Consider the following 72089-nt stretch of genomic DNA (forward strand, 5'->3'; position numbering starts at 1 on the left):
GGAAGACTTTGTATTGTAAAGATGTCAACACCACCCAAAGTGATCTCCAAATTTAATGCAATTCTTATAAAATCCTAACAGTGTTTGCAGAGATAGAAGAATCCACCCTGAAATCCACATGGAATCTCAAGGGGCTCCAAACAGCCAAGACAATCTTGAAAAAGAACAGAGCTGAGGCCTAAAACTTCTTGATTTAAAAACTTACGACAAAGCTGTATTAATCAAAACAGTGCAGTACTGGCATAAAGACAGACATACAGGCCAATGAAATAGAATATAGAGCCCCGAAATAAACTTTTGCATATATGGTCAAATAATCTTTCACAAGGATGTCAAGCCCACTCAATAGGAAAGGACAGTCTCTTCAACAAATGGTGTTGGACAAACTGGCTATGTCACACAGAAGAATGAAGTTGGGCCCTTACTTTACATCATATAAAAAATTAACTGAAAATGGATCAAAAGCCTAATCATAAGAACTAAAACTATAAGACTCTTAGAAGAAAACATGAGAGGAAAACATCGTCACACGTGTCTTGTCAATGATTTCTTGGATATGAAACCAAAAGCAAGGCAACAAAAACCAAAATAGATAAGTGGACTATATAAAAATTAAAAACTTATGTGCATCAAAGGACACAATCAACAGAGTAAAAAGGCAAGCTATGGAATGGGTGGAAAGATTTGCAAGTCATACAACTGATAAAGGGTTAATATCCAGACTGTATAAAGAAATTCTACAACTCAACAACAAAAGACAAAAAACCCAATTTAGGGCCTGGCCCGATGGCTGAGTGGTTAAAGTTCTGTGTGCTCTGCTTTTGTGGCCCGGGTTGATGGGCTCATATCCAAGGCGCACAACTAATCCGCTCACCAACTATGCTGTGGGGGTGTCCCGCATCCAAAAACATAAAGGACGATTGGCGTAGATGTTATCTCAGGGTTAATCTTCCTCAAGCATAAAAAGTAGAATGGGCAACAGATGTCAGCTCAGGGAGAATCTTGCTCAGGAAAAAAAAAAAATCCCATTTAAAATTGTAAAAAATAAATAAATAAAGCACTTAGGGATAAATGTAGAACTCTAAAAAAAAAAACAATTTAAAAATGGGCAAAAGGGGAGTGACATCAGCATCATGGCAGAGTGAACTCTTTCTCCGATAGGATACAATAAAAGAGACAGTCACAGACCAAGAAGGGTCACTCACACAGCACAAAGGGACATTGGAGAGTCCCACACTGCTGCATATCTGAGAGTGGACATGCTGGGGCCCCCCAAGGAGGTGGGGAGAGGTAAGGAGAAATCCCCCCCCATCAGATCGGTGACTCTGGTCTGTGAGGCTCACAAAGGGGGGTGTGGCTGCCTTCTGCAGGGAAACTGTAGCCCGTCAAGCTCTCTCAGCCAGTGGGAAACTCCCACACAGAGGACTCAGAACTGCTGCAGGGGTGTATCAACATTTGAGGACCCCAAGAGAGAAGATAATGAGGGGCGAGTGAGAAGCCCCCCCAGGGACTGGGAGCACAAAAGAGAGAACCCTTCCCAACCACATGCCCGATGCTGCAGCTCCACTGATCAGTCAGAGCAGCCACAGCGCAGGCAGCCAGGGAGCACCAGCAGCCGCGGAGCACAGGGCGCTCAGATTACATAGCCCTTGACCCTTACCGAGTGGCAGGAGGGGGAAAATGCAACCAGATATTTCCAGGGTGAGGAAAAACACGGTGAATACAGCAACCACGTTGCAAAAGTACATTAAATCGCCATACCAGAAGGAAAATGACAAGCACCCAGAAATCAACCCTGAAGGCACAGAAATTCATAACCTAAATGACAGAGAATTCAAAATACCTATCATAAAAAAGCTCAACGAAATACATGAAAACACAGAAAAGCAATTCAACAAGATAAGGTGTTTCTTCACAAAAGAGATTGAAATCATAAAGAAAAACCAATCTGTATTGATAGAGATGAAGAACACAACGGAGGACATAAAGGAGAGTCTGAGATCTTTAAAGAACAGAGCTGACAATACGGAGGAAAGAATTAGCATTATCGAGGATAGGAATACAGATATGCTCCGGATGGAGGAGGAGAGAGAACTAAGACTAAAAAGAAATGAAGAAAGTCTCCAAGAAATATCCTACTCAATTAGAAAATGTAACATAAGAATTATAGGCATTCCTGAGGGAGAAGAGACGGAAAAAGGAACAGAGAGACTATTCAAGGAAATAATAGCTGAGAACTTCCCAAATCTGGGGAAAGAGCAGGAAATACCAGTAAGTGAAGCCAATATGTCTCCTAAATATGTCAACAGGCAAATGCCCTCTCCAAGGCATATAGTAGTATAGCTGGCAAAAGTTAATGACAAAGAAACAATATTAAGGGCAGCTAGACCAAAACAAAAATTAATGTACAGAGGAATTCCCATCAGGCTCTCAGCAGATTTCTAAACAGAAGCTTTACTGGCTAGGAGAGACTGGAATGATATATTCAAAATCCTAAAAGACAATATCTTTCAGCCAAGAATACTCTATCCAGTGAAAATACCCTTCAAAGATGGTGGAGAAATAATAATTTTCCCAGATAAACAAAAACTAAGGGAGTTCACGGCCATGAGACACCCACTGCAAGAAATGCTCAAGAAGGCCCTCATGCCTGAATAAAAGAAGAAAAAGGGAATACAGAGCTTGGAGCAAGGAGAAAAATAGGTAGACAAAATCAGAAAAAACAGTAGATCTTTATCAGAATAGGTTAGCAACCACTTAAATACCACAATGAAAGATCAAAGGAAGGATAACACCACAAAGAAATGTAACCTCATCACTTTAAACACACATCCACACTACAAGATGGAATAAGTTGTGACAAGAATAACTTAGAATGGGAAGAGGAAACAGATCAAATGGACTTAGTCTAAGGAAATAAGAGGCCATCAGATAATGGACTATCTCATTCACAAGATTTTTTATACAAATCTCAAGGTAACCACTAAACAAATAATCAGAACAAAATCACATATGATAATAAAGAGAAAACAAAAAATGTCATAAGACAGAACTATCAAACTGAATTGGCAGTCCAAAACACACGGGGCAAGAAACAAAGGAAATTCAAAAGAACCAGAAAATAAGCAATAAAAATGCAACATTAAGCCCTCATATTTCAATAATTACCCTAAATGTAAATGGATTGAACTCTCAAATCAAAAGACACAGAGTGGCAGGATGGTTTGAAAAGCAAGATCCAACAATATTCTGCCTCCAGAAAACATCTCAGCTCTAAAGACAAACAGAGGCCCAGAGGGAAAGGATGGAAGACAATACTCCAAGCTAATGGCAAAGAAAAAAAAGCAGGTGTTGCCATACTCATATCAGACAAAGTAGACTTCAAGATAAAACAGGTTCAGAAAGACAAAGAGGGCCACTATATAATGATAAAAGGGACCCTCTGCCAGGAAGATATATCAATTATAAGTATATATGCACCCAACATAGGAGCACCAAAGTACATAAAGCAACTATTAACAAACATAAAGGAGATATTAACAACAACACGATAATAGTAGGGGATCTTAATACCCACTTACATCAGTGGATAGATCATCCAGACAAAATGTCAATAAGGAAACAGTTGACTTAAATGAAAAACTGGATGAAATGCACTTAGTAGACATATAAAGAGCACTTCACCCAAAAACAACTGACTACACATTCTTCTCAAGCGTGCACAGAACACTCTGAAGGATAGACCTTATGCTGGGAAACAAGGCAAGCCTCAATAAATTTAAGAAAAATTAAAATAATAACAAGTATCTTTTCAGACCATAATGATATGAAACTGGAAATAAACTATAAGAAAACAACTAGGAAAGTGACAAAGATGTAGAGATTAAACAACATGCTACTGAACAACCAATGGATCATTGATGAAATCAAGAGAAATCAAACAATACCTAGAAACAAACACAAATGAAAATATGCCATACCAACTCACATGGGATGCAGCAAAAGCGTTCCTGAGAGAGAAATTCATAGCACTACAAGCCCACCTCAACAAACACTAAAAAGCCTAAATCAGCAACCTTGAATTACTCCTAACAGAACTAGAAAAAGTAAAACAAGCAAAGCCCAAAGTCAGCAGAAGGAGAGAAATAATAAAAATTAGAACAGAAACAAATGACATTGAGACTAAAAATACAGTAGAAAGGATTAATGAAACAAAGAGTTGCTTCTTTGAGAAGATCAATAAAATTGACAAATCCTTAGCCAGACTTACTAAGAAAAAGAAAGAAAAGGTTCAAATAAATAAAATTAGAAATGAAAGAGGCAAAATTACAACAGATACCATGGAAATACAAAGGATTATAAGAGAATACTATGAAAAACTATATGCCAACAAATTGGACAATTGAGAAGAAATGGATAAATTCTTAGACTCACACAACATCCCACAACTGAACCATGAGGAAATAGACAATCTGAATAGATGCATCGCAAGTAAAGAGATTGAAATAGTAATCGAAAACCTCCCAAAAAATAAAAGTCCAGGACCAGATAGCTTCTCCAGTGAATTTTTCCAAACATTCAAAGAAGATTTAATACCCATCTTTCTCAAACTATTCCAAAAGATAGAGGAAGATGGAACACTTCTTAACACATTCTGTGAAGCCATCACCCTGACACCAAAGCGAGGCAAAGACAATACAAAGAAGGAAAATTATAGGCCAATATCACTGATGAACATAGGTACAAAAATCATCAATAAAATATCAGCAAACTGAATACAGCAATACATTAAAAAGATTATACACCATGATCAAGTGGGATTCATACCAGGAATGCAGGGTTGGTACCAACTTAATACACCACATCAATGAAACAAAGAACAAAAACCACATGGTCATCTCAATAGACCCAGATAAGGCATTTGACAAGATCCCACATCCATTTATGCTAAAAACTCTCCACAAAATGTGTATAGAAGGAAAGTGCCTCAACATAATAAAGGCGATTTGTGACAAACACACAGCCAGCATCATACTCAATGGGGAATGTCTGAAAGCCATTCCTCTGAGAACAGAAACAAGACAAGGCTGCCCACTCTCACCACTCTTATTCAACATAGTACTGGAGGTTTTGGCGAGAGCAATTAGACAAGACAAAGGGATAAAAGGAATCCAAATAAGCAACGAAGAAGTGAAACTCTCACTATTTGCAGATGACATGATCTTATATACAGAAAACCCTGAAGAATCCATTGGAAAACTATTACAAATAATCAACTACAGCAAAGTCGCAGGGTACAAAATCAACCTGCAAAAATCAGTTACACTTCTGTATGCTAATAACAAACTAACAGAAAGAGCGCTCAAAAAGATAATACAATTTTACAATTGATTCAAAAAGAATAAAATATCCAGGAATAAATCTTACTATGCGGTGAAAGACCTATACAATGAAAACCACAAGACATTACTGAAAGAAATCGATAACGACATAAGGAAATGGAAAGAGACCCTATGCACATGGATTCGAAGAATAAACATGGTTAAAAAGTCTATATAACCTAATGCAATCTACAAATTCATCACAATCCCAATCAGAATCCCAATGACATTCTTCACGGAAATAGTACAAAGAATACTAAAATTCATATGAGGCAACAAAAGACCCCCAATAGCTAAAGCAATCCTAAGAAAAAAGAACAAAGCTGGAGGCATCACAATCTCTGACTTCAAAACATACTACAAAGCCATAGTAATCAAAACAGCATGGTACTGGTGCAAAAACAGACACATAGATCAATGGAACACAATTGAAAGCCCAGAAATAAAGCCACACATATACGGACAGCTAATCTTCAACAAAGGAGCAAAGAACATATAATAGAGAAAGGAAAATTTCTTCAATAAATGGTGCTGGGAAAAGTGGACAGCCACGTGAAAAGAATGAAAGTGGACCATCTGCTATCACCATTCACAAAAATTAACTCAAAATGGATCAAAGACCTGAAGGTGAGACCTGAAACTATAAAACTCATAGAAGAAAATATAGGCAATAAACTATTTGACATTGGTCAGAAAGGAATCATTTTGAATGCCATGTCTAATCGGACTAGGGAAACTAAAGAAAAATTAGGCAAGGAAGACTTCATCAGATTAAAAAGCTTCTACAAGACAAATGAAACCAGGATCAAAATGATTAGACAACCCACCAGCTGGGAGAAAATATTTGCAAAACATATATCTGACAAGTGGTTAATCTTCGTAATATATGGGGAACTCACACCATTGAACAACAAAAAACAAACAACCCGATCAGAAAATGGGCAGAGGAAATGAACAGACACTTCTCCAAAGAAGATATACAGATGGCAAATAGGCAAATGAAAAAATGTTCAACATCACTAATCATCAGGGAAATGTAAATCAAAACTACACTAAGATATCACTTTACACCCATTAGAATGGCTATAATCACCAAGACAAGAAAACAACAAATGTTGGAGAGGTAGTGGAGAAACAGGAACACTTATACACAGCTGGTGGGAACGCAAACTGGTGCAGCCTCTATGAAAAACAGTATGGAGATTCCTCAAAAAATTAAAAATAGAAATACCCTATGATCCAGCCACCCCACTACTGAGAATCGATCCAACGAACCAGAAATCAACTATCCAAAGAGGCTTATGCACCTTTGTGTTCATCACAACATTATTCACTACAGCCAAGACATGGAAGCAACCCAACTGTCCATCGACTGATGATTGGATCAAGAGGATGTATATATATATATATACACAACAGAATACTAGTAAGCCCTAAAAAGGACAAAATAGTCCCATTTGAAACAACATGGTTGGACCTAGAGGGTATTATGTTAAGTGAAATAAGCCAGAGAGAGAAAGACAAATGCCACATGCTCTCACTCATATGTGGAATATAAACCAACACACAAACAGAGAAAACTGTATAGTGGTTAGCAGGGGCAGGGGGGTGGGGGAGTGGGCACAAGGGGTGAAGGGAGACATGTATATAGTGATTGACAAACAATAATGTACAACCGAAATTTCACGATGCTATAAACTATTAAGACATCAAAAAACAGAGTAAGTTAGTATGCACCACTAGGAGGAAATGAAGTGGTAAACTCGTAAAAGACATTCTTTGATAATCTTTTGTATTTCTGAGACATGTGCTGTAATTTCTCCACTTTCATTTCTGATTTTACTTATTTGTGCCTTCTCTCCTTTTTTCGTGGCGAGTCTAGTTAAAGGTTTGTCAATTTTGTTTATTTTTTCAAAGAACCAGCTCTTGGTTTTATTAATTTTTCCATTGGTTTTTAGTCTCTATTTCATTTATTTCTGCTCTGATTTTTATTATTTTCCTTCTTCTACTGAATTTTGGCTTTGTTTGTTCTTCTTTTTCCAGTTCTTTTAGGTGCATTGTTAGATTGTTTATTTGAGATTTTTCTTGTTTGATGAAATAGGCCTGTATTGCTACAAACTTATGCGTAAAGATACATGCACCCCTGTGATCATTGCAGCGATATTCACAATAGCCAAGACTTGCAAGCAACCTAAGTGCCCATAAAGGGATTAATGGATAAAGAGGATGTGGTATATACACAATGGAATACTACTCAGCCATAAGAAATGATGAAATCCAGCCATTGTGAAAGCATGGATGGACATTGAGGGTATTACGCAAAGTGAAATAAGTCAGAGGGAGAAGGTCAAATACCATATGATTTCCTTCATTAAGTAGTAGATAATAACAACAACAAACAAACACATAGAGACAGAGACTGGATTGGTGGTTACCAGAGGGGAAAGGGGGAGGGAGGAGGGCGAAAGGGATAATTCGGCACATGTGTGTGGTGATGGGTTGTAATTAGTATTTGGGTGGTGAACATGATGTAATCTATGCAGAAATAGAAGTATAATGATGTACACCTGAAATTTATACAATGTTATAAACCAATGTTACTGCAATAAACAAAAAATTAAAAAAATATATATATATAAATTTGTTTGTGAGCTATGAGAAGTTTAATTTTATTGAGGTAAAATATGCCCTACCTACAGAACACCTACATGCAGTTACCATAATCAATAATTTCTCAAACTTGAAGTAAAATATACATTTCTTCTCATATCACTATTCTATATGTCATCTATAAGATATCAATGCTGTTACAGCAACTTTATTAATTGACTGAAAATATATAAATAATAGGCAGAGAATTCTTAAAGCAGAGACTTGAATAACTATAGCAAAAGAAGTGCTATCATAAGACCGCCATTTGATATTTTAGCTCATTTTTAAAAAGATGACTAAAATGTAAGATTTTTACAGAATAGGGGACCGTGACGGTTAAAACAAACAATGACAAGCAATTACACTATCTTATTAGCTTGCTATCTTAGGACTAGAAGAGGAATTCAAGATAATTAAAATGAAACAAAGTAGTTTTAAAAACTATTGATAGAGACTCTTTTTAACCTAACTCTCTATGTATTTGTGACAATTTTTAAAAATTATCTCTTAAAAAAAAGCATCTCTACTTGGCCCATTTGAAAAATCTCAAATTTTGCCCTTTGGAAATGAAAAACAATATCTAAAATAATTTCAAGAGACCATACCTTTCAGTTTATAGTAAACTAAAATTTTTATGAGTTGATTTCTCCTTATTAAAAACTATTTGTTTTAAATTTAGGTTGTAGAACTCAGATAGATGATTTAAGAGGCTCTGGGCATTTAGGCAGTTCTCAATTCTAAATCTCTCTATATTCTTTACTGAAATACATGGCTCATACATACCTCCTCTAACTGTTTTTTAAGATCAATTATTTCTTTTCTATATCTTTCCAGGAGAGCTTCATCACTTGATACCTCATTAACTTAAGGGATATTCTTCATAGACTGAGCAGTTCCGGCAAACTGGGAAAAAATACAAGAGAGTTAAGTGTTTGACACTGAAAAGTTAATTTACTTAATATTTAGATTCCTCGTAACTAAGTTTTGTAAAGAAAAATCAATACTCTTCCCAGGTGGCTTAATGCTTGTGAACACAGAGCATTCTATGTCCCTGTGACAATGCTCGTAATTTATCCTAGCTGCTAGTCTTCAGGAGAGTCAAAGAAATATCTTGATGACAGGTGCTGACAAAGAAACTACAAACACTGGCTCACTGGAATCCCATCTACACCTCAAAATCCTGTGCAAAGGTTCCTTCTACTCTAAAGATTTGCCTCCAGTCAAAAGACTCTCTCCTTCCTTTGATCTCTGTCCTACTTATTAGCCACTTAACTCTTAATCCATGGCAAGCATGTTGGAAGACAGGTCTTTTCTTCCCTATAAGACTATAAATTCTATGAAGCCAGGGACTCTATCTTCTATCTGCTTCTCTGGCAGGATTTTGATCCAGTGCTCAATAGCTACTTCAAGCAATGTTTCTTCACATATGAGTGTCAGAAGGAACTTTTATTTTGGTTAGGAAGCTTGGCCCTGAGCTAACATTTATTACCGATCCTACCCTTGTTTTGCTGAAGAAGATTGGCCCTGGGCTAACACCTGTGTCCATCTTCCTCTATTATTTTGTATGTTGGATTCCACCACAGCATGTCTTGATGAGCGGTATGTCAATCTGTGCCCAGGATTAGAACCTGTGAACCCCGGGCCACTGAAGTGGATCACGCAAACTTAACCACTATGCCACCGGGCTGGTCCCCAGAAGTAACTTTAAGAGGATATGTGTGGGGGACCATTAAATGACACTGAATCCTTCATTGAGATAGATAGTCTACTGACATTCCTCACTTTTCCTGTTTTAAAAAAACAGAAAATGCAGGCCTTAGGCTCAGAGAAATTTCAGACAATAATTCACTAACAGGAATTTAAGAATTATTTTGTTATAAATACACACCCACCAGTTTTTTGGGTCACCTTCTGTTTGTTGCAAGTGATAACCAGTTTTTCATTTATGGGATTGATATATAGTTTCCTTTTATAATAAGTTAAATTTAAAAAGTGAGTTATTTAAAGAAAAAATCAAGTCAATTTCAGTAAAATACTGAAGAACAAAATTGTGTAGGTGGCATATGAATGACTGAAGTTTGGGAAAATTAAGGAATGTTCTTTAGTAGACAACACATCAACTTTATTTTAACAGGTATATTATATCAATTAAAAAAACTGTACCTAATTTTAGTAGGTAATTTTTTCTTCTGAAAGATAATTTCCCCCCATAGTAAGTTGAGATAAAAATCAAACTCACTTGAAGAGTAGTCAGGGTTTCATTCAAAGACACTGGAATAATTGTGCAGATAATACATGTTTTTGCATTTCCTCCCAAGGAATTCTGGAGAATTCGTGTTAATTTGCTGTCTCGATAATTTATGAAAGCACTGAGTGAGGAACGAGTTTGGGAAGAAAAAAGAGTAAAACTTTTTATATAACAAACGTGGTTGGTTTTTAATGCAGAACCTTCAATTAACTACAGTTAAAAAATTGATTCTTTACAGGTTACACGAGGCCAAGCAAAACTACTAACTAAAAATATTCCATTTAATTTAGAAAGTAAACTTAGTAGGTCACAGTCATACATACAAGAAGCAATTCATGCTCATGGAATCACAGCAGCTTTTGAATATATGGGAGAAATCAGTACATTTGTTTGAGTGTCACTGAAATATCATAATTTTCCACCTAATGAAAAACGTTAATATTAATAGGTAAATGTACAATGGGATAAACTTACCCATCTTGTCCATCACTAAGTTTCTTGATCACTTGTCGCAAAACAAATAAGCTACGATTTATATTACAGCCTTCCTTGAGTTTCACACCTGCATTTATTAAATAAATAAATGAAACTAAAATTTTCCCCTGTACTAGATTATGAACTTACTTATCAGTAGGTTATGAGAGAAATTAGAAACTGCAGGGTCAGATGCTACAGTCTGGGCTTCAGATTAGATCTGCGCCCACCTTTATTACCACAGGTAGCAGGCGCTCTCTCTCTCTCTCTCCCACCTGTTACGTGAATCAGAAAGGCTCTCACCAGAGAAACAGCAAGAAGAAAAAGATGACTAAGAAAAGATTAAGGAGAGAAAGCCATGTCCTAAAAGAGGCCTGCTAACTCCTCAATTCAAATCTATTTTTCCAAACCCCCAAATATACGCAACTAATGACTTACAACCAAATTAGTTCATAGCAGCTCACAACCAAACACATTCTTATTTTTAAACTATTAATATGCCCACATGGCTCAAACAAAAACACACGGAAAAAGCCCTCTCTCACTTTTATGCTCCTTTCATTCAGTTCCTGTCCCTCTACCGGGAAACCACTGTTATTAGCTTATTCTTCTGGAGATTTTTAGAAATACAAGTTCATATATATTAAGTTTTCCCCTTTCTTTTTTAAACAAATAGTAGCATACCATACACACTATTTTGCACTTTGCTTTTTTCACTTGGCAACATACCATATATCTTATTGGTAAACACTGGTCTTTCTCATTCTTTTTTATAGAATGGAATATCATTGTATGGGTCTACCAGAATGTATTCACCCAGCAGCCTGCTGAGGGACACGCAGGTGTTCAGTCTACCCTGTACACAAAAAATACTGCAAGAATCATTCCGAATAGCGATTATCTCACAGGTGCCTTAGTCAGCTATTGCTGTAATATTGCTGTTACCAAGCCAGCTTAAAACAACAGGCCTGAGGAGCCACTGCTTTGGTGAGTACATGCCATGCTCAGCTGAGTGTCTCTATGTCAGGCTGCAGAAAATTAACACAGAGAGAGGCTTGACACATTTACGGTTCTGAAGCTTCCTATCCAAGTATGCTTTTCCATTTGTTTAAGTGTTCGGTTATGTCCTTCAGGTCTGTTTAAAGTTTTCTTTATTTTGATCTTGTGCAATTTTTGCTGAGTTTCTTCTCAGGTATTACATCTTCTAAGTCATTATTGTAAATGGGATCTTTTTGTACATTAAATATTCCAACAGGTTGTTCTATTATGAGTTATTCATGTCTGTACATTAATTTTGTACCCTGTCACCTTTCTGAATTTCCTTACTGATAATGGTGTCCATGGTACTCTCAGGAGCTTTCCAGCTATAAATCTCATACAGAGTTTTAGCATTTTAACTGATGCTATAGCAGCCCAAAGAATATAATTAACCAGATAAGGAAGCTGCTCTTTATGTTAAAGACTTTTTATCACAAAATTATCACCATTACCTTATTAGATTCTAAAATGCCTGCTGCCATTTGTATTCTGTAAAAGAACAGCAGGACATTCAGACCAACATATTTCATGAGTTTTCATTACCTTCAGCACCTGTTTTTTCAGCTCTTTCCCAGCCTGCAAGATCAACCAAATTCTGTAAGAGAGGAAAATAAAACATTAGGAAGGGTAACTTGAAAATAATAAAATCCAAACTACCGAAAGAACGTTTTTAATCCATGGCTTATCTGAATACCCCGTGTTTCCTAGTCTCTCACCCCACTCTTTAGGCCTTCCCTTGTCTGAGTCAAACTGACCTCTACACCTTGTTCCTTCTTTATAACGCATCCTCTATAATGTTGCCAGAATAGTTTCACTTTCTTGCACCAAGTTCAAAATCTTACCATGGTGAACACAGTTCTCCACAATCTGGTACTTGTGTTGCTCTAGCCTTATTCCTGGCCATCTTTTACTCTTAACTCTGGATGAGCTCCTGACTATGCGCTCCACAACTCATGTACTGTTACACTTTGCCATTCCCTTTGTTTAGCTAGTTCTGACCTTCTAGTCCACCCCTACTCTCTATTCAGCACCAAAGGCACATGTTACCTTCTCAGTGCAGCTTTGCCAACTTTATCTTTTTTCCCCCACACCTTGAATGAACTGTTCTTTCAACTGTGTACCCAGAGATCTTTACAGATATGACTTATTATTATAGCCCTTACTGTGTTGTGCTAGTCATTTATGTCTCTGACTACACTGTAGCATCTTTAAAAGCATGGGCCTCTCTTTAATTTCACAAATTTTGCCGAAACAAGTGACCTCCTGTCCTGTTCCAGGCAGCATGTCAGGTGCTGGGACATGGCAGTGAGCCAGACAAAGAAGGACCCTGCGCTCAGAGAGCTCACATTCTGCATGGGGTGGGATGGGGGAGAAAGTCAGTGAGAGGAGAGAAAAAGACAAATAAGCAACATATCACCATGAGGGTAATACAGACAATTTAAACAGAGTGCCAGAGGAGGGAAGAGGAGAGGTCAGAGTATGTTCTTAGGATTGAGTGGCAGGAGAAGGCTTCCTATTTAGCTAAAATCTGCAGTGACAGAGAAGAGGAAGCCAGCCAAGCAAAGACCAAGGGACCCAGACTCCCAAATAAAGAACAGCCAGCACACCCAGTCACAAAGCAGAAATGAGCTTTGTGTGTTCAAGAAAGAGAAAGGGCAGCATGGCAGCGTTGGTGAAGCAGAGATGGGACAAGACAGGGTAAGAGAAGTAGGAAGGGCTCAGATTATGTAGGGCTTTGTAGGCAAGAGTAAGAACTGCAATGGGAAGCCATTAGAGGGATTGAACAAGAGAGTGACATATCTTGATTTAACTTTCTGAAGGGTCACCTGTGGGCCCTGGGTGGAGAACAGATTGCAGAGGGGCAAGAGTGGCAGCAGGAGCCCAGTCAGGCGGCTTGTGCAGAAATCTGAGTGGAGATGACCGTGGCTTGTGCTGGGGAGTGTGCAGTGGAGACGGTAAGTATGGAGGGATGTCTTCTCTATTCTTTTCATCTCAGAGCTCAGCACTGTGCTCAGAACAGGGCAAAGGCTCAGTAAATATTCTTACTGCATTAAAAGGAAGTCAGAGATTTAAATTACTTCTCTCTGTGGAGACTTCCAGGGATAAGCAGGTCATTATACACTTCTGCTTTATAGTCCTATCTCAGATACTTCTTTCCTCAAAATATTCAAAGAAATTTGATGTTTCTTGTACAGTATCTACCACAGATGACCTAGATACATAATAAAGGGGTGAAGTGGTGGTGAAGGCAGCATGAACTAAGGTATAAAGATGGGAACAATCATTAGTGTTCAAAGATACCAAGAGGTCCAATCTACCTTTAAGGGAGGAGCTCAGGTGGAGCAGAAGGATGTCAACTTAGACTGGTTAAGACTGGACAGATCTTGTTAAGGAAGTGATGCAACAGAAGTTTAGCCACATTAGAATTCTGTATATTGGACTGAAAAAGGAAAACCAGGTCGTGGAGGCCAGGTCCAGTGGAATGATACAGTAATTCAAGTGAGATGAGGACTTGGGTATGACACCCATGGAAAGCTAAAGGGTGGAATCAATAAGAAATGGCGATGATGGGAAAAAAGGGAAGGCAGAAAAAGATGAGGCAAAGCTGACTTGGGTTTCCAGCCTAGATGACTAGGATAATGCTGAAACTACTGGAAAAAAGGAATATTCACCATGGTAACAAAAAATAACTTGGTTTTAGTAACACTAAAGTTTGAGCTAACAGTGGGACACAGTTATAATCTTTAGGAAGATGTGAATGAGAACTCAGAGATCTAGATACAATAAAAACTCGGCTGTCATCAAAAGAGAAATGCTAACATAAAGTCAGAGGGCAAGCATGGGAAGTAAGAAAGGCCACAGAACACTCCTGTGTTGTTGTTAGGAGGGTAGGAAAAAGAAGCCACAGAAGCGAACAGGGAAGGATCAGAGCTAAGAGAACCTGGATATTATTCTCCCAGAAAGGCCAGGAGACATTCAAACCAAGGCCCCCTCCAAAGAGCCAGAAAACGACTCTCTGGGAAGACTGCATTCCAAGAAGATACCTAGAGTGAATGGGAGTCTGGAGGGTTGGACTTGATGGTATCTAAAGTCCCTAGATAATAGAGCATCAAAGAACATGAGAAAAGTCCAAAAATGGATCACTGAATAGGTCAAGAGTATTAAAGCTAAATTATTAAAAGTTAAAATTTCACTGAAATATCACAGGCCAGGTTTGGGAAACAAAACAGAAGTTAGGTTTTGTAGCATTTTTTGTTGTTAAATTAAAGCAGGACTAGACTATTGAAATAAATATTATACTGCGTAATAAAATAACTGAGGTGAACTAGAATTAGATATTTAATTAAGACTCTGACTTTTCAAAATCTAAAAGTGAATAAACATATTATAGATTTATTACTTTTTTCCCTGAAGTTTTCAAATCAAACAGAATAATCTTAAATCATATCCCACATCAAGCTAAAGAATTTAGTCCCTGAAGACAGAGAATAAAGCAATAATGGTAAGGAATAGGAAGGAAACACAAAAATGAGAGATGATACAGTGCAGCAAAAAGGAAATGGGGGTTTACTTATATGGAAAGAAGGAATATTTGTATAATGCTTATATTCACTTATTCAACAAACAAGTATTGAAGATAAACTAGGTACAATGTGCTGAGGCTACAAAGATGAATGAGATATCACCCTTCTCTGACGGATTTACAGCATAAACATTGTGTTTATAATCTAAAATTTATTTTCTTATTGTACCTAAAAATGAACTTGAACATGTGATTTATTTATAACCATCCACGTAGGTTTTTGTTGATTTCCCAAGTCTCAATTCTATTGGCTGAAACTAAATAAATAATAAAAAATATCCGGAGAGAAGTCAAGATGGTGGCATAAGCAGACTCTGAACTCAACTCCTCCTGGGGACACAGACAATTTACAACTACTCATGGAAAAATTACCCCTGAGAGAGAACTGAAAACTAGATAAGAGGAACTCCTGCAACAAAGGACAATCATAATTGAGGTGGAAGAGGCAGAAACTCCCTTCTGGAGAGAAAAAAATGCCGCCTTCACGAGCTGCAATGCTTCACAGCCACCCGGGAGCAGGCCAAAGGTACACAGCTCTCCCTGGAGGAGCGGGGCCCTGAGCCGGGGAGCGCCCCTGCTCTAGGCACTTCGTGGACCCAGCACAATCGAGGTGAGTGGCATAATATCTGACTTTGCCTCCTACTAAAACATTGGGGAGTACCCCCATAAAAGCTGGTTCACGAAGAAATTAAAACCGACGTTTAGAGGGCCCACGCGCAAACACACCCGTTTCAGAAATCAACATAAAATCACCAGAAAGAAAGGTGCACAGTGCTTTGGTGAAAACAGACTCACCTGATAGGCTCTGAGTGCATCTTAGTGAGAGGTGAGACCTCTCCAGGAACTGGGACATTGCCGGCGGCCATTGTTGTGGCCTGGTGTGGGCGTGCTGACACAGACACCATTGGAGTTCTCCCTGGGGCCTGCTAGCCCAGGGTCTGTCCCCCTACTAGAGCACCAGTTTAATCCAGCTCAGCCAGGGCAGGCAGCCCACCCTGTTGTTGGCCCCACTCAGCAACAAGCCCTCAGGCAACTTGTGGGCCTGCATACATTGGTGACTGGATTCTCTGCAGCCTGGTGACTGAGCCCACTTCTGTGGGGCAGGGCGTTCACAAGGAGTAGGTGGAGAGTGTGGGGCAGTGGTGGAGTGTGGGGTGCGCCCACCGTGGAGAGACTGGGTCCACTTCAGGATGTTGCGCACATGGGCCAGGACTGTGTTGACTGTGTGTGTGGACCTGTGGGCGGTGGGGCTTGTCAGCTGCAGAAGACTTGTGCTTCCCAAAGACCCACATAGGGGTTTTGCCCCACCTACCGAAGCCTGAAACAATTGGGTGCTCCCATGCCTGAGGCCAACCCCACCCAGCTGCAATCATCAGAGAGCTGACAAGAGACTTAAAAGCTGGAGGCTTGTAGCAATTGTGAGCCCCTGAGCCTAACAAACTGCCACGCTGGGGGCCTACTCACTTGAAAGAACTACTGCAAACTAAATGTGGTGTTAGAACTTGCAGCCAACTGTGCTGGGGCTTCCCACACCTGATAAAGAGACTGAAGTGCCCACAACAACTACATAACTCAGCCTCTCTGGGCGCCTACAGGGAGAACAAACATACCACAACAGAAGGACACACGTAGCCCACATAGCGGTCACTCCTGGAACATTGAGAACTGAGGGAAGCACACTGCAGGCCTGCTAAGGCATCACTTATATAAGGTCACCTATCCAAGTGCAGGGCATGTAGCTGACCTAGCTAATACACAGACACGGGCACAGGAAAAGTGGAAAAATGAGAAGGCAAAGGAATACCTTCCAAGTAAGGGAACAGGACAAAACCCCAGAAAAGGAACTAAGTGAAACAGAAATGAGCAAGCTACACGACAGAGAGTTCAAACAAAGAGTGTTAAGGATGCTCACTGATCTGGGGAGAAGAATGGATGAACTCAGTGAGAATGTCAAGAAAGAAATGGAAGATATAAAAATGAACCAATCAGAAATGAAAAATACAATACTAGAAATGAAAAATTCACTAGAGGGACTCAAAAGCAGAGTTGAGGAAACAGATGAACGGATCTGCGAGCTGGACGAAAGACTAGAAGAAATTACCCAAGCTGAACAGGTAAAAAAAAAAACAGAATTAACAAGAGTGAGGACAGTCTAAGGGACCTCTAGGACAACGTCAAGTTCACTAGCATCCGAGTTATAGGTGTCCCAGAAGGAGAAGAGCGAGACAAAGTGGCAGAGGATCTATTTGATGAAATAATAGATGAAAACTTCCCTAACCTAAGGAAGGAAACAGACATCCAGGTACAGGAAGCACAGAGAGCACCAAAGAAGATAAATCCAAAGAGGTCCACACAAAGACACGTCATAATTAAAATGTCCAGAATTAAAGATAGAGAGAGAATCCTAAAAGCCCCAAGAGAAAGACAAGTTACATACAAAGGCAACCCCATAAGTCTATCAGCTGACTTCTCAGCAGCAACCTTACAGGCTAGAAGAGAGTGGCACCACATAATTAAAGTGCTAAAAGGGAAAAACTTACAGCCAAGAATACTCTAGCCAGCAAGGTTATCATTCAAAATGGAAGGAGAGATAAAAAGTTTCCAGACAAAAAAATTAAAGGAGTTTGTCACCTAAAAGCCAGTGCTAGAAGAAATGTTAAAGGGGCTGATTTGAGGGGAAAAGAGAAGACCACAAATAGGAAAAATTATCTATTTCCATGATAAGAGAGTAATGGATACAAATGCACAAAAAAGAGGTTAGATATGATACCAAAAACATAAAATGAGGGAGGAACGGAGTTAAAGAGTAGAGCTTTCAGACAGAGGTCAAACTAAAGAGACCATCAATTCTGTATAGAGGTCTACTAAAACACTGAGAAAAAAAGTTAAAAAATGGCAGTAAGTACATACTTATCAATAGCTACTTTAAACGTCAATGGACTAAATACTCCAATTAAAAGGCGTAGGGTGGCTTTTTGGATAATAAAACAAGACCCATATACATGCTGCATACAAGAGACACACTTCAGACTTAAAGACACTCACAAACTGAAAGTGAAAGGATGGAAAATGATACTCCACGCAAATGGCAATGAAAAGAAAGCTGGGGTTGCAATACTCATATCAGACAAAATAGACTTGAAAACAAAAACTGTAAAACGAGACAAAGATGGTCAATACATAATGATCAAGGGAATGATCCAACAAGAGGATATAACACTTGTAAATATTGACGCACACAACATAGGAAAAGCTAAATATATAAAGCAATTATTAACAGACATAAGAGGAAAAATAGACAGTAACACAATAATAGTAGGGGACTTTACCACTCCACTTACACAAACGGATAGATCATCCAAACAGAAGACCAATAAGGACACACTGGCCTTTAATGACACACTAGAACAGATGGACCTAGTAGATATACACAGAGCATTCCATCCAAAAACCGAAGAATACACGTTCTTTTGAAATGCACATGGAACATCCTCCAGGGTTGATCACATATTATGTCACAATACAAGTCTACATAAATTTAAGAAGATTGAAATAATACCAAGCATCTTTTCCGACCACAATGGTATGAAACTAGAAATCAACTATAGGAAGAAAATCAGAAAAGCCACAAATAGGTGAAGATGAAACAAAATGCTACTGAACAACGATTGGGTCAACGAAGAAATCAAAGAAGAAATCAAAAAATACCTGGGGACGAATGAAAATGAAAATAAGACATGCCAGAATTTATGGGATACAGCAAAAGCAGTACTAAGAGGGAAGTTTATAGCAATACAGGCCTAGCTCAACAAGCAAGGAAAATCTCAAATAAACAATCTAAAAATGCACCTAAAGGAACTGGAAAAAGAAGAACAAACAAAGCCCCAAATCAGTAGACGAAGGGAAAAAATAATAATCATTGCAGAAATAAATGAAATAGTAACTACTAAAACAGTAGAAAAAAATAATAAAACCGAGAGCTGGTTCTTTGAAAAGATAAACAAAATTGACAAAACTTTAGCTAGACTCACCAAGAAAAGAGAAGGTTCAAATAAGTAAAATCAGAAATGAAAGAGGAGAAATTACAACAGACACCTCAGAAATACAAAAGAATAAGAGGACAATATGCAAAGCTATATGCCAACAGATTCAACAAACTGGAAGAAATGGATAAATTCTTACAATCATACAACCTTCCAAAACTGGATCAAGAAGAAATAGAGAATTTGAATAGATCAATCACCAGTACAGAGATCGAAACAGTAATCAAAAAATCTCCCCCAAAATAAAAGTCCAGGACCAGACGGCTTCCGTGGTGAATTCTACCAAACATTCAAAGAAGACTTAATACCTATCCTTCTCAAACTCTTCCAAAAATTTGAGGAGAGTGGGAAGCTCCCTAACTCCTTCTACGAAGCTGACATTACCCTGATACCAAAACGAGACAAGGAAAACACAAAAAATGAAAATTACAGGCCAATATCAGTGAGGAACATCGACACAAAAATCCTCAACAAAGTAGCAAATCGCATACAACAATACTTTAAAAAGATTATACACCATGATCAAGTTGGATATATTCCAGGGATGCAGGGATGGTTCAACATTTCCAAATCAATCTATGTAATACACCACATTAATAAAATGAAGAATAAAAATCACATGATCATCTCAATAGATGAGGAGAAAGCATTTGACAAGATACAGCACCCACATATGATAAAATCTCTGAATAACATGGGTACAGAAGGAAAGTACCTCAACATAATAAAGGCCATACACGACAAACCCATAGCTAATATCATCCTGAATGGTGAAAAACTGAAAGCTATCCCTCTAAGAACAGGAACCAGACAAGGATGCCCACTCTCACCACTCCAATTTAACATAGTACTGGAAGTCCTAGCCAGAGCAATCAGGCAATATAAAGAAATAACAGGGATCCAAACTGAAAGGAAGAAGTGACACTCTCACTATTTACAGATGACATGATTTTATATATAGAAAACACTAAATAATCCACCAAAAAACTTTTAGAAGTAATAAATGAATATGGTAAACTTGCAAGATACAAAATCATCATAAAAAATCAGTTGCATTTCTATACACTGACAACAAAGTAGCAGAAAGAGAAATGAAGAAGTCAATCCCATTTGCAGCAAAAAGAATAAAACACCTAGGAATAAACTTAATCAAAGAGGTGAAAGATCTAGTACACCGAAAACTATAAAACATTGCTGAAAGAAGTTGAAGAAGACACAAAAAAAGGGAAAGATATTCCCTGCTCTTGGATTGGAAGAATTAACATAGTTAAGATGTCCATACTTCCTAAAGCAATCTATAGATTCAATGCAATCCCTGTCAAAGACAGGGACAACATTTTTCACAGAAATAGAACAAAGAATCCTAAAATTTATACGGAACGACAAGAGACCCTGAATAGCCAAAGGAATCCTGAAAGAAAAGAACAAAGCTGGAAGTATCACACTCCCTGATTTCAAAATATACTACAAAGCTATAGTAACCAAAAGAGCATGGTACTGGCACAAAAACAGACACACAGATAAACAGAATAGAATCAAAAGCCCAGAAATAAAACCACACATCTATGGATAGCTAAACTTCAACAAAGGAGCAAAGAACATACAATGGAGAAAAGAAAGCTTCTTCAACAAATGGTGTTGAGAAAACTGGACAGCCACATGAAACAAAATGAAAATAGACTCTTACCCTACACCATACACAAAAATTAACTCAAAATGGATTAAAGACTTGAATGTAAGACCTGAAACTGTGAAACTTCTAGAAGAAAACATAGGCAGTACGCTCTTCAATATCAGTCTTTGCAACATATTGTCAAGCACCATGTCTAACCGGGCAAGAGAAAAAATAGAAAAAATAAACAAATGGGACTACATCAGACTAAAAAGCTTCTGCACAGCAAAGGAAACCATCAGCAAAACGAAAAGACACCCTAAAAATTGGGAGAAAATATTTGCAAACTATACATCTGATAAGGGGTTAATCTCCAAAATATATAAAGAACTCATGCATCTCAACAACAAAAAAAAATGAACAACCTATTTAAAAAATGGGCACTCATATGATATTTGACCTTCTCCCTCTGACTTATTGGACATTGCGGGTATTATGGAAAGTGAAATAAGTCAGAGGGAGAAGGTCAAATACCGTATGATTTCCCTCATTAAGTAGTAGATAATAACAACAACAAACAAACACATAAAAACAGAGTTTGGATTGGTGGTTACCAGGGGGAAGGGGGGAGGGAAGAGGGTGAAATGGATAATTCGGCACAAGTGTGTGGTGATGGGTGGCAGTTGGTATTTGGGTGGTGAACATGATGTAATCTATGCAGAAATAAAAGTAGAATGATGTACACCTCAAATTTATACAATGTTATAAACCCATGTAACTGCAATAAACAAAAAATTTAAAAACATAAAAATTAATTTAAAAAAATGGGCAAAAGACCTGAACAGACATTTCTCCAAAGAAGATATACAGATGGCCAACAGGCACATGAAAAGATGTTCACCATCATTAACTATCAGGGAAATGCAAATCAAAACAACAATGAGATTTCACCTCATGCCCGTCAGAATGGCTATAATTAACAAGACAGGAAACAACAAGTGTTGGAGAGGATGTGGAGAGAAGGGAACTCTCATACACTGCTGGTGGGAGTGAAAACTGGTGCAGCCACTATGGAAAACAGTATGGAGAGTCCTCAAAAAATTAAGGCTAGAACTACCATACGATCCAGCTATTCCACTGCTGGGTATTTATCCAAAGAACTTGGAACCTCCAATGCATAAAGATACATGCACCCCTGTGTTCATTGCAACGTTATTCACAATAGGAAAGACCTGGAAGCAACCTAAGTGCCCATCAAGGGACGAATGGATAGGAAGATGTGGTATATATACACAATGGAATACTACTCAGCCATAAGAAACGATGAAATCCAGCCATGTGTGACAACATGGATTGGCATTGAGGGTACTATGCAAAGTGAAATAAGTCAGAGGCAGAAGGTCAAATAGCATATGATCTCACTCATTATGTAGTAGATAATAACGACGACAAACAAACACACAGAGACAGAGATTGGATTGGTGGTTACCCTAGGGGAAGGGGGGAGGGAGGAGGGCAAAAGGGATAATTAGGCACATGTGCGAGGTGATGGGTTGTAATTAGTATTTGGGTGGTGAATGTGATGTAATCTATGCAGAAATAGAAGTATAATGTTGTACACCTGAAATTTACACAATGTTATAAACCAGTGTTACTGAAATAAACAAAAGTATCCCCATATTCCATCACCACTTTAACTTTCAAATGTGAATAAAAAAAAAAAAAAACCCAAACCCATTTGCTTACTGGTTAGGAAAGGCCTCAACTCCTACAGTCCTTACATCTAAATTGTAGGAGAAGGCAGCCATAAAAGAACAGGAAGAAAGATCTCTTGAATTCTTCCTACATGTTAACTAGTCATCTCGTGCTACAGATGAGAATAAACTACCAATTCATAGATGTTTTTGCCTATTTAGTTCAGTTAACAGTTCTTATGAAACCAAAGATCCAGCAGCTGAATTAAACTTTGCTTTGGTCTGTAGAGTACATCATCATGGTTCATCAACACTCACCAAATGGGACATCTTGACAGATCCTTCACAATTAGAGGGTTCATCTTTCTCTCTACTTTCCAAAATCTAGACAGAAATGGCAACTTGTAGAAAAATTAGTGTATTCTTAATTGGAAAGACCAAGTAGAGAGAAAATTACCTACCATCCTAAAAATAGCATGAGAACGACTGCTTCTCTGATTCATTTTTGTAACTCTATAATGTCTGTTCTCTGTAAAAATGAGTCACATTTCAGCTGCATACATTAAAATGCAAAGAAAAACATTAACTTTTATTTTAACTTAAGAAAGAAAAGTGTGGTTTGAAGCCTAAATACATTCAACTGAATAGTTTTTACAAATGTTTTGAAGAAACACAGCATAAAGTCTTACTTTCTCCCTTTGTGATCCACTTCAAAGCCATTTCTGGTGTATAAACAACTTCCTCTGTGAGATCACCCACATACGGATTCCTCTGAAACAAGGTTAATGATTGGAAGAGTAGAGAAATAGAAGTCACTTAAAAGTTTGCATCTCAAAAAGAAGGTGCAAACTATTACAGCATTCATTTGTGGAAGGTAAAAGTGGGCAATGGGGACTATTACTCTGTAAAAAAAATAACAAGTAAGCCTATGATATTTACAATTTATTTCCTATATCAAAGCACACCAAATTCTAACTTCATCTTATTCTTTTTAGACACTTACACAAAGGTATTACAGCTGTCAATATTTAAAAACGATACATATCCCTTAAAAGATGAGCTCTATGAACACAAGTAAGAAGACAAAAAACAAATCACAGAAACAGGAGACACTTTAAAAAATATGGAAATTAAAGGTAAACGTTCATGAACAATAATCTCATTAAGTCAGTCTATTTGTTGAGCCACTCTCTTAACTCTGTTACTCACACTGAAGTCTTCTCGAATTATTAAAGATTTCATTTTTTGAGTGTCACAGAGTAAGTCTGTAATGGTTTCATTGTATATCTCCATGTAAGACACACGTAAGAGAAATTCCCTATCAGGAAACTAGAATAAAAAATATGTAAAAACGTCAGAGATCATCCAATTACGAAAACCTATTACTGAATGCTTATGTGCTCTTATTAAACATTAAAATATTCTTTGAGAAGTTATCTTTGTAAAATAAACAAAAAACAAAACAAAAAAAGCCCCTATGGTTCTACATCGAGAAAAATAAACACAAATATAAATGCATTGTTTTGGAAATAATGAAAATATAGTATTATAGCATTAGAAGAGGAGAGTGCTTAGCCCAACTCTTTAAGCTTAAAATAAAACCCTACCAAGAGATGTTCAAATAAGAACCTTAAAAATCATCAGGTTGCCTATCCTGGTCTCCTAACCATATCGACCCTCTCCTGCTCCTTAATGATCACTGGCAGCTATTCAAAGGCAGTGATAAGACTTCTTGTTTCTCAATGCCCACTTTTTAGCAGGCGTATTACTGCTTCAGGATGCAAGGGAAAGAATGAAAGAAGTTTAAGCTCTATAAAGTCAGTTTGTGGGGAAAAGTGAATCTATGCTCTGCCTTTCTTCTTTCCCTGTGGATAACCAAGAGAGAACTGTAAGCATACTTCCTTTCACCATGAGAAGACATTACTACTTTTACCTGTATGTACTAGAAATTTAGCTACTTACCTTCTTAACTTTGTTGAAAATGTCATGAATTGCCCTGGGGATTATTCCTAAATCATCTTTGGAACCGATCATGGTATATGTTTTGCCTGAAGCAGTCTGCCCATAGGCAAATATAGTACCTGCAGAAACAAAACAGACACACGCAAGAATAAAAATGAATCTAGAGTGTGTAAAACTATCAATACTGTTGAACAGACACCCAAGACTAAATAAAGCATTTCTGCAGTGAATACAAACCATTGTAGCCTTGCATGGCAGAGTCTATGATTGGTACTGCTATTTCTTCATACACAATTTCAGTCGATTCATTATTGAGAAAGACACGATCTAAAAAAAACAAAAACACAGAAGTTAAAGTAAACAAATCAACTATGCATTCATTCTGAATTAGTAGTTGCCCAAAGAAATAAAATTGTCAGAATATGGTATGATAAAATATTTGTCGCAATATTTTCTTCAACTTAGTAGTCCTCTGAAAATACACTTCTCTATAAGGTAAAATGTGTTGGTTCTCACACACAAAAAAACACAAGTCAGTTATCCTATGTGCTTTCAAGAGAGAGTAAGGCACAGTGGCTGAATGTGGGGGTCTGGAATCTGACTGTCTGCGAATCTTGGTTCTGCAAGTAAGTACAAGCTGTGTGACTTTGGGCAAGGTGGTTGATGTCTCAGTGCCTAAATTCCCTAACCTGTAAAATGAATACATATTATCTTCCTTATAGAATTACTGTGAGCCTATGGTTAATACTCGGGAAATGTGAACTATTACTAGTCTTTGAGAAATTTTAGTGTTTATACCATGTCTAGCAAGAAGGCCTGGCTCAAACTAAACCAGGAAATGCAGACATTTGGAAGAAAAGTACTGAACGAAGCTGAGGGGTTACAGAGAATGGCCGGTTGGCTGGCTGCTGAAGGCTGGGTTTAGGGCAGCATTTGCACTGATGAATCCACTAGCCCAGGATGCAGTTTCTGTTTTTGTAAGCGCATCAGGAATGGACCACTCTTTCAGTGGTGGCCTCACATTAGAAAGCTTACAAGAATGGATTTGTAAATCAGGAGGGAAATGTACAGACCATCTTGAGAAACTCAGTGATGACACTGCTCGCACCATGACCACATATCTGCCCTTGTAGGTGGAACCATATGGAGAGCCAAAGTGCCATTGGAAAGCTGTTGGGGTCCTGATTTCAGAGCAAGGACAGATGGCAGGATTATTCAGATCTCAACGCCAACAGCTTCAGACAGGTGGGTGAGTCCAAATCCTTTGTGAGCATGCACGGCCACTGACAACCTATAGTACTTGAGTCTGAATGCCTGTGTATCCCTTGTTCTTGTTTTTCTAATCTCTGGCACACACTGTTTTACCTTTTTAAAAATTATGTTGATACTATCAAATAGTCTTTTAGCAGGAATCATTTTTTAACCTATACATCTTTGCTCCAAAGCCTTATATGCTGGGTTTCTAGTGTAACACTAACTCGACAACCTAAGCACTCGTACTCCTAAGGTTGTTGAGAGGACCTCACTGTCCTCTACGGTACCTAAGTGGAAACATGGTAGTGTGGCTGGAACATAGATCTGACTCCCCCATCTGCTGGCTGTGTGACTTGCGTATCAGTTCCTCATTAAAATGGGAAGGTACATACTGCACAGGCTGGTTAGGAGAAATAAATGAGTTAATATACATGAAGTGCTTAGAATGGTGTCTGGCACATTGTCAGCACATATATGTGTGGGAAATCAATACACAAATCAGCCTAGCCAATGTTGAGGGCCTCCAAGTCCCTTTCTCCCAGCTGGTTCTCACTCATCCTGCAGGCTCCAGGGTAAGTGGTACCATTTCAGACACCTAGACTAGTTAGACCCCCTGCTACAAACTCCCACAAAGCTATGTCATCACGAGTGTAATTAGTTGTTGAAAGCCTTTCTTCCCACCATATGATAAGCTCCACAAAAGTGGTGGTAGGTCCCTGCTGTATTCTAGCAAAGAAGGAATATCTTCACTATTTATTCTGTCAAGAGTTTTCCTGAAAATAATTGTGGAAAGAATATACTAAACTGAAACATCTTAAAGATGACTCGACATTAAGCAACAAATTTTGGGCTTACAGAGTCTTAGGCCACAAATACACTAACAAATAAGAGGAACAGTGTTAGTTTCAGTCATAAGGCACTATGACTATAATCGTGTTTTAAATATCAATTTATTACCTTACTTATCATATGTGATAAACAATTTTTTAAAATTTCCACTGAAGGAGTTTACGGAAGGCTTAGTCTGATCTTTAATGACAAATGCAGTATTATTGAAAAGCCTTTTGTACTCAATAGAAAAGAATAATACGTTACCCTTTGATGCTATTATAAGCTTACCAAAATTGAAGGATATACTTCCATCAACTTGATAAATAGTATTATTGTCAGTTTTCCAGTGATCTTGCATAGCCCCTCCAAGAGCTTCTTTCCTAAAAGAATAAAAACAGTGCATTTTAATACAACTGGTTTTGAAGTCATGTTACATGAAAGAGAATTTAAAAGATTTCATATTCTGAAGAATATTCCAAAAGATCTTAATGACCTATACTATATACAAGAGCCATGTGGAAAGTCCCCCGTTGAGGGGTCAGCACTTTTAAGTGGGGTTTCAGCGACCTCCTGCCCTGTCATGGGCCTTTCCTTGGGAAGCTCTCCACTCCCCTCCCCCTACCCAGTACTGGCCACTGAAGAGAGACATTCAAATCCAACTCCAATTATGTCCTTCCTGCTTAACATCTTTGAAAACCATCTGAAATCCTTAATATGGCACATGAGACTGGGATCATGTTTATTTCTCTCTTCAACCTTATCTTCCTCTAACTTCCTATATACCCCCTAACTCCATACAAATCAACTATCTGAAGGTTCCCCCAAGATAACAGATTCAATCCCTCTGTGCCTGGAATACCCTGGCTTACCTTTCCAACAAATAACTTAACTATTCTTTCAGGAGTTTCCTGACACCAGCCCTGCCCCTTTCCCCACATTGTTATCTAAGGGAAGCACTAATGAGCCCTCAGCAAACACTCTCCACCTGCCTGTCATAGCACTTGTCACAATGTATTGTAATGGTTTCTTTATGTAGCTGTCTTCTAATGCATTAGATAATGAGCTCCTAAAAAATAGGAAATTCCTCATCTGGATATGCTCATTTATTAAACACTCTAATATTTACCACATAATTCTCAAACAGAAAAATGTGTTTGTATTCTTGGGGAGGGGCAGAGATTAGAGAAGCAAAAAGCCTTCATTTCTTCCCGTTCCCCAGGGCAACAACGGTAGTACCTACACTGTACCCAAAAAAAAAAAATGGACTTCAATACTGATAAATCTCAGTCATTCAACATTCTGCTTGCTGAATTCAGCCATTGACTGTGAAGTCTTGAGCGCCGTCTGAACCCAGTGCAACAAGAGAGACTCGGCCTTGCTGTCAAGGACACAGTAGAGGGGGAGACAGCCTAGTGCACCAGGACCACCTGTGAGGAGCGGCAGAAGCTCTTTCCCACAGGCGTCCCTGACTGGGGGGGGTGGGCAAGCGGGGGCAGGGTCAAGGAGGTGGGGGCCTGAGTTACAGCGGAGTCAAGCGAATCCCACAGCGGGACCCTCCAACCCCTCCTTGTCACTGTACCAAGAAGGAAACCGTGCAAGGCTGTGCGGGAACGGGTGGCCAGGAGCAACTCCTCAGCTCCGGGCTGCCTCGGGGACCTGGCCGGGTCGTGCCGCCTACCTGCTGAGGGGCCGCAGGCGCACGCAGACGGTGATGACCTTCTCCTCCGCCATCCTGCTGGCCATCCTGCCTTGAACGGGAACTGGTCCAGATGCCGCGCTGCAGCTGCGGAGCGCCAGGCCTCCCCGCTTAAAGCTTTCAATTTCCCCAATGCCGCGTTTGAATGGGCTGCCGCCTCCTGATGCTTCTCACCTGCAGCGCATGCTCAGCTAAAGGGGGCAGGGGGGTTAAAGGGTCTGGAGATAGCGCTCTAGGGGAATGCAGAGAGCCGCTATCCCAGTAATAGCAGAAATTGCTGTCACCTGCTGAAAGCCACTGAGGGGCAGGCAGCCATTTACAAACACATCCTCCACCGCACCCTTCAAGAGTTTGCAATCTGTAGAAAAAACAACGCAGAAAAAGTTTTTCACTAACAAAAGAGAATTATGACATTTAAACAATCACACTTTATTTTTTAATTAAAATGAGTCAAACGACGAATTGCAAGTCACTACCCAGCCCAGAAACATAAGAAACTTGTGCTGTTTAGAAACTCTGAGATTTAGGTTTCTCCTCTTGCTTTCTTTTTCTTGAAACTCCTGTTTCCATTGGCTGTCAGTTCCTGAAAGGTTGACTTAGGAAAAGAATTACCGAAGAATGGAAAAACTCACTTAGTAATGAGCTGAAACTTTTATTAGTGGAAGTGGGAAAGTAATTCTAAATTCTTTCCCAGAAACAGTGCTTGATTTTCCTTTGTTTTAAAGATTTATTTATTTATTTATTTTGCCCCCCAAAGCCCCAGTAGATAGTTGTATGTCATAGTTACACATCCTTCTAGTTGCTTTATGTGGGACTCGGCCTCAGGATGGACGGAGAAGTGGTGCCTCGGTGCACGCCCGGGATCCGAACCTGGGCCGCCAGCATCGGAGCGCGTGCACTTAACGGCTAAGCCACGGGGCTGGCCCTTCCTTTGCTTTAAATATGCATCTCTGTAGGAGATTTCATTTTCTTTCAGTCCTTTTCTTAGTTGATTTAAGATGCATCAAGAATTAACTCCTTTCAGGGTCCGCCCGGTGGTGCAGCAGTTAAGTGTGCGTGCTTCACTTCGGTGGCCCAGGGTTCGCATGCTTGGAACCCCGGGCAGGCACCAATGCACTGCTTGTCAAGCCATGCTGTGTCAGTGTCCCTTATAAAGTAGAGAAGATGGGCACAGATGTTAGCTCGGGGCCAGTCTTCCTCAGCAGAAAGAGGTAGACTGGCATCGGATGTTTGCTCAGGGCCAGTCTTCCTCACAGACAAACGTATTAAAAAAGAATTCTCTCCTTTCCCTCACCAAAAACATGACCTGCAGTTACTAATAACGGTTCATTATTTAGAGGAGTAGAAAAGTCTATTGATTCAATAAAACTATTTTGGAGGGTAATTTTGCAATATCAATAAAATATGAAAGGCACGTGTATGCCAGCAATTCTAAGACTTTATTTATAGATCTATTTGAAGTGATGAAATCCCGCCATTTGTGACAACATGGATGGGCATTGAGGGTATTATGCAAAGTGAAATAAGTCCGAGGGAAAAAGTCAAATACCATATGATCTCACTCATTAAGTAGTAGATAATAACAACAACAAACAAACACATAGCGACAGAGTTTGGATTGGGGGTTGCCAGAGGGGAAGGAGGGAGGGAGGAGGGGGAAATGGATAATTTGGCACATGTGTGTGGTGATGGGTTGTAATTAGTATTTCGGTGGTGAACATGATGTAATCTATGCAGAAATAGAAGTATAATGATGTATACCTGAAATTTATACAATGTTATAAACGAATGTTACTGCAATAAACAAAAAATTAAAAAAAAATGAAAAGAAAATAAATAAATATATAGATAGATAGATAGATTTGAATGACTGTGCAAGGACATATATATGACATATGACAACTTGCAGCGTTGTTTACAGTAGCAAATGGCCGAAAACACATTAAATTCCAATAAATATGGCACTAATTAAGTGGATGGCATTTTATCAATACAATGAAACACTATGTAGCCAGTAAAAAGAATGATATTGCTCTTTATGTGTACTTTAGAAAGCCATCCCAGATGTTTCATTAGCTGAAAGAAATCTAAAGTGAAGGACTGTATGCACAGTGTGGTCCTATTTGATATTTTCAAAGGATATTTGTATGTCTCGATATGCATACATGATTTCTAGAATGGTACACAGAATATGCCTAGTTTCTTTGGAGAGGGAGGACTCAGTTAGATAATGGATCAGCCTTTCATTGTCCAGTAGTTCCCCCTTATCTGTGGTTTTGCTTTCTGTGATTTCAGTTACCTGAAGTCACCTGCAAACTGAAAATATTAAATGGAAAATTCCAGAAATAAATAGTTCCTGAGTTTTAAATTGTATGCCACTCTGAGTGTCATGTTGAAATCTCGAGCCATTCTACTCTGTCCTGCCCTGGACGTGACTCATTCCTTTGTGCAGGAGATCCACCTTGTGTCCACTACCCACCCATCAGTCACAGTAGCAATATTGGTTATCAGATCGACCATCGGTATTGCAGTGCTCGTGCTCAAGTCACCCTTATTTTACTTAATACTAGCAGAAAAGCACAGGAGGAGTGATGCTGGCCATTTGGATATGCCAAAGAGAAGCCACAGAGCAGTTGCTCTCATAGAGCTACGATTCTCTGAGGGCTGATGGATAGTGCACAAACTTCCCTCTCTATTCCTATCTCTGTCTCTCTCTCTACTGCTATTGGGTGGTTGTGAGAAGAGGAGTACAGCCAGATCAAGGGAGAGATTGATAAGGTGGGGGGTGGGGGCGCTAGTTTCTTATGAAACACATTCTTGTGGGTAGAAGCAGAAAATACAGAATAAACATGTAAGTAAAATAAGATGATGAGAGGAGGGGCCACTTTAGATGGGGTGTTCAATGAAGGCCAAAGGAGGGGACCTTTGAGGTGAGACATACATGATAATAATTAGCCAGACTTGGGAGGTAGGAGAGAGGGCTTACCAGACAGAGGGACAAGTAAGTCAAAGAATCAAAGGCTCGTATGTTAGCCACGTGTCTGAGGCACAGAAGGAAGGCCACTGTAGTTAGAGCATTTGGGGCAATGGAGAGAGGTAGGTGGGGCCAGGTCCTGTGGGGCTTTGTGGACCATGATGAAAAGTTTGGATGTTATTTAATAGTGAGGAGAAGCCTATGGGAGACTTTAAGCAAGAGAGTGAAAGGGGATTCACTAATTCCTCCAAAGAAGATTTTCGTTTCTATTTCACTATGAAAGTAGGAGCAGGCAGAATAAACTTTGCAATGACTCCTGTCAGCCTGTCTACCCACCCACTTGTCTGTGCCCATTTCCACAGTCTTCCAGATTGTAATAAGATGAACAACTGTCTTCCACTCTGACAATCTCCCCACCTGTGCACTGGATCCTACCCCTTCCTGCCTACTCTTCTCTCTCTTGCATCGTCATTTCCCCTGCTCAATTAAACCAATCTCCTCAGCAAACACATGCCTTAGTTTCTCCCATCTTGGACATCTGATAGATACTGCAAACTTAAAATACTGATACCAAATTCATGATCTTCCCTCAAAATCTGCTCAAACCAGTTTTCCACATCTCAGTTGATGGCAAATCCACCCTTCCAGTTACCCAGGCCACAAACGGTGGAGTCCTGATGCTTGACTTCTTTCTCCCAAAGTTGACATTCAATGTGCCTGAGAACTATGTTGGGGCTACCTTGAGAATATTCCAGAATATGATCAGTTATCACAACTTCTGCTATCCATCGGATCCAAAACAGCATCATCTCTCACGGAACTCATCTCCATTTTTCTACCTTTGCCCACCCCCACTGCCAGTCTATTCTCAACACAGCAATTTCAGTGATCCTTTTACAATGTAAGTCAGGTCATGTTAATCCTTTCTGAAGACCCCCAGGGCCACTGATCCTGATTTTTCTCAGGATAAACCTACAGTCTAACTGTCTCCCGAGCCGTACACGACTCTGCTCCTTCTTACCCTCTGGCCTTACCCCCTGCACTCCCTTTTTCCCTCTCCATTCAAGCCACACTGGTCTCTTCACAGTTTCTTGAATACTAGACAGGCTATGTCTCTCTCTCTCTCTCTTTTTTATTTTTTTTCTAAGGAAGACTCACCATGAACTAAAATCTGTTGCTAATCTTCCTCTTTTATTTATGTGAGCTGCCACCGCAGCATGGCCACTGACAGATGAGTGGTGTGGTTCCATGCCTGGGAACTGAACCCAGACTGCTGAAGTGGAGTACGCTGAGCTTTAACCATTAGGCCATCGGGGCTGGCTCGACAGGCTCCCTCTTGATTAAAGCCTTTGCACTGGCTGTTCTTTGCCTGTTAGGCCCTTACCCAAGCTATCTAAGTTTTTCTTCTTCCATTTAATTCTGCGATCTACTCAGATGTCACCTTCTCAGAACTCTGTCTGTATAAAACAGCAACTTTCTTGTCTGCTCCCTCTGTTTCTTTACTCCTCTTCTTCTTTTAAAATATTATAAATTTCAGATATAATATCTGTGTGTTAATTTGTGTATATATTATTTGTCTTCTCTCACTAAAGTGTCATCTCTATGAGGCTAGAGGCCTAGTTTTTATTTACTCATTATTCCTTGCACCTAGAAAGATTCTTGGAGTATGGTAAACATTCAGTTAAAAAAATTTCTTATTCAATCACTCAATATATACATATTGGTGTAATATCTGGAAAGATACATGGAATATCCTTAGTCTCCTTTGGAGGGGAGGACTAAGCTACAAGATAGACCTAACCATGGTGGTGGCACCTGTGACCCCAGCCCACTCAGAAGTGGTGATGATGCCCACAAACATGGTACCACCAGCAGTGTTGGTGACAGCAACCCCAGAAAAGCCAGGAACAGCAGCAGAGGCAGCATGAGCGACTCCAGTCCCCCTAGTCACAGCAGCACCTGAGGCTGCAAAGAGCGAGTTAGCAAGGGCAGTAGAGCCTGTGACCCCAGTCCCCCCAGCTAGAACAGTGCCTGCAACCCTGGCCCACCACCTGTGGCAGTAGCACCTCTGGACCAAACATCCTCGCATGTGGCAGGGTGCCCATGTCCTTGGATCCTGCCCCACCCTCTCCCTCCTCCCACTGTAGTGGGGGAACCCATGACCCAGGTGACCCTGGAATCAGCGGAGGGACTAGACAGCCTGGGGAGCTCAGTGGTGATGCCTGAGATTGCAGTGACACCAGCAGCAGCAAAGCACCAGCAACCTTGGAGGCACAAGCGGCACAACAAGGGCACCAGGAACACCACTGAAAGAGGCAGTGGAGGGTGGAAAGCACAGCCATTCAAATACAACCAGAAGCATCTCAGAATCAAAGTACACAAAGCCCTACCTAAATAAGAACGGTACTCACTACTAGAAATGCACCAGCAGAAGAACAACTCATCAAGCACCATGGAAAAATATGGTAACACGTTATCACAAAAAGAAAACAACAATTCTCCAGAAACCAAACTTGAAGTTATGGAAGACTGCAGTCTAGCCAATACAGAATTCTAAATAGCTGTCATCAAGAAACTCAATGAGCTACAAGAAAACTCAGCAAGACAGCTCCTTGAGCTCACGAATAAAATCAATAAACAGAAGGAGTACTTTATCAAAGAGATTGAAATTCCAAAAAAAGAACCAAACAGAAATTCTGTAGCAGAACTCAAAAAATGAGATGAACAAGACAGTAGAAAACATTGGAAATAAAGCACACCATATGGAAGTGAAAATTAGCGAACTCAAAGATAGAAACTTAGAAATGATAGAGGTAGAAGACAAGAGAGAAATAAGATTTAAATAAAAATGAAAAATTAACAAATTCTGTGAGAAATATCCAACTCCATTAGCACAATACCCTCAAGCTTTATCCATGTTGCAAAGGGCAAGATTTCATCTTTTTTATGGCTGAGTAGTATTCCATTGTGTACATATACCACATCCTCTTTATCCATTTGTCCCTTGATGGGCACTAGGGTTATTTCCAGGTCTTGGCTATTGTGAATAATACCACAATGAACATAGGTGTGTATATATCTGTACCTATTCGTGTTTTCATGATCCTTGGATAAATACCCAACAGTGGGATAGCTGGATGATATTGTTGTTCTATTCTCAGTTTTTTGAGGAATCTCTATACTGTTTTCCGTAGTGGCTACGTCGGTTTGCATTCCCACCAGAGTGTTTGACACTTTCCTTCTCTCCACATCCTGTCTGACGCTTGGTGTTTCCTCTTTTGTTAATTACAGCCATTCTGGTGGGAGTAAGGTGATAGCTCATTGTAGTGTTGATTTGCATTTCCCTGATAGGTAATAATGTTAAACATCTTTTCATGTGCCTGTTAGCCATGTGTATCTCTTCTTTGGATAAATGTCTGTACAGATCTTTTGTCCATTTTTTAATTGGGCTGTTAGCTTTTTTGTCATATCATTCTTTGAGAATATTATATGGCAACCCTCATACTTGACCACCATTATTTCTGAACACCTTCATAACTGATCACCCCTTTATCAGACCAGCCTCATGTCTGACAACCCTCATAACTGATCACCCTCATATCTCACCAACTTCATATCTGTTCACACTCATATCAGAGCACCCTCATGTCTTACCACCCTCATATCTGGTCTCCATTATATCTGGCCACTATCACATCAGGTCACCCTCATATCTGATCACCCTCAGTATATGATCCCCCTTATATAAGACCAACCTCATAAGTGGACCCCCTCATATATGTTCACCCTTATATCTGACAACTCTTGTATCAGACTACCCTCATATCTTCTCACATTAATATCTGATTGCCCTCATAACTGTTCCTTCTAACACATGACGATGCTAATATCTGACCATCTTCAGACCTGATCACCCATATATCTGAATCCCCTCATATTTCATCACCCCCATATGTACCCAACATCCTATCAGATCACCCTCATATACGATAGTCCTTAATATCTGATCAGCCTTGTATCTGATTACCATCATATCTGACTACCTCATATCTGGCCACCTCGATTGCTGACCAACAATACTTGTGACAAACCTCACATCTGACCACCCAGATATTAGATCACCCTCATATCTGTCCGCCATCATGTCTGTCCACTGTCAAAACTGATCATCCTCCTATTCGACCACACTCCTAAATTATCACTCTCACATATGACCACCCACATATATGACTACTCTCATATATAACCACTCTCATACCTGGCATCCTTAATATACAACGACTCTCGTATCTGACCACCTTCATATCTGCCCACCCACATATCTGGCCACCCTGATATCTGACCATCCTCATATATGGCCATCATCATATCTGATCACCTTTATCTGACCAACAACATATCTGACCATCCTCGTATCTGGCCACTCTCAATTCTGACAATCCCTTTATCTGCCAACCCTCATATTTTACCACTCTCATGTCTGATCACACTCATCTGATCACCCTCTTATCTGACTACACTCATATCATATCATCCTCATTTCTGATCAACCTCGTATCTGTCCACCCTCATGTCTGGCCAACCTCATATTTGGAAAGTCAGATATCTGACAAGCCTCACATCTGATCAACCTGATATCTGACCACTCTTAAATGTGATCACCCTCATATCTGAAAACGCTGATATATGAACACCTGCATATCTGTTTGCTCTCATATAAGATCGTCCTCAATATTGGACCACCCTCATATCTGGTCCCATTCATATGTGACAAACTTCATATCTTATCACCCTTATATCTGACCAACCTCACATTTGACAACCCTCATATCTCATCACCCTCAATTCTTTTCTTTTTTTTTTTTAATTTTTGGTTTATTGTAGCAGCATTGGTTTATAACATTGTATAAATTTCATGTGTGCATCATTATACTTCTATTTCTGAGTAGATTACATAATGTTCACCACCCAAGTACTAATTACAACCCATCACCACACACATGTGTCTAATTATCCCTTTCGCCCTCCTCGCTCCCCCGTTAACCTCTGTTAAACAACAATCCAATCTCTATCACTATGTGTTTGTTGCTGTTATTATCTACTACTTCATGAGTGAGATCATATGATATTTGACCTTCTCCCTCTGACTTATTTCACTTTGCTTAATACCCTCAATGTCCATCCATGTTGTCACAAATGCTGGATTTCATCGTTTGTTATGGCTGAGTAGTAGTCCGTCGTGTGTATATACCACATCTTCTTTATCCATTCGTCCCTTGATGGGCACTTAGGTTGCTTTCAAGTCTTGGTTATTGCGAATAAAGCTGCAATGAACACAGGGTTGCATGTATCTTTACACGTTGTTGTTTTCAAGTTCTTTGGATAAATACCCAGCGGTGGAATAGCTGGATCATATGGTAGTTCTATCCTTAATTTTTTGAGGACTCTCCATACTGTTTTCCATAGTGGCTGCATCAGTTTTCACTCCCACCAGCAATGTATGAGAGTTCCCTTCTCTCTACATCCTCTCCAACATATCTGACCACCCTCATATCTGATCACCCTCTTCTCTGACCACCCTCTTATCTGATCACTCTTGTAGATGACCACCCTCATATAAGATCACTCTCATATATGATGTCCCTCAATATCTGATCACACTCCTCTTGGACCACTCTCATATCTGTTCACTCTTATATCTGACCCTACTCATATCAGACCACCCTCCTATCTTCCCATGGTAATATCTGACCACCCTCATATCTGTTCTCACTAATATCTCATGATGCTCATATCTGGCCATCTTCAGATCTGATCACCTATATATCTGAAAACCCTCATATCTGACCACACCCATATCAGTCCTCCATCAAAGCAGATCACATCGTATACAATTGTCCTGAATATCTGATCACCCTCATGTCTAATCCCAGTCAGATATGGCCACCCTCCTATCTGATCACTATTACTGACCACTCTCCTATCAAACCACCCACATACTTTGCCAACCTCATATTTCATAACGCTTTTCTCTGAACAAATTTATATCTGACCACATTCACATCTGACCACCATCATAACTGATCACCCTCACATATGATCACCTTCAAATCAGAACACAATCACTTCTGATCACCCTCATATATGACCACACTTATATCTGGCAACTCACTTACCTGATCACCCTGATTTCTGATAGGTCATATCTTATTACAGTCATATCTCATCACACTCATATCTGTCCACTCTGATATCCTTCTAACCTCATATCAGGAATCACTGATTCCTGAATACCGTCTTATCTGATTGCCCTCATAGCTAAACATCAATATTTATGCACCCTTATATGTAATCTCCCTCATATGTGGAAACACTAATATCTGTTCACACATACATATGACCAACCTCCTATCTGACCAACCTCATATCTTCTCACAATCATATCAGATCACTCGTATATCTGATCACCCTCATATCTGGCAACCGTCATATCTGGCCACCTTTGTCTCTGATCACCATTATATCTGACAGCCCTCATATCTGACTACCCAGTTATCGGGTCACCATCGTATCAGACCAACATCACTTCTGACCACCATCTTATCTGATGACCATCATATTTGAGCACCTTCCTATAGGACCACCCTCATATATGACCACCCACATATATGATCACACTCATATCTGGCCACCCTCATACCTGACCACCCTAATATACAATCCCTCTCATATCTGATCACCCTCATATCTGACCACCCTCATATGAGTCAACACTCTTATCTGACAAACCTCAAATCAGATCACAATCATATTTAATCACCCTCATATCTGATCATGCTCACATGTGACCACCCTTGTGTGGGACCACTCTCATATCTGCCCACACTCATATCTGGCCGCCCTGATATCTGACTATCCTCGTATATGGCCACCATCATATCTGATCGCCTTTATGTGATCATCTTACCTCACCACCCTCATATCTGGCCACCCTCATTGCTGATGACCCCTTTTCTGACAACACTCATATCTTATCACCCTGATATCTGATTACACCCATCTGATCACCCTCTTATCTGATTAAATTCATATATGATCAACATCTTGTCTGGTCGCCCTCATATCTGTTCACCCTCATGTCTGGCCGTCCTCATATCTGGACAGTAAGATATCTGATATACCTCACATCTGATCCCCCTCATATCTGACCACCCTCAAATGTGATCACCCTCATATCTGAAAACCCTGATATCTGACCATCCTCAAATCTCTTTGCTCTCATATCTGATCGCCCAATATCTGATCATCCTCACATCTGACCCCCTTCATGTTTGGACACCCTCATATCTGATCATCCTCATATTTGCCCTACCTCTGATATGGCCAACCTTATATGTGGCCCCCCTCATATCTGACAACCTTCATATCTGATTACCCTCATGTCTGACCAACCTCATATCTGATCACACTCATATCTGACCACCCACATATGTGAGCCTGCTCATATTTGACCACCATCAGTTCTGACCACCCTCCAATCTGACCAGCCTTATATTTTACCACATTCATATCTGATCACCATCTTTTCTGATCTCCCTCACATGTGACTAGCCTCATATCTGACCAACCTCATGTCTGATCACAGTCCTTTCAGACATCCCTCATATCTAACCTCTCTCTTGTCCTATCAGACTCATATCTGATCAACTTCACACCTGATAACATTCTTCTCTGACCACTCTCATACCTCGCCACTTTTATATCTAATCACGATTATTTTTGACAACCATGATATCAGATCATCCTCATGTCTGACCATCCTCATATCTGACCAACATCATATCTGATCTCCGTATAATCTGATTACCCTCATATCTGGTCACCCTTGTCACTGAGAAACCTCATATCTCCTCACACTCATATCTGACCACTCTCCTATCTGTTAACCCTCATATTTGATCACACTCATATGTGATCACCCTCCTATTTGATCACTCTCATGTCTCTCCACACTCATATCTGGTCACCAACATATCTGATACTATTCGATATGTGATCACCCTCATGTCTAATCACACTCATATCTCACCACCCCAATATCTGATAACTCTCTTATGTGACCACCCTCATATCTGTTCACCATCTTATCTAACCACACTCATATCTGATCTCCTTCATATCTGTTTGCCCTCAATATCTGACAACACTCTTATCTGACCACACTCATATCTGGTCACTGTCATATATGTCCACCCTCAATTTGCTATCAACTTCATATCTCATCACCCTAATATCTGAGGACCCTCATATTGGATCTTCCTCATATCTGAATCACCTTCATATATGACCACCCTCATAAATGACCACTTCATATATGGCCACTCTCATTTCTTACCACCTTCATATCTGACCACCCATATATCTGACCACCCCCCTCATATCTGACAACCTTCGTATCTGACAACCTCATGTCTGGCCAGCCTCATGTTTGATCACCCGTATAGGTGATCAGGCTCATATCCTATCATCCTGAATATCAGATGACTGTCATAGCTGATCTCCCTCCTGTCTGACCTCCCTAATATCTAATCACCATCTGAATTGACCACCTCATATCGGACCACCTTCATGACTGACCACCCTCATATTTGATCATCCTCATATCTGATCACATTCATATATCACCACCCTCATATAAGATTACCCTCATATGTGAAATCCCTCATATCTGACCACTCTCATATCTGATCACGATTTTATCTGACCTCCTCATATCTGATCATCCACATATCTGTTCTCCATCAATGACTGATCACCCACATATCAGACCACCGTCATATATGACCACCCTCATATAGTCTCAAACTCTTATTGGAAAACCCTCCTATCTGAACTCACACTTGTCTGTCCACCCTCATATTTTTCCAACTTCATATCTGATCACAATTTTATCTGGCATCCCTTATATCTGATCACCCTCATATCTGACCACAGTCATATCTGATCACCATCCTGATTAGTGTTATATCTGACCACTCTCATTTCTAATCACCCACATATAAGTTATCAATAAATATCTGATCACCCACATATCTGATCACCATTTTATGTGATCACCCTCATATCTGACCACACTCATATCTGGCTACCCTAATATCTGATCACCCTTATCTGATCATCCACATATATGAACACCCTCATATTTTGTCTCCCCCATATCTGATCAACCTTCATCTCATTGACTTCAATCTGATCACCCTAATATTTTATCACACTCATTTATGTTCACCTTAATAGCTGACCACCCTCATATCTGGCCATTCTTATATCTGGCCAACCTCATATCCGACCACCCTCATGTCTGTCTGCTCTCTTATCTGTATCACAATTATTTCATCACCCTAATATCCGACCATCCTCATATCTGGCCACCCACACATCTTATGACCCTTATAACCGACAACCTTCACAACTCATCACCCTCATGTCTGACCACCCACATATCTTGCCCCATTCATATCTGATCACCCTTATATCTGACAACCATCATATCTGATCATCGTCCTTTCTGACCACCCACATTTCTGATCACACTCATATCTGCCCAGCCCTCATATCTGGCCCCCTTTCATAAATAACACCCTGATATCTGATCACCATCATACCAGACCACCCTCATATATTACCAGCATCAGGTCTAACCACCCTCCTGTCTGATGATCCTTATATCTGACTATCCTCATGTCTGATCGCCCTCATATCTGATTACCCACATGTTGGACCACCTCATATCTGATCACCATTATATTAGACCGTCCTCATATGTGTCTAACATCATATCAGACCAAACTCATATCTTATCACCCTTTTAAGTGATCAGCCTTATTTCTGAGGCTGACAACCTATAACTGACAACCCTCATATCTCATCACCCTAATATATGACCACATCATATCTGATAACACTCATATCTCATCCTCGTCTTATATGATCACTCTAAAATAATATCAGTCCCATACCTGTCCCCCCTCATACCTGATCGCCCTGATATCTGATAAATCTCGAATCTAACCACCCTCATAGGTGATCACCCTTATATCAGACCATCCTCATACATGATCAACATCATATCAGGCCACAGTCGTATCTGGTCATCATTGTAAGTGATCACCCTCATTTCTGACCACCCTCATATCTCATGACCCCTATAACGGATAGCCATCATAAATCATCAATCATATATGACCTTAGTCATATCTGATAACCCTCATTTATGATCACACTCATATATGATGAACATAAATTCTTGCCACTCTCATATCTGTCCACACTCATATGTGATCACTCTCATGTCTGATCGCCATTAGTATGAGATGACCCTCATATCAGATTCTTCTCATATTTGACCACCCTCATAACTGATCACCATCTTATATGACCACTCTCATATCTGATCACCCTTAGATCTTATTGCTCTCCATATGTGATCACCCTCATATCTGCCCAGCCTTATATCTTCACACATTCATAACTGATCACCTTCATATGATCATCCTCATATCTGGCCACCTTCATATCTGATTACCCTTCTATCTGAACAACACTCATTTCTAATCACCCTCATATCTGACGACACTCATAGGCGGTCAACCTCATATCTGGACACCATCGTATCTGGCCACCCTCATATCTGATCAGCGTCATATCTTACCACCCTCATACCCGATCACCCCCGGTTAAGATCACCTTCAATATCAAATAGCCCTCAATATGTGGTCATCCTCATTTCTGATCACCCTCATATTTGACCACCATCATATCTGATCCCTATCATATCAGATAGCCCTCAGTATGTGATGAATCTCCAATCTGATCACCCTCATTTCTGACCACACTCATATCTACTCACCCACTTTTGCTACAACAATCCTATCCGAGGACCCTCATATCTGACAACCCACATATCTGTTCAGCCTCTTATGTGATCATCCTCCATATGTGGTCACCCTCATGTCTGACCACCCTCATATATGTTCACCCTCAATATCTATTCACCCTCACACCTGACCACTCTCATATCTGGCAACCCTAATATCTAATCATGATTATATGATCACCCTCATATCCGATCACCCTCATAAGTTACCTCCATTGTATCTGAACACCCTCATATCTGATCACCCTCATAGCTGACGACCCTCATATCTGATAACCCACATTTCTATCCTCATATCTAACCTCTCTCATATATGACCACTCTCATATGTGACCTCCATCTATATTGTCAAGTTCATATGTCATCACCTTTATACCTGACCATCCTCATATGTCATCACCCTTATATCTGACCACCTTCAAAGCTGACCACTCTCATATCAGGCCACCCTTGTGCCTGCCCACCTTCATAAATGATCAGCTTATAACTGATCACCCTCATACCAGACGCCCCTCATATCTGTCCACTCACATACGTGATTACCATTATACCTCGCAACTGTCCTATCTGATCACCCTTGTATATAATCACTCTCAATTCCTACCAGCCTAATATATGATTGTACTCAATATCTGATCACTCTGATATCGGATCACCCTCATATCTGACCACCTTCTTATCTGACCACCCTCATAACTTATCACCATTATAACTGACCACATTCCTATCTGATCAGTCTATCTGATCACCATCCAGATCTGATCACAATCATATCTGATCACCATCGTAATGCTCCCCATTCCTATTTGACAGCCATCAAATCTGACTACCCTCATATCTGGCCAAACTCATAGCTGATCACCTTCCTATCCAACTACCCTCATATGTGAACATACTCATATATGAGCAAAATTAAATTTTGCCACTCTCGTATCTTGTCAACATTATTTATGACCACACCCATATCTGATCACCATCGTATCTGAATACCCTCAATATCTGATCACCCTCATTTCTGACAACCCTCATATCTGGCCACCCTCAGATCTGATCACTCTGATATCTTACAATCCTCATATCTGACCAACCTCAAATCAGATAACACAGATATCTGATCAACCTTTTATCTGACGACCCTCAAATCTGGCCACCCTCTGATATGATCACCCTGATATCTGACAACTTTCATATCTGATCACATTCGTATGTGATCACACTCCTATCTGGTCAGCCTCATATCTGATCAGACTCATAACCCACCAGCCTCATATCTGGCCACACTCATTCTGGTTACCCTGATATCTGACATCGCTTATATGTAATCACCCTCATATCTGATCATCCTCATATCTGGCCAGACCAATATTTGACCCCCCTCATATCTGGCCGACCAGATATCTGATCATTCTGATATCTGAAACAATCATATCTGATCACTGTCATATATGACTACACTCTTATCAGGCAACCTTCATAACTGAACACCATTTTATATGATCACCATTGTATCTTACCACACTCATTTCTGACCACCCTCATATCTGAACACCATCATATCTGTTCACCATAATATCAACTCACCCTCTATATCTGATCACGTTCAAATCTGGCCTCATTCATATCAGATGACCCTCATATCTGACCACACTTTTATTTGACAAACCTCATATATGGTCACCCTCATATGTGAACACCCTCATATCAGACCACCCTCATACCCAAACACCCTAATATCACTTCACACTCACATCTGATCACCCTCACATATGATCACCCAAATATCTGGCTGCCCTCATATCTGACTGCCCTCATATCTCTCCAATGTGATCACCTTTATCTGATCAATCTCATATCTCATCACCCTCATATTGATCAGCTTCATATCTGATCACCCTAATGTCTGATCATGCTCATATCTGACCACCCTTATAATTGATTACCCTCATATATGATCAGCCTCATATCTGACTACCATCATATCTACCATCGTATAATACCAGCCTCATATCTGATCACCATTATGTCTGACATTCCTCATTTCTGAATGACTCTTTCATGAACTACACTCTTATATGATCACCCCCATAGCTGATGACCCTTCTATCTGCACATCATCATATCCTATCACCTTTATATCGGGCCACCATCATATCTGTCACCCTTATAACTGACATCCCTCATATCTGATCATCCTCATGTCTCATTACTATAATACTTCTCCACCCTCATATCTAGGCAACCTTTATCTGATCACCCTCTTATCTGGCCACACACATATCTGATCACCCACATATCTGATCGCCATCAATATATGATCAACCTCATAACTGAAAAACCTCAGATCTGGCCACCCTCATATACATCACACTCATAATTGATCGTGCTTCATAAATGACCACACTCCTATCTGATCACACTCAATCTGATCGCCGTCAGTGTCTGATCAACCTCATATGTGACAACTCTCATATCTGACCACTCTCAAGTCAGAACACCCTCATATCTGATCCCTCCTTGATATCTGATCAAACTCAAATCTGATCTCCCTCATACCACACCACCATCATATATAGTCGCCTTTATATTTGCTCACCCACATATTGGATCACCCTCATATCTGACCGCCCTCAAATCTGAACACCCTCATATATGATCGCACTCATATCTGAACAATATCATATCTGAGTACCCTCATATCTGGCCATGCTCAGATCTGATCCCCCTGTTATCTGACAACAATATCTCATCACACTTATGTCTTGCTGACAATACTAATATCTGATCATCCTCGTAGGTTATCACAGTCATTCTGTTCACCCTCATATCTGATCACTCTCATATCTTTTCACCCTCATATGTGCTAACCCTCATATCTGATCACCTTTGTATCTGATTGACCTCAATATCTGAACACCTTCATATCTGGCGTGGGAGACCAAAATTGGCCACCATGAAATATATCTCTTTACCTTGATTATTTTTGCTTACAGGACATTTGACCTCCCCCAAACTCCTTAAAGAATTAAACATAGAAGACTTGTTCAAGTAAGGAGTTACTATCATATGGTTAAGTTTATAGCTACAGTTAGTGTTAGGTCTAGATTTAGTGCTACAGTTAGGATTAGGGCTAGGGCTGGTCTTCGGTTTAGGGTTAGGGTTAGTTTTGGGTTAAGGTTAGGACTAGAGCTAGAGCTAGGGCTATAATTGGGGTTACGACTAAGTTAGGGATAGTGTTAGGGCTAGGGTTATGCTTAGGATAAAGGCTAGGGTTAGGATTAATGTTATGGTTATGGTTAGGGATTGTTTCGGTTTTCAGTTAAGGGTAGAGGTAGGGGTAGGTGTAGCGTAAGGGTTAGATTAGGATTAGGGATAGTATACTGGTAGGAGTTGGGTTAGGGTTAGAGTTAGAGGAGTGATAGGTTTAGGGGTAGGGTGAGGGTTAGGTTCGGGTTAACGTTACGATGAGTGTTAGGGCTGGTGGTAGCATGAGAGTTAGCGCTAGGGCTAGAGTTAGGGTTAGGGCTAGAATTACGCTGAGGGCTAGGGTTGGGCCTAGCATTAGGAGTAGGGTTAAGAGTAGGGCTAGGATTAGGGTTATGGTTAGCATTATGGGTAGGGGAAATTTTAGGGCTACAGCTTGGGTTAGTGGTAGGTTAGGGTTATATTTAGACTTAGGGTTTGGGTTATGCATAGACTTAGGGTTAGTGTCAGGTTTAGGGCTAGTATCATCTTTAGGAGTAGGATCAGGATTAGGGTTAGGGTTAGGGTTTGGACTTGGGCTAGTGTTGGCATTAGGGTTAGGGCTAGGATTAGGACAGAGTTAACATTAGGGTTAGGGTTAGTGTTGGGTTATGATTAGTGTTGAGTGATGGTTAGTGTTAGCATTAGGGTCACCACTATGCTAATGTTGGTGTTAAGCCTAGAGTTAGATTTAGAATAGGATAAGTTTATGTTTAGGGTTAGTCCTAGAGCTAGGGTTAGGTTTACTTTCAGTGGTAGAGTTATTGTTAGAGGTAAGTTTAGTTTAGGGGCAGGGCTAGGGCAATTGCTGGGGCTCGGTTTTTGTTAGGGACAGAGTTACGGGTAGTGTTAGCGATCAAACTAAGGTTAGGGCTGTCGCTTAGACTAGAGTAAGTGTTAGGGTCAAGGTTAGCCTAGGGCTGAGTTAGAGTTAGGGTTAATATTAGGTTTACGCGAATGGATAAGGTTGGGGTTAGAGATGGTTTAGGATTAGGTTTAGAGGTAGTTTTAGGGTTAGGGTTAGTGATAGGGCTAGTGTTAGGGTTACAGTTAGAGTCAGGGCTATTGACAGGGTTAGGGTTAGCGTTAGTGCTAGGACTAGGTCTAGATTTCTGATTAGGGTTAGGGTTAGAGGAAGGGTTAGTGTTAGGGTTCGAGTTATGGCTAGGGCTAGGGCTAAGTTTAAGGTCACATCTAGGGCTAGGATTTGTGTTGGGTTAAGGCTAGCATCAAGGGTTAGGGTTAGGGATATGGTTAGGGTTAGAGTCAGGTGTAAGGGTAGAGTTTGGCATAAGGTAGTATCAGGGTTTGTGTTAGGGTTAGGACTAGTGTTAGGCTTAAAGGTAGGTCTAGGGCTAGGGCTAGAGTTAGGGTTAATGTTAGGGTTAGGGTTAGGTCTAGCGCTAGCGTGAGGGTAGGGCTAGGGCTAGAATTAAGGTAAGATTAGGAGTTATAGTAGGCTAAGGATTTGGTTTAGGGTTAGGTGTAATGCAGGGTCACGGTTAGGGCTAGGTTTAGGGTTAAGGGTAGGGTTAGTGTTAGGGGTATGGGGATGTGTTTATAGTGGGGAATGGGGATGGCTTTTTACTGTTTGTTTAGGTTCAGGGTTAGTATTAGTGTTTGTGCTAGGGTTATGGATAGTGTTAATGTTAGGGTTAAGGTCAGGGCCATGGCTAGTGTTAAGGACAGGTCTAGATTTAGGGCTAGGGCTAGACCTGGGTTTATGGTTAGGACTAGGACTATGGTTAATTTCCTGTGTAGGGCTGGGTTCGTGTTAGGTCTAGGTCAATGGTTAACATTAACCTTACAGATGGGGTTAATGCTAGGTTTAGGGTTACGGCTAGGATTAGGGTTACTGTGAGCGATAGTGCTAGGGTTAGTGTTAGGTTTAGGGTAGAGGTTGGATTGGGGTTGGGTTAGGGTGAGAGTTAGGAGTCAGGGTGGCGATGGAGTGTTAGTGCAATGGTTAGGGTAGGACTATGGTTAGTGCTAGTTTTAGTGTTAGGTTTAGGGCTAGGGTTAGTGCTAGGTCAGGTTTAGGGCTAGGGCTGTTGTTGGTTTTATGTTTAGGGCTATGGCTAGGATTAAGGTTGGGGTATGAATGGGTTAGGGTTAACGTTAGGGGTAGCGTTAGGGGTAGAGCTTGGTTAGAGTTCACGTTAGCTTTAGGGGTAGGGGTAGGGGTAGGGGTGGAGTTAGGGGTCGGTTTGTGTTATGGTTAGCTTTAGAGTTAACAGTAGATGTAGGTGCAGGACTTGGATTAGTGTTAGGGTAAGGTTTATGGTTAAGGTTAGGTTTGGTACAGAGTTAATATTAGTTTTATGGTTAACGTTAGGGTTATGTTTGGGGTTAAGCTTGCGTTAGGGTTAGGTTTAAGCTTAGGGTTGGGGTAGGGTTTGGATTAGGATTTGGGGAGGTGTAGGTGTAGGGATAGAGTTAGGCTTAGGGTTAGGGTTTGTGTTAGTGCTAGGACTGGGGTTAAGGTTAGTGTTAGGCTTGGCTTAAGGTTAGGTTTAGCAGAGCAGTACGTGTAGGGATAGTGTTAGGGTTAATGTTAGCGTTAGGGTTAGGGGTAAGTTTAGGGCTAGGGCTAGGTTTAGGCTTAGGGCTGGGGCGAAGGTTAGGATTATGGCTATTGTTAGGAATACTGTTATTATTAGGGATGGAGTTGGGGTTAAGTTTGGGTTAGGGCTAGGGTTAGTTTTATGGTTATTGGTAGGGTTGTGGTTAGGGTTGCATTCGAGTTTGTCCTATGGTTGTGGAGGGGCTAGGGTTTCGATTAGGGTTATTGGTGAGGGGAGGAGTAGGTGTAGGCATAAGTTTAGGGTTAGTGTTCGGGTTAAGGTCAGTGGTAGTTGTAGGGATTGGGTTAGGGTTAGTTATAAGGTTAGGGTTAGATTTAGGTTTATGGCTAGTGTTAGAGTTGGCATTAGGGTCTAGAGCCATGGTTAGGGTTAAGGGTAGGTTTATGGTTAGGGATAGGTCTGGGGTACAATTAGGGTTAGGGTTTGGTTTTGTCTTAGGTTTAGGGTTAGGGTTAAGGCTGGGTCTAGGGCTGGTTTTAGAGTTAGGGCTAGGGTTAGGGTTAGGGTTAGTGCTAGGTTTAGGGCAAGGGTTTGGGTTAGGGTTAATGCTAGGATTAGTGTTGGGGTTAGTTTTGTGGTTGGGTTAAAGAGTTAATGTTAAACTTCAGGGTAGTATTAGGGGTAGGCGTAGGGTTAGTGTTAGGGTTAGTGTTAGAGTTAGGGTTAGGGTTAGACTTAGGGGTAGGAGTTATCTAAGATTTAGGGTTATGGTTACAGTTAGGCATAGGGTTAGGGTTAGGTGTAGGGCTATGTTTAGGGTTATGATTATGCTTAAGATTAGTGTTAGTGTTATCACTAGGGATTGGGTTATTGTTAAGCTTAAGGTTAGGGTTAGGGTTATGGTTAGGTTTGGGTTTAGGGTTGGGTTAGTGTTAGGGTTCGTGTTACCTTAAGTCTTAGGGTCTGGGTAAAGAGTGTTTTAGGGATAGGGGTAGGGTTACAGTTAAGGTTAGGGGTAGTGATACGGTTAGCTGTGGGAATTGCATTAAGATTAACATTAGGGCCAGGGCTAGAGCTAAGTCTAGGGTTAAGTTTATGGCTAGGGCTTGGTCTAGGGCTTAGACTAGGGTTAGGTTCAGTTTTACTGTTAGGTTTAGTGTCAGATTTAGGACTAGTCATAGGGCTGCATTAGTGTTAGTGATCGGGGTTGGGCTAAGTTTTAGGCCCAGTTTTAGGGTTAGGGTTACAGTTAATGTTAGGTCTAGGGCTGGGGCTCGTTTTAGGATTATGGATAACATTAGGGTTAGTGTTAAGGCAAGGGATAGTGTCAGGGGTCAGGTGAGGACAAGGATTAGCATTAGGGTTGGGGCTGGTTTTAGGGCTAGGGTTAGTTCAAGACTTGGGTCAATGTTAGAGTTAGCGTTATGGTTAGAAGTAGATTTAGGTTTAGGGTAAGGGTTATGGTTAGGGTTAGGGTTAGTTTTACGGCTATGGCGAGGGTTAGGGCTAGGTTTAGTGTTAGTTTTAGGTTTATGGCTATGGTTAGGTTTAGAGCTAGGCATTTCTTTAGGGTTAGTCACAGCGGTACCGTTAGGTTTAGTGTTACGTAAAAGTTACAGTTACGGTTAGCATAAGTTTTAAGATTAGAGGTAGGCGTAAGGATAGGGGTGGGGTTGGATTAGGTTTATGGTTATGGTTTGGTTTTTGTTAGGGTTATTGTTCGTGTAATGGTTAAGGTTAGGGCTAGGGACAGGGCTAGATTTAGAGTTATGACTAGTGTTATGGTTAGTGTTAGAACTAAAGCTAGGGTTAGGATTAGAACTTGGGGTAAGATTACTGTTAGAGTTAGCATTAGGGTTGGGTTATGCTTGGTGTTACGGATATTGTTAGGGGTAGGGGTAGGTGTTTGGTTAGGTTTAAGTTTAGGGGAGGGGTTGGTATAGGGGTAGTGTTAGGGTTAGGGTTGCATTAGGGTTAAGGTTAAAGATAAAGTTAAGCCTAGAGTTAGGGTGAGAATTACGGTTCAGGTTAGGGTTAGGGTTAAAGTTAGAGTTAGGTTTGGTTAAGGTTAGGGGTAGGGTTATGGTTAGTATTGGGTTAAGTTTTGGGGTGGGGTAGTAGTAGGGGTAGGTGTTGGGTTAGTGTGAGGGTCAGGGTTATGGTTAGGGTTATGGTGAGAGTTAGGGCTAGGTTTAGTGTTAGAGTTAGCGTTAGGGCTAGAGTTCAGGTTAGGGTTAGATTTCAGGTTAGGGTTAGGGCTGATAATAGGCCTAGATTTATGGATAGGTTTAGGACTAGGGTTAGGGTGGGTTAGTATAAGGGTTTGTGTTAAGGTAGTTTTAGATCTACGGTTAAGGTTAGTGCTGCGTTAGAGTTATAGTTAAGCTTAGTGTTTGGTTTAGGGTTAGGGTTAGGGTTAAGGCTAGTTTTATGTCTAGGCTTAGTGTTATGGTTAGGACTAGGGCTAGTGTTGGGTTTAGGGCTATGGTTAAGGTTAGCCTTAGTGTTAGTACTAAGTTTAGGGATAGTGCTAATGTTAGAGTTAGCGTTAGGGCCAGGGATATGGAAAGGGCTAGGGTTATCATTAGGGCTAAACCTAGGTCTATAGTTATGGTTAGGTTTAGAATTTGGCCTAGAGCTAGGGTTAGGGTTAGGGATATGGTCATTTCTGGGGCTAAGTTTAGGGTCAGGTCTGGGGCTTGGATTTGTGTTAGGGTTAGGGCTTGTGTGCAGTGCTATGGTTAGGTGTAGGGTTAAGTCTAGTGCTAGGGTTAGGGTTATGGTTAGTCCTAGCTTTAGGGTTAGTGTCATGTGTAGTGCTAGCGTTTTGTTTAAGCCTAGTGTTAGACTTAGCAATTGGGTTAGGCTTAGGGCTGATATTAGGGTTAGGGTTAGGTTTACGAGTAGGTTTAGTGTTCAGGTTACCATTATGTTTAGTGTTTAGGTTTGGCTTAGGGTTAGGAATAGGCTTAGGGTTAGGGCAAGTGTTTGTGTTAGGAGTCTGTCCAGGATTAGGGTTAGAGTTATGGTTGGGTTAGACTAAGTGTTAGTGTTAGGATTAGGATTAGGGCTATGACTAGTATCTGGGGTAGTGGTAAGTGTTGGCTTAGGGCTAGGGTTAGGGTTTGGGCTAGGGTAAGGCTAGGGTTTGTGTTAGGTTTAGAGTTAAGGTTAGGGATAGGGCTTGGGCTAGAGCCAGGTTTAGGGTTAGGGCTATCATTAGGTCTAGGTTAAGTGTTATTTTAAGGCTATGGGTAACATTAGAGTAGGATTAGAATTAGGGTTATGGGTAGGGGTAGGCTAAGTGTTTGGGTTAAGAGTAGGGGTAAGGATAAGGTCACAGTTAGGGTTAGGTTTAGGGTTAAAGTTGGGGTAATGTTAGGGTTGGGTGATGTCTAGTCTTAGTGTTATGGTTAATATTAGTGTTTGTGCTAACATTAGGGTTCTGCATATGATTACTGTTAGGGGTAAGGTTAGGCTTAGGCTTCAGATAGGATTAGGGTTAGGGTTAGGGTTTGGGTAGGGTTAGATTTAGTTTATGGAGAGAAGGAGGGGTAGGGTTGGGGTTAAGGTTGCATTTGGTTTAGTGTTAGGATTAGGGTTCGGGTTCCAGTTAGGGTAATGGTTAAGGTTAGGCTTAGGGTTCGGATTAGAGTTTGTGTACTGGTTTGGTTTAGGATTCCAAACAGCAATCTGTGCCAAATGTTTTTTAGGTATTATGTGATCCTTACTAGCTGGAAGGAAGGGAGATGGGGTATGGATTTATTTCCAGGAATGGGTGCTAGACATGATTTGGCTTAGCTCTACTCTGGATTCCCTGTCCTATACAAACCTGTTCCCAGGTTTAAGGATAGGGTTAGGGTTAGGTTTTGGTTACGGTTAGAGTTAGTTTTATAGAGAGAAGGAGGGGTAGGGTTGGAGTTAGGTTTGTGTTAGGCTTGGATTTAAGATTAGGGATAAGGATAAGGTTTGGGTTAGAGTTACGGTGAGGGTTAGGGTTAGGGTTAGGGCTAGGGTTGTATTAGTGTTAGGGTTACTGTTAGGATTAAATTTAAGTTTAGTGTTAGCCTTAGAGTTTAGAGTTAGTGTACTAAAGTTAGCATAGTGTTAGGGTTATGGTTAAGGTTTGGGCAAGTGCTAGGTTTAGACATAAAGTTAGGGTTATGGCTAGTGTAAGGTCTGGGTCTTAGGGCCAGGGCTAGCGTTAGGATTAGTTTCAGCTGTAGGTTGGGTTAGGGCTAGATCTAGGGCAAGTGTTAGGGTTAGGGTTACAGTTAGGGTTAGGGTTAGGGCTAGGGCTAGTGCCAGGGTTAGGGTTAAGTCTAGGACTAGGCTTAGTGTTAGGGATAGGGCTAGGCTTAAGCTTAGTGCTAATTCTTGAATTATTGTTATTGTTAATGTTAGTGTTGGGGTTGGAGTTGTGTTGCGGTAAGTGTCAGGTATAGGGTTAGTGGTAACTGTAGGTTTAGTGTAAATGTAATTGTAGGTTTAGATTTAGGGTTAAGGTTAAGGATAAGGTTATGTCTAGGGCTATGGTTAGGGTTAGGGTTAGGGCTATGGTGAGAATTAGGCTTCACGTTCGGATTAATGTTAACATTAGTTTTAGGGCTAGGGTTGGGGTTTGTATCATGAATCCTAACCCAACTTTAGCTCTAAGCCTAAACCTACCCCAAGCCCTAAAACTCTCCCTAGCCTTAAACCTAATCATATGCAAACTCACTGTAACTGTAACCCCAAGCCAACTCTAACCATAACTTAAAACCTAGTCTTAGCCCTAGCCCTAACAGTAACTCTAACCCTAGCATAACCCTAACTCTAACCCTAGTCTTAACCCAAACACAAACCCTACACCTGTTCCAACACTTTCCATTGTCCCCACCCTAAGGCACACACGACACAAACGTCAGATCTAACCCTAATCATACCCCTAACCATAACCTCAAAACCTGCCCCGTCCCAAACCATAAAAATGAATCTAGTTATAAACCTAAAGAGAATCTTAACCCTAAATGTAATAACTAAACTTAGCCCTAAGCCCAGCCCTAACGATAACTCTTGCCATAACACTAACACTATCACTACACCTACTCCTAACTCTCACCATAACCCTACATGTAATCCAACCCTAAACCTATCCCTAGCCCTTGCTGTAGCCTTAAACCAGTCCTAACACAAACACTAGCCCTATTCCTAATCATATCTCTATTGCTAAACCTAACCTTAACTGAAACACAAACCACCTGACCTAGCCCTAGCCCTAAACATAATCCAGGCCTAGCCCTAAGCCTAACACTAACCCTACCCCAACCCTAACCCTAACCCTAACCCTAATATGAACACTAACTCTAAGACTAAACGTAAACCTAACCCTAACATGAACACTAACAGTAAACCTAACCCAACCCAACCCTAACCTTAAAGCTAGCCCTAAGCATAAGCAGAAGCCTAAAGCGGGCCCCAAATTTAACCCTAACCCGAAACCTAATCCGACACTAAACATAAACCTAATCTTATCCTGACCCGAAACCTAAACCTTACTCTAATCCGAAGGCAAACTTCAAAATAAAGCTAAGCCTAAACCTCACAATAACCCTAATCCTAATCCTAACATGAACACGAACTGCAACCCTAACCCTAAACAGAAACCTAGACCTAAACAGAACCAGAACTCAACCCTACCCCTAAAACTAACACTAAGGTGAACACTAACCCTAACCCGAACCCGAATCCAAACCCTAAACCTAACTCAAACGCTAACACGAACCCTAACCTGATACCGACACCAAACACCAACCATAACCCTAAACCAAACACTAACCCTAACACAAAAACTAACGCTAACCCCAACCCTAACCTGAACCAAAACATAACCCTAACTTGAACTCTAAGCCAAAACCTAATCCTAACCCTAACAATAACCCTAACCGAAATCTTAACTCTAACCATAATGTTAAGTCTAACACGAAAAATAACCCTAACCATAACCCAAGTCTGAATCCTAAACCTAACCCTAACTCGAACCCAAACCCAACCTGAACCCAGTCCTATCCCTTATCCAAAACTAACCCCAACCCCAGCCCTAACCCTAAGCCTAAAGCTAACCAGAACTCTAACTATAACCTGAACCCAAAACTTAACCCAGACTCTAACCCGAACCTTAACCCTAACTCTAAAATTATCACAAACACAAAGCCTAATCTGACTCTAACACTAACACCATAGTGAACCCAAACCTTAACTCTAATCCTAATCCAAACACTAACCTCACCCTAAACCTTAACATAACCTTAACAGTAACCCTAATTCTAACCGTCCCAACAAAGCAAAACATAACCCTAACCCTAACCAGAAAATGAACTCGAACCCTAACCATACCCTAACCCAAAAACAACCCTGACCTTAAAAATAACCCTAAACTTAACATGAAAATTAACCGTAACCATATAGGTAATCCTAGCCTGAAATGTAACCCTAACCCTAAACCTAATCTTAGCCCGACTCTAACCCTAACCCTAACCAGAACACGAACCTGAACACTAAGCCTAACCCTGACTCGAACACTAGCCCTAACACTAAAACTAAACATTACCCTAACTTGAACCCTATTGCTAAGCCTAACCATAATCTGAACTCTAAACATATTTCTAACCCTAATGCTAACCCTAACCCTAATCCAAACCCAACACTAACCCTAACCCTAACCCTAACCCTAGACCTAAATCGAACCCTAACCCTAATCGGAAACCAAAACGTAAACCTAACCCTAACCATAAACCAAACCCAACCCTAACCCTAACCCTAACAAGAAACCTAAAGCTAAAGCTGAGCATTTTTCGAACCCGAAACCTAATAATAACCCTAATCCGAATACTAACCCTAACCTCAGCCTAACCCAAATCCTAACACTAACCCGAATGCTAACCTGAATCCTAACCCTAACAAGAACCCGAACCCGAACCCGAACCCTAACACTAACCCGAAGCCTAACCCAACCAGAACCCTAAGCCTAAACTGATATCAAAACCAAGCCCTGACCCTGACATTAACCCAAATACTAACACTAACACTACACCTAACCATAACCCTAAATCTAACTCAAACCCTAACACTAACCCCAACGCTAAACTGAACCTGACCACTGACCCTAACCCTAACCCTAAACTCTAAAACTAACCCTACACGTAAAACAAATCTGTACCAAACCCAAACCCTAACACTAACCAGAACCATAACCCTAATGTTAACCATAACCCTAACCCCAATAGTAACAGAAACCCTAACACTTACACTAACCAGATGATAACCCTATGCTAACTGAAGCCTAACCCTAACCTGGCAATCAACCATAACACTAACGTCAACCCTAACCCTAACACTAACCTAAACTCAAACATACCATTAACGCAAATCATAAACCTATCCCTAACTAGAACCATAAACTTAACCCTAACCAGAAACATATACCTAAATATAAACCTAACACGAACCCGAAAAGTAAACCAAACCCTAAAACTGACAGTAACCGGAAACCAAACTTAACACTAACGTAACACTAAGAGTACCCCAGGAAATGGCTCTGGGGAGAAAAGCATGACGAAGGGCACGTGTGACGCCTTCTGTTTGAGTGCAGAGATGCCAGGCAGAGGGCGACAGGATGGCTGGATCGGCTCACCTGCTTTCTCCAAATGAGGCTGGACAACCAGCCAAACATCCTACCTGGGCCAGGTCACTTCCAGTGGGGACAAGGTCAAGAGGACATAGCCCTGCGGATGGCTGCCAAGTCTCCTGTGGCGTGTGCTGGGCCCCGTCAGAGAAGGAAGCAACCTGGCAACGGGTGTGCCAGACGTGAGATCAGGAGGCCTCCCACACCCGGGTCCCTGTCCTGCCCAGGCCTCACAAGGGAGGACGATGGTCGTGGCAGTAGCGAGTGGGGTGGGGCTGCCGGCTAGCCTGCCCTGGGATGTCCTGGGAGAGGGCGCCTGGGGATGGGCTGCCACTGGAGAGGTCTGAGGGACCGACCCAGCTCGAGGCAGTCGGGGGCAGAGAGAGAATCCCACTCCGCCCTTTCCCTTAAGTTTCTTATGGCTTGCCAAACCGTTAACAAGACAGGTTCGCAAGAGAAAATCATACCCAACTGAGAAATATGAGTACATGGCAGAAACCCGGGAAAGTGAGTCTCTCCACACAAAGGCAGAGATTTTCATCTTGCATCCTAGCCTGATCTTATGAGAAAGGAGGATGTTGGGGGAGGGCATGTGGAAGTCAAGACTGGAAGAAGACAATTGTCATGCAGAGGGACATGTAATGTCTTGTCGGAACCATTTCCCCTGCACCGGGGTCAGGTCCAGAAGGGACAGCACGAAGGTGACCAGCAACCCTCCTCTCTGTGGTGGCGCTGGCCCCGGGGCGGGCGTGGGGGTGGTAGGTGGAAGCGGGATGGTGTGTGAGTTGGTACCAGCGGTGGAGGCAGCGATTCAGAGGTCAGGGATCTCTCTTTCTCTCTCTCTCACTCTCTCTGTGTCTCTCTCTCACTACTCTCCCTCTGAGACCTGAGGAGAGAAAGGTGGGGCACCCTACCCACCTCGCCTACCTATTCCATGGTCCCTTCTTTCTCTGGCAGCTCTCGGAACCATGTGTGCTTGGGTTCAACCCCCTCAGGCCAAGGGTGCATGCTCAGCCACCCGGGACTAGGGCTGGCCTCGGGGGTCCTCAGTGAAGGCCCCATCCTCCCACCATGATCTGGCCGGCTGGGGCATCCCTCGGTGACTACCAGCTGCAGGTGAAGGAACCCCACCCTTCTTGACTTGGCTTCAGGTGCTGTCTCCCTCACCTCCCACAATACCTCACAGATCGCAGGCCTCATCACTTCCTTGGAAGGGTGGGTCTCTCCAGGGTGGCCACAGTCAGACTGGGGTTGGAGCTCAAGGTTCTTCCTAGGCCAGTTGCTTTGTCCTGGGGTTCATTTCTTTCCAGAAAGACAAAGCCATGGCCTCACCCCATGCCTAGACTTGGCGACTGCAGCCAGGTGGAGGAAAGGCTCTGTGGAGAAAAAAGGGCCGAGACAGGCATATGGCAAAGCAGGAAGTGCAGCACCAGCAGCCCGTAGGCATTTGGGAGACTATGCCAAACTGGGCAAGCCCTTCCAGGGTCAGTTCCCAGTCTCCTCTCTGGCGTCGGGAAAGCTTGGCCTTCCTAGGGCCCAGGCCATGGTTCTGGGGAGAAATCCGCGATGGAGGGCACTCGTGAGGCCCTCTGCCTGAGGTCGCAGGTGTCACGCCCAGGGCAACTGCAAGCCTGGCTCTGCTTGCCAGCTTTATCAAAAGAAGTCTGGACAAATATCCAAACCTGGCACCTGGGCCAGGCCCCTTCTGAGGGGACAAGTTACAGAGGACATAGCCCTGGGGACGTCTGCCAAGTCTCCTGGGGCGTGTGCTGGGCCTCGTCAGAGGAGGAAGCAGTCCGGCAAGTGGTGTGAGAGACCAGAGATCAGGCAGCCTCCCACACCCAGGTCCCTGTCTTCCCCAGGAATCCCAAGGGAGGATGATGGTCTTGGCAGTGGCGAGAGCGCTGGGGCGGGCGCTGAGGCAGCCCTTGGATGCTCTGAGAGAGACACCGAGGGATGGACTGCCCCTGGCCAGGTCTGAGGGACCGATACAGCTTGGGGCAGCCGGGGGCGAACCACAACATGTCCACAGCCCTCTCTGCAGATCCAAGCACCAGGCAAGCACCTGCCATGGCTGATCCCATTAGTCCCTACAAGATCACCATGAAATTTATCCTCTCCACACCAACTTTTAAGAAGAGCAAACTGAGTCTCAGAGAGATGTGGGCATTTGCCCAAGGTACACAGCTGGCAGTGGGCAGAGTCACCACTGTGCTGAGGGGTGAATGGCTACTCACCTAGTAAACAGCTGGTCCAGGACCCAGTGGCATGTGTTTGAGGCCAAGTAGTTCACCATGAAGGTGGTGAAGCTGGAGATGTTCTTAATCAGGAAAGCTGGTGCAATGGACTCTGTCAGCTTCTCCATCATGCCTGCCTGGAGGCCACGCATCCTGCAGGCCTCATTTAAATTCACAGTGGACTCATCCTCACACTAGGGGAGAGGAGGAGGAACATACAGTCAGTGACATCATAGTGAACCACCAGGAGGAATGACGTGTCTCTCTACCCTCCTGTGTAGCTTCTGGGGAGGAGTGGAGGTCCAGATTCCTTTGGGAGTGGGACTGTCGGACACTGTAGCGAGAAAATTCTGGGGCAGCCGTTCCCAGGGGAATCTCATATTTGAGTCAGGATTCTACTACTGCCTTAATCTTCTCAGGGTCCTGGGTGTGAAGACACCTCTGCAACCACACTCACCTCAGAGCAGCCCTGGTCATTGATGGACTGGTGCACCTGTGTCCACTCCAGGGAGATGGCAAACTGGAAAGCATGCACCAGCTCCTCGACCATCTCCTGGGTGCAGATCTGCAGTGACAGTGCCCAGCAGTCAGGCCAGGAGGGATCAGGGGCCTGCCTGGACTTTGCCACAGTGAGAAACTCCACCACAGATCAGGCACAGAGGAGAATCTGCATAGATTCCACCAAGGAAGGAATGTGAGGACACCTTGAGTGCCCGACATTCACATGTGGATAGAGGAGCTTGGTCCCCAGCGCTCACCTTCCTCTCCTGCAGCCAAGATCTTGAGTATGAACATGACACACTGCCCGACTCCCACCATCTAGCTTCCTGCTCCTGCCCAGGCTGGGTCCTCCTCATCTCCAGCTTCCCTAACTCCACCTCCCCCCCCCACACACAATGAGGGTTAAGGGGTGTGGGGCTGTCCTTTTGGGATCACAGTTCTGGCCTGACCTAGAGTGGTCTGCCCTGACCTACACTGTTACCTCATGGTTCCTCCTGCCAGAAGGCCACAAACATTCGCAGTGAGGGCTGAGCCAATGTCTAAAGCGACTTAACACGCTCTCTTCCTTGGCTTTCCGGGGGCCAGAGCCTGGGAAAGTCACGGGACAACACGAGAACATCCTGCTGTGTCGAGTGTCTCCACTCAAATGAACTGGACAGGAGGCTGTGTTTACAATGTTGGTGCCTGGTAACCAGAGTTCTAAGTTCTGTTGGGTGCTGTCACCAAGGAAGTGAGGTCACTTCTTCAAGGTTCTATTACTTTGCCCCATCCTTCAATCAGACCCACTCAAAGCCGCCGCTAGGCTGTTGGCTGCTCTCCCTCTTTGCCCATGTCATCTCCATCACTGTACACAAATGCCCATCACCACCCTCCCCACAGCTCCTTGGGAGTGGATCCAGGCCCCAGCTTTGAGGAGACACAGCTGAGGTCAGACCTCTTTTTTCCTACCAGTTATGTGTCCTGGAAAAGATGCTGTGCCTCTCAAGATCTCCCCAGTCTCCCAAGCTGCACAATGAGGATTGGGCTAAAAACAGCTTCCTAGGGACCTCATCAGGTGTATATATAATAATACGTACAACATCTGTGGGCTGGTGTCACATGTGTCTAATGCACACACTTAGAGATGGAGGAAGTACAAGGAGTAGAACATCACATAGAATACCAGTCAGAACTTCTCTAAGTCCCAGATGTGTGAAATTTGGTAAGTCATTGCCACTCTGAGCCTCATTTTCAGGTCTGCATCCTGAAGGGGTTGAAATTAGAGGAAATTCAGACATTGTGATCCACTGGCATTAACCCTTCCAGGGTCCCCTGTTTTACTCAGAATCAGTCCCAAGAGGCTCATGTTGGCCTATGTGGTGGGAGCCTCCACAATGTTCCCAATGCTCCCTGCCTCCTAGAGTGCACATCATTGTGTCACCACTAAGTGGTAAGTATCCGGCTTCTGAACAACAGAACACAGCCAAGGTGACGGGATGTCACTTCCAAGTTTTAATTACAAAACGTCTGTCACTTCCTGCTTACTGGCTTACTTGGGTTCCCTACTTACCTCCCTCCTTCTGTTTCTCTCTCTCTCTCTCTCTCTCTCTCTCTCTCTCTCTCTCTCTATCAAATCACCAGAATTGAGAGAGCAAGTGCTGATGTTTTCAGTTGCACTATGTAGAGGCTCCATAGGAGAGAACTGAGGGAGTGTCCAGCCAAAAGACAGACATGAGCTCAGACTCTCAGTCCAAATGTATCCTGGCAAAACCCATGTGCGTGATCTTGTGTGGGAATGTTCCCCCATTTGAGCCCTGTTGAGACCACAACCCTGCTTCACAGAGACTTTGAGGCAGAGGCACCCAGCTAAGCCATGCCAGATGCTTGGCTCACAGAAATTATGAGATGTTATATATTTGTACTGTATAGGTGCTAGGTTTTGGATTAATGTTGTCACAGAGGAACAGAAAGTAACAGTCTACCGTGTCCCAGGATCCAGCCTGATCACCCTCCTTTCTCCCCTCACTCTCTCTTCTCAGGCTCCCTCCAGCCACACTGGCCACATTTCTGACCTTCCCTAGTCAAACTCGCTTCTTCCTGTGAGTCTCTGCACCAAGGAGCCTTCTCCTTGACACACTAACTGTTCCCAGACATACACAGGGGTGCTTACACTTGTCATTCTGGTCACAGCAAAGGGCTGAAATGCCTCAGAGAGGCCTTTCAGAACCTCCTAGCACAGTCTCTACCATCACAGATCTCACATCCAGAAGAGCATTACATGATTTCCTCCTCCTTCCTCCCATTGAGTTAAAATGAGTGCATGATGAAGGGCTGTGTGTTTTGGCTGAAGCAGAGGCAACTCCTTCTGGTTATAGTAAGCACACGACTGTTTCTTCCAGGCCGAATTTTTCTCACCATGAGTCCATTGTTTAAGGAAATCATCATTCCCTCTCTTTCATGGGTCTGGTTTCCCCAAGAACACAGTGAACCATCCCCTCTCCCTGTGCTGCATCACCATAAACCCAGAGCCAGAAGATAAGCACCAGGTTAAAACACCACCAGATCCTGAATTCAGTCACTGCTGAGACCCTCCCATCAATGTTGTCATTCAATCGTGACTCCTGAGGACACCTTTCCCCTGAGACCCACTCCCAGCCTGTCCTCAGCTTCTTACAGTAACACTGAAATTTACTCAAAGTCCTCCCAACCTGGGAAAGAAACATTATGAAATGTTCTCTTTATTAATTTTCAGGGACTGGGGACATAGGTAGATGTAATATCAGTGTGTATGTGCAGTAGTTTCTATGCACGTATTCTATTTTTCAGACACAGATAAAATAGTGTGGCTACTCAATGCACCAAGAAAATGAATAACTGATCAAATTTTTTCATGATGTGAAGTCTTTAGAGAGTAAATGTCATGGTTAAGAGCACAGACTATGGAGCTAACTCCTCACGTCCAAATTACAGCTCAATCCCTTATTAGATATTAGTGTTGACTGAGTTATTTACCTGATTGGTGCCTCAGTTTCTTCATCTCTCAGTTGGCAATAATGATGAGCATACCTATTTTGTAGGTTTATGGAGAGCATTAAAGGAGTTAATGTTTGAAAAATGCTTGGAACACCTAGTGTATTACCAGTGCTGTACCTATATATTAGAAATAAAATTTAGAAATTCTTCTGACACTGCCTGTGAGCCCCAGAGGGTGATACTGTTGCCTGGATGTATGTAGAAAGCACTCCATGACATACGATGAATAAATGAGTGAACAACATTGGCGAATGCATTACCAATGTCACCTATGTCACTCTACAGGCATTCCCAAGCCGAACCACACACAGACATTCCTGCTCTCTCCTGCATCTCAGTCCCTGGAGGAATGACTGGGGTTTCTTGGACTCTGGTAACCGTGCCCACTAAAGGTTCTTTTCTGTCAGCAAACCCCAGTCTTTGTCCAAGTGCTGCAGCTCACAGGGTCTGCACTCTGATCCTTGTCTTCACTAGAGGGAGAAGTGCCATCCCCAGATCTGGGCACACGAAGAGCCTGATCCTTGGAGAAAATGATTCCTTGGCCCTGGGGCAGGTAGAAGAGCTCAGGGACAGAGTGGGATTTGGGGAAAATCCTCCAGGTGTTGTCAGAAGGGATGGAGGCAGGGGATGTGTCAGCAAGGACTGGTCTGGTTGGTGGGCCGTGGTGGTTAAATAGTAGAGGGGCTGGGAAGTTTCATAGCTTCTAGCATAATACAATCAATATGACGGCCATGAAATCAGAATCAGCATAATTAAGGCCAAATCAACACAATGTCAGCTGTTCCCTGACTCTCTAATCCAGTAGTGACTTATAATAAGGGTATTCGTGATCTATCATCTCTTTTTCATTGATTGGCTAGAGTAATTATTCTTTACATAGCCTGTCTATTGTTACATAGTAAAGAAAAAGTGAGTTTTAAAACAACCCTCCCTGGAAAAGTCTCCCTAACATATTGAATTAATAACAGAAGCCACGACAGGAAATTCACCACTTATCTTGAGCTTTAGTCTCTGGTTTTAGATCTTCCTAACTGGTAATTTACCTAGACTTCTGCCTTCTTTCTTGAGATTAGTCTACTTAGGAGTAAGTAAGAGTACAACCTCATACCATGTGAGAATTGGTGGGACTCTAGGAAAAGGTTTGTTTCATTCTGTCAGTGTGTGTGTGCGCGTGTGTGTATGAGACTTTTTGCTGCATCTGGCAGTGTGGGCCAGTGTAGACTCCTTTTCTAGGGAAAAAATTTCCCTAATCACTTTCTCTGGACTTTCTTTTCACTGATGGCTTCACCAGCACTGTCCAATAGTAACATTAAGCACTCTATATTATGGAAATTAAATATTTTTTAGTAGTAACATTTTAAAACATGAAAACAAACAGGTGAAACTAATTTTAATAGTATATTTTAACCCACTATAACCAAGATATTATCAATGTGGGTGCAGTCTATACAAAACTTAATAATGAGAGTTTACATTTTTTTCCTGAGTTTCATAAATCCAGTGTGTACTTCCCACTTACAGTACAATCTTCATTTGTAAGTTGAGTTTTTTCAGACATACATTGTCTGCACTGAGATTTAATGTTCACAGTTGTCAAATAAGAGTCACTAGGAGTGGGGTGGATGATAATTTCACCACTGATTTAAGCTCTAATGGAGCTATGAACACCAACTGGTCAATGGGTTAATCAAATGAATACTCATATAGTATGGAAGAATGGTATGATTTGGGATTTAGAAAAAGACTGGGGACCATGTATCCTGACAGGGAGCTCCAACGATTTTGTTGTTGAGAGTAACAAGGACAAAAAGAGAATGAAGTCATACACATAAGTGTCTAACAACATGGGGGGGAAGAAATGACCTGCCGTTGTCCTGAGTTTTGACCTCGTGGTTTCTTTTCTTGACCCAAATCTCTTTGATGATGTCCCAGGACATAGGTCAGATTAATCCCTAAAGGGAGAGAGGGAGGGTAGACGTACAAGGCATCTGTCATAATTGTCCTACGAAGGCAGGCTTCATTTACAACTCTGATCCACTTTCACAATTTATTTTTTTAGGGTAAGAGGAAAAGAAGTATGATGGTCCAATCATCACAGAGGAATTGAAATGATTGTGGAAAGCAATCTAAACCAAAGCCTGGTTTGAACATCTCCATCCCTTTGAGAATGTCCAGTTACATATTCAAGAGGCCAGTTACTAGAATCACATCATATCCTGGCAATGAGGTCAGATGTCAGCAAAGGGAGGAAACCTTGGAGCAGCCCCAACAACTCTGCTGGCAGAAGAGACTGCAAGGTCTCCAGGCCTGCAGAGTACAGGGGAACTGTTAAGTGCTTTGGACCTTGCCAAATCCCTGCCCAACCTTACACCTACTAGCACAGGTGTATCCCTGCCAGGTGACCTCGCAGGTGTTCTGAACTCCAGTCCCATGCCCACCCCTGCCTGAACTTCAGATTCAGCAGAGATGATCCCAGGAGCTGGTCTGTACATCCCACAGCTCCTTTGCAAACGTCTTCTGGTGACTGAGGAAGATATCAGGAAACAGGAAGGGAAAGTGAAGACGTCAAGTGACAGACTGGCGGTAGCACTGATGCAGACACACTCACTAGCGAGGCAGGGTGAGTGAGGGGCCCTGAAGGACATCCCGACAAACACGATGAAGAAAACAGAAGACGGCGCAGATGACATGGAGCTCACACTACATTAATGCCTCCGCAAGGGTCCTGATGTCTTCTTGCTTTGACCTCTTGAAACTTTAATATATACCAATAATTTTCTTTTCTTTGATTCCTTTGCATGACAGAGAAGATACAGACAGTGATCTTTCTGAGGTGAGAGATTAGGTTTAAGATGAGGAGAGAAAGGAGATCTTTCTTTCTCATTTTGTTCTCTCATTTTCCTTTACTGAGTGTTATCTATTTGTATTTTAAGACCAAGATTTATCACAATCAGGAGATTCCTTAGAGTTTTGCCCTCACAGTCACAGAGAAAACATACCTAGTCCAAATGGATTGTCCTTTTTGTGTAATATTGCAAGAGATTCTAACATAATATTTCACGAAAGAGCTGTTATTTCTGTCTTCTCAAAAAAGACACCTACTTCTGGGTCTCTATTTTTCTGGTATTTGTTGCACGTGGAAGCACAGTTGCATACAATGAAATACTGGATTGTCCCTTTTTTTAGATTTATATGTATTGGAAATTTGATTCATGAAAATTGATATGCCATTGTGTTATCATGCTGTCAGGAGAACGACTGTTTTCAGCATCACAAGTCTCACAACAAGCCAGGGTGTTGGGATTTGCCTATTTGCCTGATCGAGTATGTTGCACTCTTCAAATCCTCTTTATCATTACTAACTTTTGTCTCACAGTTTTATCAGTTTCTGAGAGCAATGTGTTAAACAATAATAGAGTATCTTAGTATTTATATCTTCCCTAAAAGATGAGTTATCTTTTAGCTAAATTTTCTCTCCTCTATTCTTCCATGTGGTAATCATATGGAATTTTCGTTCGAATGTTTTTAATGTCTTGTTTTAAAACTAATACTAAATCAGACAGACGGTTTTTTCCTTTCCTCATGACTCCTGTTATGTTTTCCTGGGTTCACATTTCCTCTTCCTGATGTACATTCTTTACCGGTTCTTTCACTGCAGGCCTGTGGGAGGTCAACTTTGAGTCTCTTTGTAAGTCAGAAAACGTCTTTCTTTCTTTGACACATAGTTTGAATAGGTGTTTACTTTAGGTTTGTAGTAATTTTTTTCCTTCTTTGTCAAGTTATTTAATATTTCTGAGCCTCCACATCTTAAGCTTAAAATGGGAATAAATCCCTAAAATTGTGACTGTAACTGAGATAATACATGCAGAGCTTTCCAGTCATGTTTCTTAGAAGAAATTAGTCAATAATGATAACTATTATCAATCATTATAATGATATTATAATAATCAATATATAATATTAATGTATAATAATAATTATACATTAATTTTTAATTATAATGTACAGTATATAAGGTATAATGTATGCAATGTATAATAATAACATATTAATATTATTAATCATTAGAATCTTCATAGTATGCATTCTTGGAGAATCACTGCTTCAGATTGAGAATGTGAGGCTCATACACAAAAATTGTGAGAGAGTGTCATCACTGTTACTTTAATTCTCAGCCCTTGGGTATCTTCAGCTGTGGTCGTCTGCACAGTGTGTACAGATAATATAATCTGTTCCCACAGACCCACTGCAGAACAGCGCAGCCTGCCTCATGCCTGGGATGCTCTGGTCTGCTTGTTGGGAAGCCTCTGCTGTGAGGCTAGTTGGACTCTGTACAGAGAAAGATGAAAAAAGACTCTTTCTTTTCCTTCAATTTCTCCCACCGAGTATTATTCACTTTTACATCCACAGCAGATACTCTCTTCCCAGAGCCTTGGTTTTTCTCTGGGATTCAGGCTTCCCAGACACCTAGTCATTTCAGCTCCCAAGGCGCAAGTTGAACGCAGAGTCATTTCTCACCCACTCTTCCCATCTTGGCCTGTTTCTCGTCACAGAGGAGCCATGAGTGGGGAGAGGAGCCATCGAGGGAGACTGATCTGGAACTCCCGGTGAATCTGAGCTTCAGAGAATGAAGCAGAAAAGGGGGAACCTGAGACTGCCAGGTCTTCAGTGGGGGAGGAATATGGAGGAACCGAGAGGGGTGTGATGGCTGCACAGAGTCAAGGGGAAGGATGTTTCAAAGTTTCCTAAGAAGAGAAACCTTGCACTGAAGTCTGGATTCGATTTTAAATGATGGCAACGTCTGTGCTGGTTTCACCAATTCTGGTGTCCCTGAGGGATGAACTGGTGTGACACCACAGGACAGAAGTTGCAGTCACTTTCAGGACTTAAGGAAGGTGAAACCTTTCAACTTAGTCCCCTGTAAGCCAGTCAGGGGTCAAGTCTAGAAAGGCTCGGAGCCTGTGTCCGTCCAATGTGGTTTCTTTTTTTCCAGTCAAGCTCCTCTGGAACCCAGCTGGGAAAAAGTGACCTCAGTTCTAGTCATATCTAGTCATCACAGCTTCCGTAGGTCGCCATGAGGCAGGTAATAACCCAGGCATCGTCACTGGACCTCATTGTCACCCTCCTTCTTCCGCTGGCAGACAGTGACTTGTGAGGTGAGGAGAGTGCATCAGAATGGTCCAGTCAGCTGCCCAGTATGGGAGACTCCAGGGCAAGGAGATGCCAAAGCCACAGAGACCCGATGCCTCCTGTGTCTCCCTCTTTTTTTTTTCCACTTAATTTTCACACTCAGTCCTTCTTTTCCTTCCCTTTTCCCTCGTTCGGCTCTCTCTCCCTTTCTTTCCCCTACATGCTCTAGCTTAATTGAGGTTTTAACGACATACAGAAAACTGCAAACATTTAAAGTGTTCAATTTGATACATTTTGATTATAACTTATTGAACCATCACCACAATCAAGAAAAGGAACGCTATCTTAGCCAAATTTACGTATGCTCATTTTAATTCCTCCTTCCCTGCCGTTTGCAAACACATACTAAAATGTTTATAAATGGGATCATATACTATGTACTCATTTTTTACTGGCTTCTTTCACTCAGCATAAATATTTTGACATTTATGCTTGTCATTGCCTGTACTATGAATTCATTCCTATCCCCAACCCTTCCCTGGCAGCACTGTGCACACACCCGAGCACATCCCATGTTGGTGTGAGAGCCAATAGTAATGCTGCATCCCCAAATTAGGAATGCGCCTTGGTGCAACTCTGGGAGGGGTTGGCCTGAGCCCTGGAACCGCACATGAATGCTTTCCTGAATGGTTGGAAAACGCACCATGCCACTGCAGTCCCAATGATTGGCCAATGCTCAGAACCCATGAAGAAGCCCCACCCACCAAACACAGAGGTTGCATGAGCATAAGAAAAGGCAGCAGCAGATATATGAGCACATGCAAATGCTTTCCCAGGTGGCGCAAATACCCATAGTAGTGCTGCGGTCTCACAACTGTGCACGTGCCTCCATGTGGCAGCAGCTCTGAGCCTAGTGGGAATGTTTTCCCAGCAAGTGGAAACACTCACTGTACCCACACAACTTCCAGCATATGGGGTGGGATCAGAAAAACAGCTCACGTTTCCCCACAGCGGTAGCAGGTGGAATCTGCAACCTGATACTACCACAAATACACAGGCAAAAGATTAGTTCATCAAACACCATAAGAAACTACAGTAACAATTCAGGGCAGAAGGAAACGACAAATCTCCAGAAACGAAACTTGAAGTCACAGAAATTTACAATCTAAATGACAGAGTTCAAAATAACTGTCATAAATAAACTCACCAAGTTGCAAGAATGTTCAGAGAGTTCGATGAACTCAGGAATAAATTTAATGAGGAAAAGGAATACTTCATCAAAGAGACTGAAGCTATTAAAAAAAAAACAAGCAGAAAATCTGGATATGAAGAACATAATTAAAAAGATAAAAAAAATCTAGAATCCTTAAAAAATAGAGCTGATATTATGAATGCAAGAATTAGTGATTTAGAGGATAGAAATATAGAAATGTTTCCAGTGGACGAGGAGAGAGAACTCTGATTTTTAGAAAAGGAAGGAATTCTTGTAGAAATATACAACTCAATTATAAAAGCAACATAAGAATTATACGTATCTCAGAGGGAGCAGAGAGGCAGAAAGGAGCAGAGAGCTTGTTCAAAGAAATAATAGCTGAGAACTTCCCAAACTGAGGAAGAACCGGACTTACAAATACATGAAGCCAACAGAACGACTAATAACATCAACGCCAAAAGACCTTCTCCAAGGCATATAATAGTAAAATTGGTAAAAGCCAATGACAAAAAGAACTATTAAGGGAAGCAAAACAGAAGAATATAACCTACAAAGGAACGCTTATCAGGCTTTCAGCGTATTTCTTGGCAGAAACTTTACAGGCAAGGAAAGAATGGAATGATATATTAGAAATACTGAAAGACAAAGACTTTCAGCCAAGAATACTCTATCCAGTGAAATGATCCTTATGATACAATGGAGAAATAAAAGTTTTCCCAGATAAACAAAGGCTGAGGGAGTTCAACGCCACTAGATCTCCCATACAAGCAATGATCAAAAACGTCCTCATACCCGAAATAAAAAGAAGGCAAATGTCTACAAATCTTTGAGCAAAAAGATAAATAGACAGACAAAATCAGAAAGCTACAGCTCTGTTTCACAACAGGGTACCAAATACTTAATTATAACTTAAAAGAAGAAGGGAAGGAAAGCATCAAAAGTAACTATAAACACTTCAACTTAGTCACAAACTCACAACACAAAAATGAATAACTTGTGACAACAATAACTCATAACGAGAAGAGGAAAGTGATGGAACCTGCTTAGGCTAATGGAGATAAGAGGCTATCAGAAGATGGACTACCTCATCTATGAGTTATTCATACAAACCCCACAGTAACCAGCAAACAAAAAATCAGAGCAGAGCCATAGATCATAAAAAAAGAGACAACCTCCATGAAAACCCCCAACGTGAAATGGTAGTCAGAAACACAATGGAAGAGAAACAATGAAAATATAGATTAGGTGGGATTAAGCCCTCAAGTATCAATAATCACTCTAAATGTATATCGATTGAATTCTCCAATCAACAGACACACAGTGGTGGAGTGGATTAGAAAACAAGACCCAACAATATGCTGCCTCCAGGAAACACATCTCAGCTCTAAAAACAAACAGGCTTAGAATGAAGGGATGGGAGACAACACTCCAATCAAATGGCAAAAAAAAAGAAAGTAGGTGTTGCCATACTTATATCAGACAAAGCAGACTTCAAGATAAAAAAGACTATGAGAGACAAAGAAGGGCAGTATATAATGATAAAGGGGACTTTCCACCAAGAGGACATAACACTTATAAAAATATATGCACCTAACACAGCAGCACAAAAGAATATAAAGCAACCCTTAATAGACCCAAAGGGAGAAATTAACAGCAACACAATAATAGCAGGGGACCTGAACACCCCACTTACATCCATGGATAGATCATGCAGAGAAAGGCAACAAGTCAATAGTGTAATTAAATGAAACATATGATCAGATGAACTTAATCGATATACATAGAGCATACCCTCCCAAAACAGCAGAATACACATTATTCTTAAGTGTACATGGAACATTCTCAAAGATAGACCATATGTTGTGAAACAAGGCAAGCCTGAATAAATTTAAGATTGAAATCATATCAAGCTTTTTTTCTGACCACAATGCTATGACACTTGAAATCAACTAAAAGAAAAAAGATGGGGAAGTCACAAATATGTGGAGACTAAAGAACACATGACTGAAGAACCATTGGATAAATGAACAAATCAAAGGAGAAATCAAAAAATACCTGAAGACAAACGAAAAAGACAACAAAACAACTCTTATGGGATGCAGCAAAAGCAGTTCTAAGAAGGAAATTCATAGCAATACAAGCACATCTCAACAAACAAGAAAAATACCAAATAAGTAACCTTAAACTACACCTAATAGAACCAGAAAATGAAGAATAAATGAAGCCCAAAGTCAGCAGAATGAGGGAAATAATAAAAATTAGAGCAGAAATAAATGAAATAGAGACTAAAATAACTGTAGAAAGGATCAATGAAAGAAAGAGCTGGTTCTTTGAGAAGACTGAAACAAAATTGACAGACCCTTAACCAGACTCACTAAGAAAAAAAGAGAGAAGGCTCAAAGACATAAAATTAGAAATGAAAGAGGAGAAATTACAACAGATACCACAGAAATCCAAAGGACAATAAGAGAATACACTGAACAACTTATATGCCACCAAATTGGATAACCTAAAAGAAATAGATAAATTCTTAGATTCACACAACCTCCCAAAACTGAATCAAGAAGAAATAGAGAAAGTGAACAGGCCAGTCACATGTAAAGAGAATGAAATTGTTATCAAAAACCTCCCAAATAACAAAAGTCCAGGACCAGCTGTCTTCTCTGGAGAATTCTACCAAATATTCAAACAAGATTTAATACCTATGCTTCTCAAACTATTCCAAACAGTTGAAGAAGATGGAACACTTCTTAATACATTCTATGAGGCCAACATCACCATGACAGCAAAAGCAGGCAAGGATAGCACAAAGAAGGAATATTACAGACCAATATCACTGATGAACACAGATGCAAATATCCTCAACTATATATCAGCAAATGGAACACAGCAATATATTAAAAGGATCATATACCATGATCAAGTGGAATTTATACCAGGGATGCAGGGATGTTTCAACATTCGCAAATGAATAAGTGTGATACACCACATTAACAAAATGAGGAATAAAAATCACATGATCCTCTCCACAGATGCAGAGAAAGGATTTGACAAGATCCAACATCCATTTATGATAAAAACTCTCAATAAAATGGGTATAGAAGGAACGTACCTCAACACAATAAAGGCCATATATCAGAAACCCACAGCCAATATCATACTTAATGGTGAAAAACTTAAAGCCATTCCTCTGAGAACAGGAAGAAGACAAAGGTGCCCACTCTCGCCACTCTCATTCAACATAATACTGGAGGTTTTGGCCAGAGCAATTAGGCTGGAAAAGGAAATAAAAGGAATCCAAATTGGAAAGGAAGAAATGAAACTCTTGCTGTTTGGAGATGACATGATTGTAAATATAGAAAACCCTAAAGAATCCATCAGAAAACTATTAGAAATAATCAACAACTACAGCAAAGTTGCAGTGTACAAAATCAACTTACAAAAATCAGTTGCATTTCTATACTCTAATAATGAACTAACAGAAAGAAAACTCAAGAATACAATCCCATTTACAATTGCAAAAAAAGAAAAAAGTGTCTAGGGAAAAATTTAACCAAATAGGTTAAAGACCTATACAATGAAAACTATAAGACATTATTGAAAGAAATCAGTGATGACCTGAAGTAACGGGAAGATATTCCATGCACATGGATTGGAAGAATAAAGACAGTTAAAATGTCCATATTACCTAAAGTAATCTACAGATTCAATGCAATCCTAATCAGAATCACAATGACATTATTCATAGAAATAGAACACAGAATCCTAAAATGTATATGGAATAACAAAAGACCTTGAACAGTCAAAGCAATCCTGAGAGGAAAGAACAAAGCAGGAGGCATCACAATCCTAACTTGAAAATATATTACACAGCTATACTAATCAAAATGGCATGGTGCTGGCACAAAAGCAGACTCATAGATCAATGGAACAGAACTGAAAGCCCAGAAAGAAAACCACCCATCTGTGGTCAGTTAATCTCTGACAAAGGAGCCAAGATCATACAATGGAGAAAGGAAAGTCTCTTCAATAAATGCTGTTGGGAAAACTGGACACCCACATGCAAAAGAATGAAAGTAGATCATTATCTTCCACCATACACAAAAATTAACTCGAAATGGATAAAAGACTTGACTCTAACATTTGAAACCATAAAACTTCTAGAAGAAAATATACGCAGTGCAGTCTTT

At 41.2% G+C, this 72089-nt stretch overlaps 1 protein-coding gene and 1 long non-coding RNA gene across 2 annotated transcripts; both read right to left on the reverse strand.

Moving 5' to 3' along the window:
* Positions 1–10321: 10321 nt before the first annotated feature.
* Positions 10322–16319, reverse strand: LOC131401754 (uncharacterized). Its single transcript, XR_009217933.1, has 4 exons — positions 16172–16319; positions 12337–12388; positions 10756–10843; positions 10322–10402 (listed from the first exon to the last, which is right to left on the reverse strand). It is a non-coding gene; the product is annotated as an uncharacterized LOC131401754 (long non-coding RNA).
* Positions 16320–23022: 6703 nt separating this feature from the next.
* On the reverse strand, positions 23023–26498 carry LOC131401667 (centromere-associated protein E-like). Its single transcript, XM_058536914.1, has 7 exons — positions 26495–26498; positions 24925–25014; positions 24688–24806; positions 23935–24054; positions 23415–23496; positions 23187–23254; positions 23023–23109 (listed from the first exon to the last, which is right to left on the reverse strand). Exons 1-7 carry the CDS (start codon positions 26496–26498, stop codon positions 23023–23025), a joined length of 570 nt encoding a protein of 189 aa, XP_058392897.1.
* Positions 26499–72089: the final 45591 nt, after the last annotated feature.

This window comes from Diceros bicornis (assembly GCF_020826845.1).
Source record: "Diceros bicornis minor isolate mBicDic1 chromosome 13 unlocalized genomic scaffold, mDicBic1.mat.cur SUPER_13_unloc_1, whole genome shotgun sequence".
NCBI classification, from domain to species: domain Eukaryota; kingdom Metazoa; phylum Chordata; class Mammalia; order Perissodactyla; family Rhinocerotidae; genus Diceros; species Diceros bicornis.

Bases quoted from the DNA above. Each gene is read 5' to 3' on its own strand.
- LOC131401667 (XM_058536914.1), bottom strand. The intron at 23,497-23,934 runs GTGAGTAACAGA...ACCTTGTTTCAG, and splicing joins TAATTCGAGAAGACTTCAGT to AGGAATCCGTATGTGGGTGA. The intron at 23,110-23,186 runs GTAGGTAATTTT...ATTTCTGTCTAG, and splicing joins CTCATGCTATTTTTAGGATG to ATTTTGGAAAGTAGAGAGAA.